The sequence below is a fragment of the Diabrotica virgifera genome, chromosome 8 (assembly GCF_917563875.1).
Source record: "Diabrotica virgifera virgifera chromosome 8, PGI_DIABVI_V3a".
Classification (NCBI taxonomy): Eukaryota; Metazoa; Arthropoda; class Insecta; order Coleoptera; family Chrysomelidae; genus Diabrotica; species Diabrotica virgifera.
The window spans coordinates 62,451,180-62,523,268 of record NC_065450.1 but is presented as its reverse complement, the minus strand read 5'-3'; positions in this window follow the sequence as shown (position 1 = coordinate 62,523,268).

The window sequence follows — 72,089 nt, the reverse complement described above, 5'->3', positions numbered from 1 at the left end:
TAGGTCATTAAATTTTTTGTTATGCGTGGGTTGGTCAGACATTGTTTTTTCTCACTTTGTCCCGCATGGTTGGGTAAAGTGAAATAGTCTAGAGTACGGTTTGAAATCGGCTTAGCTTCTTACTTGGCACTTCTTTCTTATTTTTTCCGGACGTAATCCTCCGATTTAACGTAGCAACAGAAAGAACTTCTAAAGCTATTAGATGGAGCACAAATAAAAATAATAACCGAAATATATAATGACATATACAAGGCTGGAAAAATACCAGCAGAGTGGCTCAAATCTGAGTTTGTACCGTTGCCCAAAAAAACCAGGAGCAAAAGTTTGTGAAGACTATAGGACCATAAGCCTAATGAGCCATCTTCTCAAGCTGTTTTTAAAAGTAATCCATAATAGCATTTACCGAAAATGCGAAGAACAAATTGCACCCAATCAGTTTGGATTTGTGAACGCCGTTGGTACGAGGGAGACTTTATTTGGTGTGCAGGTGTTATTTCAGAAATGTAGAGATGTCAGCTGTGATGTTTTTGCATGCCTGATTGACTACAAAAAGGCTTTAGATAGAGTCCAACATGAACAAATGATGGAAGTGCTGAAGAGGACAGGGATTGACGGAAGATACCTGAAAATAATAGCTAACCTGTATTGGAATCAATCAGCAGTGCTCCGAATAGATGGAGAATATACAGATCAGGTCAAAATCTTAAGGGGAGTGAGACAGGGATGCTTAATTTCACCGCTGATATTCAATCTGTACTCAGAGCACATTTTTGAAGAGGCTCTAAAAGATGTTGATGAAGGCATCTCAATAAATGGAGTCAAGCTCAGTAACCTGCGATATGCTGATGATACAATAGTGTTTTCCAATACCATAGAAGGGCTGCAAAACTTAATGAATAAAATAACTGAAACCAGTAGAATATATGGACTAGATATAAACACCAGCAAAACCGAGCTAATGATCATCAGCAAGCAAAACATAACTGGAGTAAATCTGTATGTGAACCAAATGAGAATTGAACGTGTCTCACAATACAACTATTTGGGCACCATAATCAATGAGTCGTGGGACAATACTCAAGAGATTAAATGTCGCATCGGAAAGGCAAAGAGGGCATTCTTGACTATGAGCTCTGTGTTCAAGAGTCATGACATCACTCTAAAAACAAAAATAAGGCTCCTTAAATGTTATGTGTACTCAGTGCTTTTATACGGAGTAGAAACGTGGACCTTGAAGGCGGAAACTTTATCGAAACTTCAAGCTTTTGAGCTATGGTTGTACAGAAGGATCCTGAAGATACCATGGACAGACAAAGTCACCAATGAAGAAGTACTACGGAGGATGAACACAACCGCAGATTTAGTCAACATCGTGAAGGGCCGTAAGCTGCAGTACTTAGGGCATATAATTAGAAATCAAGGCAGATACGAGCTACTCCAGTGCATTTTACAAGGTAAAATTGAAGGAAAAAGGGCCCCAGGACGAAGAAGAATATCCTGGCTTGCTAACCTGAGAACATGGTATAGAAATACCTCAACACAACTATTCCGTATAGCAACTAACAAAGTCATCATAGGCCAGAATGATCGCCAACGTTCGGAACGGACAGGCACCCTAAGAAGAAGAACAGAAATTCTGTGTTGTATAGTTGCATAGAAGCTTGATTTTGGCAAAGGATGACCGTTCGCAAATATCTGATTCCAAATGTCATTGACTCCACAGACTATTGTTGTTGGGTCGTTTTGCGTTTATAATTTTGAATTTTACGTCTCGAAATACATATATTTTTTTAATGGTAGAAATCAAGTATAATGACATGTGGGGCGAAGTCAAACGATATTTTACTTTGCCCCATCTATTAACATATCACATTGCCCCAAATGGATTTAAAAGCAAACTTTTTCAGTAAAAACTTTTAACCCTAATCTAACAATCCATATTTTAAAGTATAAAAGATAGTATGATTGCTTTTGTGTGTTGCTTTCAAAAATATGTAAAAAAATTGAATTGAAAATTTTTCGTTTCTTGAATTTGAAAAAAATTTGAAAAAAAAAAGAATGTGTGTGTACTTTGTACGCACATAAGAAGTTATACTTCTATTATATGATTTCTTAAAAATAAATATACTTTAAACAGTTTGTTTTAAATTTTTTGTGCACCAAACTAATTTTGTGCTTACCGCTTTCAAAAAAATAAAAAAAAAAGTATAGGATTGCACTGGATTCGAACTCAAGACCTCTCGATCTCTGGCCGAATTAGTCGAGGCATTGAAGCACAAAAAAAGGCCTTACTGTCGATTTTTGGCGCAGTAAGACGGATTTTAATGCAGTTTGGTGCGTTGGATTCGTGAGAATGTCAGGAAATTTTGTGAACTAATGTAATGAATAAGAAATCTGAAATTGCATTTGTGCATAAGAAAAATGTATTTCAAAAGTGCATTTTGAAATAGGCAATTATTATAAATTTGCAACTCGGTAAATAGTTGGGCAACATCCCGATTCATTATTTTAATTATTTTTAATCATTTTTAAGTGCATATAATAGTCTAAGATGTCAATAACCATTAATAATAAACAAAAAATTTTTCCTTATGGGGAATCGAACCAAGTACTAACATGTCCGTAACTAGATACACATACCGCTAGCCTACGCAGACACTTGCTAGACACGGGCGATATTATGTATAAACAACAACAAATAGGTAAGTAAAAATTGTAAAGAAAATTACTACACACTTAAATGTATTATAAAATTAATATATTCCTAAATTTTAGAAGAAACATTCGTAAATAGGTACATTCATACAAAACATTCGAAAAATCGACACTTCAATCCTTCAATGCCTCGACTAAATGCTATACCAAATACGCTACGAGGACTATGTCTCTATCGGTTCGGACGTACCTAATGACAATTCACGGTAACAAACAGACAAGGTGAATAAATATACAATAAAATGTTTTAATAATACTCATCTTACTCCTGAGGAAGACAAATCCAAAGACACAAAAATTATAATAAATATATTTATTAAAAACACTAATATATTCTTTTCACACCTTTTCTTGCACTGATATATTTATACATAACTAGAAAGATTTTAGCAACTAAACGCCATACTGTCTATGTGCGCATGCGCCCAGTATTATGAAATTTTACTCTCAATCGCGCCTAAAGAAGTATAACTTCAAAAATAATATAGAGGAATTAGCAATTACACTCACCTGCAGATTTTACAAATATTCGCCCAAAAATGTATAACCAGTGATATTTTCAATAACATTGACAGATGATAGTTACAAAATGATCGATAAGCACGTATACTACTTCTAAACATTGATTGGATTGTAAACAGTGATGGATCTGTCTACGAAAGAATTTCAAAATGAGCTATTTCGCTTTACCCCACTATTTCACTTTACCCTTCCCTCCCCTACATAGAGACATATGCCAATACGTTCCTTCTTGTCAAGGGAGACGGTTCTTTATAAGCAGGCGGCTTAAAAGAGAAATATTGGTTCATGTGGTTGTCTTTTTAAAGACAGATCACATGCTATGATTTTTTTGTGACGGATATTCTTGAGTTGGGGTTGATTTCAAGTAATCGAATGAACTATCTTTCAGTAAAGTCGTCCCAGGAACGCAACTCATAAATATTGGCAACATCATTTTAAAGTCTTCTACTTTAAAATGTATCATATGTATCTGAATTGCCGATATAAATGAGTCAAATTAAATAAATTATTAGAAGAATTTTTTTACTAAGCAACAACATTTTTGTTTATGTTAGTAGTATTTTGTATTTTGACAACGGCACCCGATTTGGGCGTCGAAACGTTAATAAAAATCATTTTTTCATAATATTGTGGCTTATTTCCCATTAAATAGTTAAAAAGAGAAATAGTCATAATGAGGTGACCATTTAGTACTTATGACCTTAGTGGAACCATTAACTAATTTAAGATTGACTTCTGACGTGGAGAGCATATTGTATTCCTTTGAAAGGTCACGAGCATGTGAATGTATAAGGTAAATGTAATTCACGTTGAGATCGGCATCGATACATATCGCAAGTATCAGTATCGCAATACAAAGCTCATAGTGTATTTGGCTGTCTCAGTATCGCTGTATCAGCAGCACGACTCTCTATCTTTGTCTACATCACTGGCGTGATACATATACAAATCTCATGATACAGGAATCGCAACTTGTCGCGATACAGGTATCATTAGCGATTTCAACGTGAATTGGGCCCTTTATGAAGTTGAAAACAATGAGTTTTCAGAAGCGAACAACATCGTTGAGAATAGGGTATGTGCAACCCTTGTAATTTATTGATGCCGGACAAAATAGCGTCACTATTAGTGGGTTTTTTTAGAATATGAGAGGCCAGTGTGGGTGTGGTTTCATTAGTAAAAGTTTGAACTTGAGGGACAGCAAACAACGGAGGAGCGCACGCTACATTGACGTTAACCATACTAGGAGGCGACAAGGTAGGCTGGGCTATCATGTCAGAAATATTGTTGGGTACTGCGAAGGCTGGTAAGACAACAGTAACATAAGATGTTGATATGTTGATATTAGCCACATCTCCGCTCTCTCGGGTGTTTATGTTTTTACAATTTCACTAATGGAGATATCTAAGATCAATTCGAGCGTAATAAGCGAAAACTTAGCGTAATCCATCATACAAACACAATAAATGTTGTCAAATATATGTGTTAAAGCAAAACTTACCAGCAATTACCTTTCAAAACTGTTTAAAAAATAACTGTGATTTAGAATTTTTAAAAATAAGGTACCTATTTAAAATTTTAAGAATATTAAATATCTACATGTATATGTATGTATTTTATTTCAATTTATGCATATAATATATCTAAAAGCACCCAAATTATTTAATTTTAAAGTTTGAACTCTTGACAAAACCGCGTCCATAGAAAAAGTACAGTGTACACATGAGAAAATGACATATATCTCACTTGCTATACAATATACTATTGTTTTACATCACGATCGAGCTGATGATCGCGTGGTAACTTAAAGTTTATTGGTGGTTTTTAAACCACGTGACATTCGCCGGAGATACGGTTGGTGCATTTATTCATTTCTTGTTGTAATCAGGTTGCGACAAGTTTTCCATATATGGAAACCGCAAAGAACGCTGAAAGAAAGGCATCTTCGGTATGTTATGCCTGTCATCGATGTAAACCTCGACCGCAATCGCGACCTACACTGAGCTCGTCCATGTATCTTCGGCATGTTCGTACCCTCTTACGTTCTCTTTATCTGGAAGACGATCGTTCCAGTCCAGCTAATTTATTTATTGGTCTGAAGTTTAATTAAAGTTTTTATTGTTTATTGCTACATGGCAAGGATCTAGTTGCAGCTGAAAAATCATTATCCACTGCCTGATCATTATGCTGTTGTGCTTCAATAACATCGCCTCTTCTTAAAAATCTGTGATCATTACTTTCTTTTTTAGATCTAGCCTTCAGATTTCTGAATTGTTTAATATATTCTTAAGCTTCTAAAGCAGAACACCAGATTCTAGAAATAAAATATTACTGGGTTAGTGGGTAAGCAGGTATGAACCTATAATCAAATCGTGATAAGTTGATAACAATGATTATTTCATTCATAGGAGATTCTGGCCAATAGAAAGCTATAGAAATAAAAATTAAAGTGATTATTTCATTCATAGGATATTCTGACCAATAGAAAGCTACAGAAATAAAAATTAAACTGATAATTTTTGATAATATCCCGTCGTCAAGTATATTACGCCAGATGCCCTTCGATGCTACGAAAAATTACATTAATGACAATTAATGTTTTAAAAGTTATAAAAGTGATGACTTCCAACTATCAAATATTTATAACAACTGTGTGTTTAACTGTAGTAATTTGTACTTATATAATTAAATTACAATAAAATTTTGGTTTTGAACAGTTGTATTCATGAAATAATCGCAGAAAATTGCACTCGATCTCTAAAATTATTATCGAATTGTTTCCATCGTGCCACTTGGACATAATTTGTCTCCACTTCGGGTCGTGAAATTAAAACTGTCAAAGTGTCACTCGGGAAATAATCGATAATTTTAGAGTTCTTGTGCAATTAAACTGAAAACAAAGAGTTGCGCGCTCATCAAAAAAGCACGTGCGTCTACATTTACCGAATAGATCCAGGAATAGTCAACTCAAACTAGTAAAAATTTATTTTCTTTTTTCTGGTATCGACTTTCACTAACAAGAGTTAGGAAGAGTCTACTTTAACCAGTAAAAGTTGAATTTAATTTCTCAAATCAACTCTTACTGCTCGTTTTAGTTTGAGTTGACTCGAACTAGGAATAGTCCTAGTAGGTATACTTGATTTTCCATGTATTTAAATTAAGAAACAATTTTAAATTTTCTGTACAATAAGTCCGTAATAACCTATCAAATTATGTACACGTATGTGATTTATTAATTTTCATAAATTTTATTCGGTCAATATTTTCACGCGAAATGTTTCTGACAGATTGACGTAAGTTGAATAGTCTATGATTTGTTGTTGTTTGGTAATTTGCTCCCTCCAAAACAATATTTGTACGTAACGATCAGCGAAGCTTATAAATAAAGGAGACCGAACAGAATAATAGACCTGGATCCCGCGTACCAAAAAAAGTTTATTAATAGCAAGCTGAAAATTTGTTAATAGCTTAGCGGTGTCTAGTAGGACAAACTGTGAAGTACGGGAACACTGGAACTGGGGAAGTTCTAATTTTGGATCAGGCTACAGGTTTAGAACGTCGGACTACGAAAACGTCCCATGTATTTTGTCGGACAGAACTTCCAATCGATTTGTTACCCTTTAATTAAACTCTCATGCAAAAATCAAACTGCCATTTACCACCAATATAATTCCTGTCATTTGACATGTTCTACGTGTCGGACTTATTAAAATGCCCAACATATTTGTCTGACAAACATTTTTTCATATATTATATAAAGTTTGCTATTAGTCTAGTAAAATAAGATTACAGGTTGGAACAAATTTTATATCAAAGTCTAGGTGAATACAAAAGATATTTTTAAAAAAGTATCCAAATCATATGAGGGGATCATTGTTTAAATAATTAAAAAGGGGTCATTTTTGCACACTATTTATTTTTTAATTGCTGAGGTAATTTACATTTTAATGACGGTCTTTAGGATTTTTTTTCTACAAAGCTGAAAGTTAAATAATTACCCTAAGACTTACTATTAATATTAAAAATTAAAAAGACTAAGTTTTCACTCTAATGGCATATAAAACAACATAATGCTATTCTACATCCCACCAGAATGAAAACAATGGGAACCTTCTCTGGTTACACCTCCGAGGCTTCTACAATTTGCAAGCCATACGGATGCTGAGACTAAGGAAGATGAGGGAATTCTACAATTTGCAATTCACGTCACATCTGCTCAGCGCGGTAAAGTTCCAACGAGAATGGTTCCCTTCATACTCCACACAGAGTAAATGTAAATGTAAAATTGAAAATGGTTATTCATTTTTCATTAAAAATTAAATTTGCAAAAAAATATTTTTTGCGTTTTAAGTAAGCAATATAAATTATTTTATTTAATAGGAGAAGTTGCGCTATGTTACCAGTATTAAGCAAAAAAAATTGGTTAAAAAATATTTAATAATTTATGAGGTATTTAATTTGTTTTTCAAGTGTTACTATATTTTCAATTGCAAAAATGCGGTTGTTACCAAAAAAATATAAACCTGTTTAAAATCTTATTACTTTTATTTTTATGTTTGTTTTCGATAAATGTATTGATAAATTCAAATTTCAGTTTAACTTCCCTCTAAAATGACATTTGAAAATGGTTCTAATTTGTTTATAAATTGTTTTTTTAATAACGTCGCGGGGAATAAACATTTTGAAATGCTGTTCCGATAATCGGGTTCCTGGGAATTTCCACTAATTAACAAATCTAATCTAATGACTTTATCGTTACGAGTAAAGAAGATGGTATTTACATAAAGAGTATTGGAGAATCTAAAAATTGTGCTAAAATGGCAATTTCACCAGTGATGAAGAATTTGAGAAGGGTCATCCATATACTGTCCCCTGTCGTACGCCTCTGGTAACGGCAGTAAACGTGTATTTAACATAGTTTCATAGGGTGTATTATAGTACTTACACTTTATACCAAGTATAAAAAGGATACGTCGAATATTTTTAAAATACTGAGCAAAAATATATTTTTTAAATTTTTAAATACAACTTAATAAGGAGCCATATTTTATTTAAGTGACTTTATTTAAATCTTAATATTTTAAGGTCTAGAATTGACAACTCAGAGATTGGACATTCCTAACGAATCCCCCTCTTTAAGCAAAACTATATATTTTAATATACGGAAAAAAAAGAAGAAGAAGAAACGACAAAAAAAATTTGTTAATTAGTGAAAAATTCATAGGAACCCGATTATCGGCACAACATTTTAAAATGTTTATTCCCCGCGACGTTATTAAAAAAACATATTATAAACAAATTAGAACAATTTTCAAATATCATTTTAGAGGGGAGTTAAATTGAAATTTGAATTTATCAATAGATTTATCGAAAACATACCTAAACTAAAAGTAATGAGATTTAAACAGGTTTGTATTCTTTTGGTAACAACCGCGTTTTTGCAATTGAAAATATAGTAACATTTGATAAACAAATTAAATGTCTCATAAATTATTAAATATTTTTTAACCAATTTTTTTTGCTTAATACTGGTAAAAAAGCGCAACTTCTATTAAATAAAATAATTTATAGTGCTTATTTAAAACGCAAAAAATATTTTTTTGCAAATTTGATTTTTAAATTTAATATAAAATTATTTAAATAAATAGGGGGTCAAATTTAATTTAGTAAGTCTTAGGCAAAATATTTATCCTTCAGCTGTGTAAAAAAAAATCCTAAAAACCTTCATTAAAATGTAAATTACCTCAGCAGATATAAAAGTAAATATTGTGCAAAAATGGCCCCTTTTTAAATATTTAAACAATGATCCCCTCATATGATTTGGATACTCTTTTGAAAATATCTTTTTTATTCACCTAAACTTTAATATAAAATATATTCCAACCTGTACGGAATTACATTTTGAGTTTTTTTATTTTATTAGGCTATATTGAATAAATTTAAAAACAACCTGCCAGTTTTCACAATCATAAACTTGTCAGCATAACAGATTCCACAATTAAAATAACGTTAAATAATTAAAACTTCCCCTGTTTCAGTGTTCCCATACATCAAAGTTTATCCGATTCGACGTCGTTAAGCTATGTACAAATTTTCAGCTTACTATTAATAATCATTTATTTCGTACGCGGGTTCCAGGACTACTAGGTCACTTCTAATCATAGATTAATCACTAAACGGGTAATGGGTAGGCCGCTATAGAAATTTTAAATGAGGCGTATTTTGTATTTTTTATCAAAGGAAAAATAAATATCATTAAGGAAATAATATGCAGGGATGTTATTAATCACATTCCTCATTAGGTAAAAAATATTCAATTATAAGAGAAAATGGCTGCAGCCATTCGTGCGAAGAATATTTTTTAATATACCATTTTGCCAAAAAAAAGTACAACTAATAAATAATATATATTTATAGAAGAAGACTATTCTGAAGTTAATCCTGAGGATATCAGGCGGATTAGTAAAAACTGGCAACAATTAGCACAAAACCGTGAATTAAGGAAACAATTGGGGGAGACCTATATCCAGGAGTGGACGTAAATTGCTTGGATGATGATGAATCCTGGGGAGTAAGACCATCGTGATCAGGAGATGCATGGGATATTTAACACGCCATACAAGATAGAAATCATTCAAATTTTGTAAGGCTTAGATAGAAATCATCCAAATTAAAATTGTAAGTAGCTCACTAAGAATTTTTGATAAAGTCTTCTACTCATATAATCGCTATTACTCAATTGAATCCTACTTACCACATAATAGTTTCCCGTCGGGATTGTATCAGGTAGCTTATTTTGAACTTGGACATAGAAGGCACCTGTAACAAAAATATTAATATTAAATATATAAAAACTATAAATATTACTCTCATTAAGATATTATGAATTTACTTTTTCAATTATATTCCATAATACCATATACCGAGTGGTGAATTGGAAAACGGGGCATAGGAAATTCAATGTAAAATTCTAAGCTGTTAAATTCCTGCTTCCCTAATTATTTTACATCAAAAGACATTAGAAACTATTTGTAGAGGATTGAAATCTGTATTGAAAACAACTATTAAAATTGTTCTACGAATTAAACATATTCAAAAATTTTGTAAAAACGTAATACATTTTTCAGTTTTTCAGCCCAAAATTAGGCCACACACAGTGCAATAATGTGTCACAATGAAATTATTTTCACATTTTTGAACTGTCAATATTTTTATTTTATCATTTATTGTTTAAAAATAATACAGTTGATAAGATACCCTCAGTTGCGGAGATAGTATTAATAATAAAGATTTTTTATTCAGTCAATGGTGTGAGCACTGTCAGTTGAATAGTAACGTGTGGCCTAACTTTTACACACATACCTACTGTGGCAAATGTATTATAATTTTCAAAATTTTGGAATGTTTTTAAATCGTAGAACAATTTTAACTTTTGATTTTAATAAAGATTTCAATTCTCTACAAATATTCTCTCATGAGTTTTGATGTAAAATAATTAGGGAAGCAGGAATTCAACAGTTTAGAATTTTACATTGAGTTTCCTATGGCCCGTTTTACGATTCACCACCCGGTATAATAATATACCGTGAAAACAAGTTCAAAAAGCAAATAGACTGACAGGGTCCGTAATAACCTATATTACGAAACCAACATATTAACACTGAGATGAAGTCAAGCAAATATAAAACCAGTATACGGCCAACAATGATACATGTATCAGAAACAAGACCCGATACAGCCACTACACAAAGACTATTAGAAACGGCACAACTGAGAGTACTGAGAAGAATTACAGAAAATACGCTGAGAGATCGAAAGGGGGGTGAAGATATTAGAAGAAAATGTAGCGTACAGTGTGTTTATGCCCTATTCTAGTTTATTTAATTTAACGCCTTTTTCTTATGACGTGGCAACGTGGTATTTTTATATCGATATATCCACATGTCATCATACGATAGAGGCAGTCGCCAAGCACATTCGCACAAGAAAAGGTTCGTAAAAGCGTTCGTCTTCAAACACCACGGCCGAGTCATATGGTGAAACAATTCCTCTTAGCGTGCATATCTCTTCAAAGTTGGTCGTGTCGTGTTTTATCAAAACTTTAGACAGTTCAAAGTGTAACCTACTTATCTTATATTTTACTGTTTAATTTAGTATTTTTAGAGCTAATAAAGTCAATATCTTTCACACGTTGTAATTACTTAACCAGCATCTTACCAAAGCTTTATCGCATCAAATTCAGTCAAATTCACAGTGTATAAACGAATGGACACTAAATAGAAAAAAGAATGACCCCTGTGGTCAAAATAGCAAGAGATGAATCACCAATCGGTAGAAGAGGTATCGGCCGACCGCCTAAAAGATGGAGTGACAACCTTCCATAGAGGTATCAATCCGACAACGAACAAGCAAAATAGCTTATCAAGAGGAAGAACAAGAATATCATACAGAAGAAAACAAAACACGGAGGTATTGCGAGAAATGGGCAAATAATACGAAATATTCAACACAATAAAAATAAGAAAGTGACAATATCTGGGGCACGAAATGAGGGAAATGTGTTGTAAAAGTTGGTCTGTTCCCATTGCACTGGCAAGTACCTAGTCTTTCGACCAGGGAAGCATGTTGCCCTTTAAGCATGTACTGAATTTAATCCTTTAACATCGACTGGTATTCACCATATTTTCTTTAAATCTATCATGTAAACCATATATTATGATGTTACCACTTTAATTAGTGTGCTAGTTTCAACTACTTAGCAGAAATCACTGAAGATGTTCTGAATTAGAACGAAAACGTTTTGCACGAATTTTTATGAAGTTTTTTAATAAACCATTTTATACCAGTATACAACTTGAAGTTTTTACTTCTGTATAAGTTTTTTTAAACTATGATATGCAGCCAACTATTGGAATTTTTCCATTGATTTTATATTAATAAAAAAAAATAAATATTTAAAAATTTCGAAAGACATCGATTTTTTTCTGCTTTCTTTGCTTATAACTTTAAAACGATTCGTTTTGGAACAAAGTCGTTGAAAAATAAAATAAAGATAAGATTGAATTTTTTATGATATACGACTGGTCCAAAATGTTTTAAGGTATTACCTTTACTGCAATATAGCAATAAATACAAAATAAGGAGGCAAAATACGCCTGTTGTTATTCAATGTTTCTTTGCCACTTTGGTGGCATTTAGAAGCTTAATAATGCGCTTAGAAAATTCTTATAACTTACTTAAATGGTCTACCAAATTTCATTAAAATCGACCTAATAGATTTTGCATAATAAATTTGCGATCTAAATGTTTTTAAAGAAGTTCAAATTTTTTAAAATCTTTCTGAACAAAAAGTAGACCATTTAGAAGTTGGCTAATTTTTTTACATATAAAGATTATTCTTATATATAAAAATATTTTTTTACATCTAATACACTTTACAGAATTAAAATCTGATTATTTAAGGGGCCTCAGCAATTATATATTAAAATTATATAAAATTATAACAGTTTTTTGGCTTATAAACATATAGCTTTATTTAATAATAAAAAAATTTATTTTTAGCAATGCAAATAATTAAAACCGGTATAATTTGACTTACACTTTCAAATGCTGTCAGCAGAATTGCTATTTTATTTTTTAATAAAAAGTTATTCGCGTTAATAGAGATAGTTCAAGAATTGCAATTTTTCGATTTTTTGAAAGTTCCATCGCGTTCGCGTTTTTCTCGAAAGCTATGCGTCCTACGAAAAAACTTGTAAGAACATCTTTTGCTTAGAATTACCCAAGAAATACAAAAAAAAATGTTTTCTTTTGCGAAAAATCGATGTTATGTAATTCCTTTGATTCTTTGTTTATAACAATCTTATCGACATCCGGATAAACTGTTACCCAAAACAATCGTGTTCTACCGGTCAAAATACATAAAAAAACTTGGGTAAGTCCATCTAAATAAAGGAGTCCGTAGCACCCCCTCCTGGCCACAGCACTAATTTGTTTACAAGCCAAAAAATTGTTTATAATTTTAAAGCATTGTTAAGGACAGACTTGTTTTGCCCCCTTATTTTATATTTATTGCTATTTTGCAGCAAGGGTGATAAATTAAGACATTTTTAACCAATCGCAGCTGATAGAAAATTTAATGATTTTTGTTTTATTCCTATACGACTTTGTTTCAAAACGAATCGTTTTAAAGTTATAAGCAAAAAAATAGAAAAAAACGAAATTTTTTGAAATTTTTAAATATCTTATTTTTTTTTATTAATGTTCGGGCATATTTGAGGAGGAGGATAAGTCAATTTAGAAATACGTAGAGGGGTACGACAGGGTTGTATATTGTCACCGCTCTTGTTTAATATCTACAGCGAACAAATATGCCAAGAAGCTCTCTTATATGCAAACGAAGGGATAATAGTCAATGGAGAAGTTATCAATAACATTCGATATGCTGACGATACTGTGATAATGGCAAGAACAGCGCAAGATCTACAACATCTAGTTGAAAGTATGAATGAGATATGTAATAACTACGGCATAAGGATGAACGTCAAAAAAACCAAATATATGACCTTCAGTAAGAATCCAATAAATGACACTAGTATCACAATAAACGGTACCCAACTTGAAAAAGTAAACGAATACAAATACTTGGGAACCCTTATCAATGAAACAGGTGACCAAAATCACGAGATAAAAAGACGTATTGAAATTGCCAGGTCTACTTTTATAAAAATGAAAAAATTATTTTGTAATCGTGATATTAGTATTCATCTACGAACTAGAATGTTAAAATGGTATGTATTCAGTACTTTGCTCTACGGTGTTGAGTCATGGATTCTTAAACAGAGGAATATTAAAAATCTTGAAAGCTTTGAGATGTGGTGCTACCGCCGTTACTAAAAATACGCAAGAATACGCCGTTACTAAGAATATACTAAGAATAAGTTGGGTGGATAAAATTACAAATGAAGAAGTAATACGCAGAATAAATAACGAGCCAGAAGTTCTACTGAATATAAAAAAGAGAAAACTTGAATACTTAGGCCACCTGATGAGGGGACAAAAGTACACATTCCTACAAAATATAATGCAAGGAAAAATCCAAGGACGAAGAAATCCAGGCCGTAGAAGAATGTCCTGGATGAGAAATTTGAGAGAGTGGTTTGGCTGTACCACTAACGAATTGTTCAAAGCAGCAGTAAATAAAATTAGAATCGCCCTAATGATATCCAATCTCCGATAGGAGAGGCACTCAAAGAAGAAGATAAGTCAATTATTATTAACGAAGTTATCACCTAACTATATCCGCAATAATCCGAATGCCACCTCTCACATCCACCTTAAAAGAGATCCTTCCTGGTCTACTATTAATATTAATGTTAATAAATAAAATATAAATATTTTGACGTTTCACAATTTGATAATTCACTTTTAACTGCAGTGCCTTAAAATTTTTAAAGCACTAGTGCTTTAAAGTAGCATTTTTACCGCTCTTATGGAGTGCTAAAAATTGCATTTTTAACACGGTTGTAGAAAAAAAATGGTTGCAATAAAAAATCAAACAAAATACTTATAGCACATATAATTATTAAAATATAAATAGTTAATACCTAAAACTAATATCTCAATAAAATTAATAAAAATGTAAATCCTCCTCTTGTTGTTGAACTAATTTCGTCATTACATCCGACAAATTGTTTCGTGCAGAGTTTTCCAGTAGAAATTTGTTTGAAAAATGGAGAAATATAAGTAGCACCACTTTTAACCAGAAAACGCAGGTGTTGATGAATTATATAAGGAAAATAGGATTTCTGCTTGTACATCTTTTAACAGCTTTAATAATTCTAAAAAATTAGATCCATCAATTTGCGTGCACCTTACGGTTGAAAAGAGTGGTAAAGGTGCTCGAGTTTACATTTTTCATCGCTCCTCTGTTTTGCATTTAATTGATGGTCTTTAGAACGCTGGGCGCTGGGTGCTAATTATTTTTGTTGGGAGTAAACCACAAATGGGACATAAACTAAAATTGTCTTTTGTCACGTTATGTTGCAATTTTAATGGCGATAATAAAGACTTCAATTACAAATTTACACTAGGAAAAATTGTGCTGGTCGTTTCTTGGTTTCAATATATTTGTTGATTAAGTAAATAATTGCACTTTTATAAAAAAAAACAACTATTTATAGGACACAATAGAAAAAAGTATTATAAAAACAATTATTTTTCAAATCAAAATGTCAATTTTACAAGCAAACCCGAACCCGAGCCTCCTGGGTGAAAGCCATGTATCATACCCAAGTAGCACCGAACGGGTTTATTAAGTCTTTTAAGGATGCTTTAAAACTGTAGAATAAAACTAAAATTAAAACCATTTGGTTTTTAAGCAAACCTTAAGGTTGCAATAAAACCGCTCTTAGCATAAAAGGGTCAACTCTAAAAGAGGTCAATAAAGCTAAAAATAAGAACCTTCTTAAAACTTTGTTTTCTTAAGCAACTGGTTTTAAAGCTGCTGTGAAGTTGCTTTTGAAACCATGTTAAAAGACACTTTAAGTGCAGGCAGTGTTATAGCAAACTTAAAAAGGTTTCTTAAATGGGGTATTTTAAAGACAATTTACCATATTAAATGATTCTTTTAACCCATATACTCCATATACGCCAACAAATTTTTACATGTGTTATGATAGGTAGATACGTATTTGTAACCATAAAATAATAAAAAGTACTTTGTTATTTCGGGCTGTCAGGGTAGAAAAACACTTGCGCACTCAACTTTATTGATAATGTTAACAAAAATAGGCCTAAATAACTCACGCGTCCTAAAATTTCTGACTTTTGGCGATTAAAAAATAAAAATAAAAAACTTACATCCAAAAAATATTAATTTGAAGGAAAAATAATTTTATCTACAATTTTAATATTTTAATGTTATAATAAATCGAATTTATGTCTTTAAGACGCTTATTTATAATTTTTATGTAAGCCATATATTATAATCTAGCATGGCTTTCAGCATCGACAGAAGGCAATATGGCCGAAATCCTAATAAAACTCTTTGGTCTATTGACAGATAATTGTTAAGATCAAATGGTTTTATTTTATACCTTTTCAAGAGCATATTATATCCTACATAAAAGGAAGGTTGCCTTGGAATTAAAACCGTTTAGATTTAATGCTGCTGTCAATAATGCCACTCAGTTTTAATGTGAATCTAACCTAAAATCGAGGCGTCGTAGTGCTGTATGTGTTGTATTTTTCTTTTAAAATGACCGTTTATATTTTAAGTACTTGCGACTTGTTTCTTCCATACGAACTGTACTTCCACTTTTTACAACACACTACAAAACTGTTTCGCTCGAAAACAAATGGCCGACCATTTTGGACATGAAAGAAAAGGGATGAGTGTTTAGTTTTATTGTTTCTAACAAGAAGCATAGTCTTTACGATAACCAAATTGATTCAGTTAAGAACCTTTGGTTTTAATATAGCCTACTAATTGCTTTTAAGAAAGCAACTTTAAAGAAAACTAAAAAAAAATAGTTTAAGGCATATATTTTACTGACATAATAGTCTTGAGATCAAGTAGTTCTAATAATAGGTTTTATTAGTCATATCAGGAGAATTTTTAAAATTACAATAAAAATAAAAGGTAACAAACTAGTATCTAATAAAACCAAACAGTCCGGAAGTTCTTCATAAAACTGATTAGTTTCAAAGTGAACTGAGAGTAAACCATTTTAAAACTACAATAAGACAAATAATTATCTATTAAGATTAATTAGTCTTATTTGCTACTCTTATTAGATACTTTAAAACTAGTGACAAATGATTAACAGTTTTAAAGTTCTGGCAGTATATCTACAAGGTAACTTTAAAACCAGTATCTTCTTATTTATCACAATAAAACCTTTATAAACCTTAAATAAAACTAAAATGAAAATGTTTTCAATATGCTACTTGGGTAGTCATTAGACCATATTGAATGTAAGGTATGGAGATACATACTTGGCACATAAGTTCTCGTGAAACAGTATTAAAATAATTTTGATTTTTTTGGAATGATAAAACTCATTGCATCCACGTTGACGATAATGAAATATTCTAGATTCTGAAAATTTCAGATCTTGAGCTTCTTCTTCTTCTTCTTCAGCCTTCAGTAATCCAACTTTAGACATAGGCCTCCCCCAATTCAATCCAGTGTTGTCTATTTTGCGCCACCTGTTTCCAGTTGTGTCCTCCAAACTTCTTTATGTCATTGGCCCATCTCATTTGTGGCCTTCCTCTACTTCTTCTTCCTAACCACGGTCTCCATTGTTGTATTTCGTGATTCCATCTTTTATCCTTCAGTCGGGCATTGTGTCCTTCGTTGCTCCATTTTAATTTGGCAGCATGTTCTCCTGCTTCTCTTACTTTGGTTTTGCTTCTAATCCATGTATTTATTTTTTTTGTCTATAAGCCTCACACCGAGCATTGATCTTTCCATCGCTCTCTGTCATCATCATTCTCTTTGCCTTATCCCTATGCGGGGTCGGCTTCCCTAATTGCATTTCTCCACACAATTCTGTCTTGGGTCATATCAATGTTAATCCCCTTTACCAACATGTCCTGCCTTATCGCCTCCCCCCAGGTCTTCTTTGGTCTTCCTCTCCTAGTCCTTCCAGGAATCTGCACTTCAGCTATTCTTCGTATTGGGTGATTAACGTCTCGACGTTGAACATGACCGAACCATCTTAACCTATACTCTCTCATTTTGGCATCAATTGGTGCCACACCTAGACTTCCCCTAATATACTCATTTCTAATTTTATCCTTCTTTGTCACTCCACTCATCCATCTAAGCATTCTCATTTCCGCCACATGCATTCGTTGTTCCTCTTTCTTTTTCACTGCCCAACATTCAGTTCCGTACATCATAGCCGGTCTTATGGCTGTTTTATAGAATTTTCCCTTCAGCTTCATTGGAATTTTTCTGTCACACAACACACCACTCGCTTCTTTCCACTTCATCCATCCAGCCCTAATTCTACTGCATGCATCTCCATCTATTTCTCCATTACTCTGTAATACCGATCCTAGGTACTTAAAACTATTGCTTTTCACAATCATTTCACCATCCAAAGATACCATTTTATTTGTAGTAGCTCCATCTTTAAATGAACATTCCAAATACTCTGTTTTTGTCCTACTAAGTTTTAAACCTTTTTCCTCCAGAGCTTGTCTCCACTGTTCCAGTTTTTGTTCTAAGTCTCTTTCACTATTTCCTACTAACACGACATCATCAGCATACATTAAGCACCATGGAATGTTACCCTGTAGTTTCGCTGTTATCTGGTCCAAAACTAATGAGAATAAATACGGACTAAGCACAGAGCCTTGGTGCAATCCTACTTTCACATGAAATTTATCAGTCTCTCCCACACCTGTCCTAACACTAGTCGTTACTCCCTCATACATATCCCTCACAATCTTTACATATTCACCAGGGACTCCTTTCTTATTGAGTGCCCACCACAGAATCTCTCGAGGAACTCTATCATATGCTTTCTCAAGATCAATGAATACCATATGAGCGTTTGTTTCTTTACTCCTGTATTTTTCCATCAACTGCCTTATAATGAAAATTGCATCTGTTGTTGATCTACCCTGCATAAAGCCAAATTGATTCTCGGATATTTCGGTCTCTTCACGTATCCGTCTGTCAATTACTCTTTCCCATATTTTCATGGTGTGGCTAAGCAGTTTTATATGGATCCATCGCTCTCTGTGCCTTTACTATTTTATCCATATTGGCCTTGGTGAGTGTCCACGTCTGTGAACCATACGTAAGTATAGGGAGGATACACTGATCGTAAACTCTGGTTCTCAAATATTGTTCTATTTTAGTGTTTTTCAAGATCCCACTCAGTTTTCCAAATCCTGCCCACGCTAACCTTAATCTTCTAGTAATTTCGGCAGTTTGATGTTCTTTGTTAACTTTCATTATCTGTCCCAGGTAGACGTATTCGCTTACTGTTTCTAAATATATGTCATTCAACGTTATTTTTGTAATGTTCGGTGTATTCGTCATTACTTTTGTTTTTTCCAAGTTAATCTTAAGACCTACTTTTTCCGAAGCTTGAAATAGTTGCGTCATCATGGTCTGTAATTCTCCGAAACTTGTAGCGAATATTACAATGTCGTCAGCATATCTCAAATGACTCAGTTTTCTTCCATTAACATTTATTTCTTTATCTACCCAGTTAATGTCTTTGAACACATCTTCAAGTCCCAGTTTGAACACCTTTGGTGAAATAACGTCCCTGGCGAACTCCTCTGTTGATTGGTATAGCTTTGGTTTTCTCATCTATTTGTATTTTCATTGTAGCTTTCTTATAAATATTATGTATGAGCATTTTGTATCTAGAATCTATCCTGCAGTTGTTCATAGCTCTCTCTATTGCCCAAAGTTCTATGGAGTAGAATGCCTTTTCGTAATCAACGAAGCCAATGTATAAGTTCAAGTGATATTCATTGGCTTTCTCTATTAGCGTTCTGACTGTAAAAAGATGATCCGCTGTACTGTAACCCTTTCGGAATCCTGCCTGCTCTACCGGTTGATAGCTATCAAGCTTCGACGATAACCTATTAGAATCAACGCTATTAGTTATTACTCTCACAAACAGTTTGTACATTTGGGACAACAGGAAAATTGGCCTACAATTCTTCAGATCTCCCTTGTCTCCTTTTTTGAAGAGAATTATTGTCAAACTTTCTTTCCAATCATCTGGGACTTCCCCTTTGTGAAGGCATTCGTTGAAAAGATTTTTCAATTCTTCGAGAATAATTTCACTCCCCTCCTTTAACATTTCGGCAAGTATTCCATCTGGGCCCGGAGCCTTATTTTTCTTTAGTTGTGCCATAGCTTGTTTTATTTCGAAGGATTCTATATTAGGAAGTACTTCTGAGTTGACATTTATTATCCTTGTCTTAAGATTTTCTTTGCAGTGTTATCTGGGTCTTTGTTTGAGGAATATAAATCACGGTAAAATGTTTGTGTAACTTTTAGGATTTTGTTCTTTTCTCTTGTTTCTTTTCCATCTTTATCTTTTAATGAGATTATTAGAGGCTTTCCTCTAGCTAGTATATTTAAAATCAATTACAAGATTTTTCCCGGAGAAAGAATAATAAGTAAAGTATATAAAACATTTTTAAAATGGCTTCCGAACTATAAAAACTAATAAGTCATTTTCCAAAAATTCGGTATATTTTCCTGGTCTCTATCCTGATGATAAGATTTTTATTTGAATAATAAATTGAGGTGTGCCATTTTATTTTTATACTTTCCCGTTACACAGCAAATACCATATCTGTGACAAAAAGTTTATCTAATGCCATCCCCTCTTTGTGAACACACACACACAGCAAATACCCGATAGCTTTTTTCAAAATATAAAGAGCGCCTCGACACATTTATTTTCTATTTAGTTTTTGCTCGGCTGAAATAGTATTCGAATAGATATTTCAGTGAAATCGATAGATACGGTGCCAACCGTCCAAGGAAACAAAAAGATATCCTCTACGACTCGAGCTATTTTTATGCGGCTGTATGTTCTAAAAAAAATGTTTCTTCTGAGATTGCGGAATACTTCTTATTGTACGTAGAGCGCGAGATGTGAATGTCCTAACTGAGGACGTGAGAGTGTCTTTTACGGGAAAGAGGCGCTTTACAGGAATCTTAAGCCAAGATAGAATTAACGATCTTTTTGTGACTTTCTAGTTTATAAGTTCAAAAGCAATAAAATGTTTATGACAGCTTATTAAAAACTTTTAGTAAAAATAGAATAACAAAAAATACAGGTGTGTGGTTTCAAATATATTTTATAACATAACTACAAAATAAAACTTAAAAATGCTACAAGAAAATATCTCTTGAACTATATAAACTAGTATATAAATTATTTTTCAAAAACTCGGTATATTTTCCTGCTTTATTTCTTGATGATAAGATTTTCATTTGAATAATAAACTGAGGTGTGCCATTTTTATTTTTATACTTTCCCGTTACACAGCAAATACCCGATAGCTTATTTCAAAATATAAAGAGCGCCTCGACACATTTATTTTCTATTTTTTGCTCGGCTGAAATAATATTCGAATAGATATCCCAGTAAACCCGATAGATACGGTGCAGCGATCTGCCAAACCGACCACGAAGACAAAAAGATATCCTCAACGACTAGAGCCATTTTTATGCGGCTGTATTTTCAATTTTATTAGAATTCCCTTTGTTCAGCCATTTTTATTTAGTCCATTTGTCTTGACCGCAAGAGCGGCAGATGTTTTTAATATTATGTTGTAAAGGAAGTACGATCCTGGAACAAAACATATGGTTATTTGAGTAAGGCTCAGGAAAAGAACCTATTAGAAAAATATTGCGGTATCCAATACAGCTTGAACTACATAAAAACGGTTTCGATGGGAAAACTATATGGACCACAATGTTTGTTTTTAAAATAAGTCACGTTCGAAATATCCGACCCAAAAATTCAACACATTTCGGTATTTTAGGACAAGGGTTTTAGTGTTTTTGATATAATGATACAGTGGTGTTTATGTTTTATTTTTTTTAAAATTTATTAAACACCAATAAGATGCTTAAGGATATTATAATCTGATCAAATAATGTGATCAATGAGCAACTTAGTTCTAACCTAAATTACTACTAGAAATTCAAGACTAAGGACAAACTCAATGGTACCCCTAAGGTTCTGTTAATACAGGGTGTCCCGAAAAGATTGGTCATAAATTATTCCACACGTTCTTGGGTCAAAAATAATTCGATTGAACCTAACTTACCCTAGTACAAATGTGCTTATAAAAAAAGTTACAGCCCTTTGAATTTACAAAATGAAAATCTATTTTTTTCAATATATCGAAAACTATTAGAGATTTTTTGCTGAAAATAGACATGTACCATTATTATGGCAGGAACATCTTAAAACAAAATTATAGTGAAATTTGTCTACCCCATAAAAATTTTATGGGGATTTTGTTCCCTTAAACCCCCCAAACTTTGGTGTACGTTCCAATTAATTCATTATGGTGGTACTATTAGTTAAACCCAATATTTTTAAAACTTTTTTGCCTCTTAGTATTTTGTCGATAAGCCAGTTTTTATCGAGATGCGGCTTCTTTTTTAATATGTTTACATAAAAATTTTAAGGGGGTTTTGCTCCTTTAAACCCCCCAAATGTTTGTGTACGTTCTAAATAGACTATTATTGTGGTACCATTAGTTAAATACAGTATTTTTAAAACTTTTTTGTCTCTTAGTCTTTTTTTGATAAGTCACCTTTTATCGAGATATGGCTTCTTTTTCAAAATATGCCTAAAAATGTAAATTATAAATAAATTTTCAGATTATTAACAGGTCGCTACAATCGTACTTAACCATATACAAATATGTGTTGGATTCGACAAATATTCAAAATATCTCGATAAACGCTGGCTTACCGAAAAACTACCAAGAGGCAAAAAAGTTTTAAAAATATTGTGTTTAACTAATGGTGCCACAATAATAATTTAATTGGACCGTACACAAAAGTTTGAGGGGGGGAGGGGGTTTAAGGGAACAAAACCCCCATAAAATTTTTATGCGGTGCACAAATTTCACTATAATTTTGTTTTAAGATGTTTCTGCCATAATAATGGTACATGTCCATTTTCAGCAAAAAATCTCTAATAGTTTTCGATATATTGAAAAAAATCGATTTTCATTTTGTAACTTCAAAGGGCTGTAACTTTTTTTGTGTGCACTATTGTATATAGGTAAGTGAGTTTCAATCAACCTATTTTTGACCCCAGAATCTGTGGTAGAATTTATGACCAATCTTTTCGGGACACCCTGTATATTGCACAAATGTTAACTTGTACCATCACTTGCACCGTGCACTATTTTTCACTTAACTAACTCGAAGGGTTTCTTCCCCTTGAGTCTTCTAGCTAGATGTGTGTTGTCGAGGAGCTGGATGGCCTCAACATTGACGTGTTGAAGAAGTCGTTGTTCGTGACTCTTGGCAAATTTTTCTATGGTCTTGTTAACAGTATCCATGTCTAGGTCCCTATGGAGGTCACTGTTCCTATAGTACCATGGGGCGTTGACAATGTTCCTTAGTACTTTGTTTTGGAATCGTTGAATGATGTTTAAATTAGTATTACTAGCGCAGCACCATAGCTAGATGCCATATGTCCATATAGGTTTTATAATCTGTTTATACAAAAGTATTTTATTTTAGATTGAGGGAGTGGATTGTCTTCTTAATAGCCAATACATTTTTTTATACTTCATGTAAAGCTGTTCCCGTTTCTTTTTAACATGGACCCTCCAGCGTAGCCTAGCGTCTAGTGTAATACACAAATATGTTGCGGTATCGGCGTATGGTATCTGAGTATTATTTACTTTAACAGGAATGTATTGTTTTTTCTTGTTTGTAAAGTTTATGCACTGATATCGAAGAGAAAAGACAACTCAGAAGGATCTGGCAATGCTCTAGAGCTCCATCTGATAAAACAAAACTAAATAATGGTACACAACAGCTTGAAAGAGAAATTAGAAAAAATAAAAACGAATCAATTAGTAACTATCTAAGAGAATTGACAAATGATAGCACAACTGATTTTCCCTCTGGAGAGCCACCAAGAAATTAAAACGATCGATAATGTAAAATCCTCTAATAAGAAATACAGAAGGAAGCTGGGCAAAAAGCAAATTAGAGAAGGCTAATAAATTTGCTGAATATCTCGAGGAAAACATTCCAGCCAAATGAAGGTGATAACACACTACAATGAGAAAATGTCACACAGGAAGAAGGTGAAATTAAACTAGTCACTCCAAAGGAAGTGGCCGACGAAATTAAATCAAACATCAATCCCAGGAAAGCACCTTGGTGTGACTTAATTACTGGGGAAATCTTAAAACAACTTCCGAGAAAAGCGATAGTAAAACTGACATATCTTATAAATGCCTCATTCAGATTAAGATATATTTCCAAGATATGGAAAGTGACTGAGGTCATAATGATCCTTAAACCTGGAAAACAGAAAAATACACTATCATCGTACAGGCTGATTTCATTACTACCCGTAATTTCAAAGCTGTACGAGAAGGTTTTGCTGAAAAGGTTGAAACCTCTTATAGATGCTAAGGCTCTAATTACATCACACCAGTTTGGGTTTCGACAAAGTCATTCAACTATCGACCAAGTCCATAGAATAATGGATATAATAGAAAGGTCGCTGGAAGGAAAGAAATTTTGCTCCGCTGTTTTCCTCGACGTGGCGCAAGCTTTTGATAAGGTATGGCACGAAGGACTTAAATACAAATTAAGCAGGATTTTGCCAAGATAATACACATAATTATTGGAATCTCATGTATCAGAGAGAGTTTTTAGGGTTAAGCGAGAATAAGCCTACTCGGAACTAAAGGAAATCAATGCAGGTGTACCACAAGGTAGTGTGATAGGACCGGTCCTAAACCTATTATACACTAGTGACATCCCTGAAGCAGATCATAACACAACAGCTACCTTTGCTGACGACACTGCCGTTTTAGCTGTAGGTGAAGACCATGAAGAAGCAGCAAGAAAACTACAAATCTCTGTTAACAGACTTAACAAGGGGACTAAACGCTGGCGAATTAAACTAAAAGAAATGAAGCCAGTACAGTGGTGTTTGTTGTACAGTATGCTGCAAAATAAACAGTACTGAAATGAATATTTAGTACACATGATATAGCCTTGCAAACATTATTCATGACGTTCCCGATAAAACAGATGTGAAAGATGTCCTCTGACACGAAGATATTTTTAATTCTAGTCCGAAATTTCGGAATGTCAGACGGTGGATCGGTCTGCCTCCTTCAGCATTTCCTATAAGTACGCATCAAGTCGCGTTAGGTCTGGTGAGTGGAGGCTCAGTGAATGTTGATGTATATAGATAAAATTTAATATTATTGACAGAAATATTAAAGTGTACAAGTTTGCAACAATTTATCTCTGACTTGCACTACATTAGACCTAGCACACTAAACCAATACTTTATCTTATTCTCATTTGTTACAATTCTTTTGTTTCCTGAAAAATAATTTTCTCGCAAATCACGATAAAATCCAGGAAATCTTGCCAACTAATATTTAATGTTTTTGGGGCAATTCTGCAATATTGAAATCCTAAGAATTTTCAATTTCTCATCCCAAAGTTTTATATAATAAAAGTAAAATCTAAAATATCAGACCTGATTTACCATATGACACCAGCACCGTTATCTTTATTTCAATAAATCTCTTTATTGAGTTGTCTTATTGACGGCCCATGAAAGTTTATTTAATAATATGTAGAAATACATCACTTTACAGTTACAGAATAGGTAAATTTCAAATAAAGTTCACATCCTCACAAAGTGTAGACTAATAGGATTAATCGTACACTCGTGTGTTATGTTTTTTTAGTATTAAACTAATGTAAACAATGTTAACAAGATACTTGTTAGCAAAGTACTAAACTCTAAGAAGGTACCACACACATTTTTTTATTAAAATGTTTAATCTTAAAAAAGGACGCGTTTCGGCCCAACATGAGCCATCATCAGCAAATACAGGAACACAGCAACAAAGTACTGACCCAACAGGAATAAGGAAGAATCGATTGGTTCAAAAACAAATTGTACTACACAAACATTCTTTAATTAAATTTCAAACGATTAACATCGTGTTCTATGTAAAATTATGAGTGTCGAAGAATATCCTCAGCTTGTTCATCTTCATGGTGAGAAACCATCATGGGGAGGAACAGATGGTTCCTCCCCATGAAGATAAACAAGCTGTTCTTGTAGCAATTCTTGATATATACCGTATTAACAATCTTTCTCTCAAAAATTTCATTACATAAATTAGTCAAGATTTAGGCGGTCTTTACGAACACTATTAGAACGACTATTAGACCAGGGCGCATCTGTAAAAATATTAGTACATTTGGATGTTGAGAGGTGACTCATATTTTTTTGCAGAAATTGCTTGAAAATAACTCATATAATAATATTTGAGTTATCCTCCCACTCAAAAAGGTCCGGAACATTGTTTAAATAATAAAATGTCAAAAAATGAAGGAAAAATTCGATGTTTTTCTTGGTTTTTTGATTATAACTTTAAATGTATTCATTTTCAAGAAAAGTTGCACGGACATAATAGTTGCGTAAATAAATTTTCTACAATATACATAGGATTAACTGAAAATTTTAAAAATTGTCACCCTTGTTGCAAAATAGCAACAATTTCGAAAAAACCATAAAAAAACAAGTATTCGCGTTTTACGTTTTTCAACCATTTATGCTGCACTTAGGACCTTCATATTTCACCCAGAAAACTGTATGATATGATAAAACAAAACTGTAAATTTCATTATGATCGGTTTAATAGATTTTGCAAAATAAATTTTGCAATCCAGCTTTCGCAAAAAAAAATCATTTTTTCAAAATGTTGCAGCACTGAAAATAATGTAGACAGCAAGTTAAATTTTTTTTACATATAAAAGAATACTGTACCTTTCATTTTCAAATAAAATTGGTTAACTACCACGGTTTGCAAAATTAAAATCGGTTAACTAATACGGCGTCAGGAATTTTTTTAAATGAACATTGATTTTTGGTGCTACGCGCAGGATAGCGGACAGGTTTGCTCTGATTGGCCATTCCAATGACCTTTGATAATAACTGATAAATTTTAATTTTTACTACATTTCGAAATAAATAAATAAATTTGTTTATTGCAAAATAGAAACATATACTCTGTCCTTTGAAATAACACTTTCTTCAGCAAAAACTTTCTTTGCTTTTATATTAAAACTTAGAGAATAAAAGTTATTTATTTTTAAAGATTGGAAGAAATTTTGGTGGAAATCAACTTGTGTGAATCGAACACCCCTGTCCTGCGCGTAGCACCAAAAATTAATGTTTATTTAAAAAAATTCCTGACGCCGTGTTGGTAAACCGATTTTAATTTTGCAAATTGCAGATGAAACGTACAGTATTCTTCTATTTGCAAAAAAAATTATCTTGCTTTCTGCTTTATTTTCAGTCCTGCAACATTTTGAAAAAATGATTTTTTTTGCGAAAGCTGGATTGCAAAATTTATTTTGCAAAATCTATTGAATTGATCTTAATTAAATTTACAGTATTAATTTATCATATCACAAAGTTTTTCTGGGTGAAATATGAAGGTCCTAAATTTAGCAAAAATGACTGAAAAACGTAAAATGCGAATACTTGTTTTTTTATGTTTTTTCGCAATTATTGTTATTTTGCAACAAGGGTAACAATTTTAATACTTTTTAACCAATCTTATATTGTAAGAAATTTAATTATGGAACTTTTATTTTAGTGCAACTTTTCTGGGAAGTGAATACTTTTAAAGTTATAATCAAAAAAACGAAGAAAAAAACCGAAATTTTCCTTCATTTTTTGACATTTTGCTTATTTAAACAATGTTCCCGACCTTTTTGAGTGGGAGGATAACTCAATTATTATTATATGGGTTAATTCCAAAATTAGAGTCACCTCTCAACGTCCATCTCAAAACAGATTTGCCCTGGACTATTATATAACACTCTTCACCCAAATTTTCAATAGACGTCCTAATTATACATATAGGGAAGTCAATATAGAATGAAAACATGCATTGTTTCGGAAAAATTCAAACAAGTTTATATATAATATGTTAAAGTAAAAAGTTCTACTCACAGATTTTGCTGCTAATTGTTTATTAATTGTTTAAACAATAACAATTGTTTTGTATAAATAATTTTGAAATATCGTTGAATTCATCATTTTACTTTGATCAAATATATTCTTATTTTGTTTTTGATTATGCTGAATCCGAATATGGCATTACAATTTGAAAATTCTTACTCTTCTCAAATTACGGATACCCATCATCATTTTATTAAACGCTTTTCTTTACTTCAATAGTTTGCATCAAATATTTAGACGTTTATTTGACTGACTTTTCTTCAATGCAAATGAATGAAAATTTGCAGACATATGGATTCGCGGGAACAATACACCAATAGTCAATAAAAAAAATTTATGTTTATTAATTGTTTAAATAAAAAAAAACGATTTTAATGGAAAATGCTTAAATTCTCTTGTCTTTTACAATGTAGAAACTTGTGCAGATTGTAGCTAATGATATGAACTATACATAATTTCACTTTTTACGTTAATTATTTACGTTATGCTTCATAAATAAACATTAAAGTTTCAAATTTTGAACGCTCATATATATTTGTTTATATATAAATCGGCGTTGATCCGTGTCAAATTTCAATACGATACGAAACAAAACTTCAACCAAAACTCGAATTCAAAAAATTCGTGTTTTTATCGTAGTCTTAGAAAAACCACCGGTAGAGACGTTTTGTGCTACAATTAACATTAGAATTCGTTTTGTCGTATTAATTAATTAAACGCTTTTCTTTAGTTCAATCGTTTGGGTCAAATTTTGGACGTTAATTTGACTGCCTTTTCTTCAATGCAAATGACTAAAAAATTGCAGACATATGCATTCGCGGGAACAGTACACGAATAGCCAATAAAAATTTTTTTGTTTATTAATTGTTTAAATAAAAAACGATTTTAACGGAAAATGCTTAAATTCTCTTGTTTTTTACAATGAAGAAACTTAAAACTTTTACAGATTGTAGCTAATTATATGAACTATACATAATTTCACTTTTTACCTTAATTGTTTACGTCATGCTTCATAAATAAACAATAAAGTTTCAAATTTTTTGCTGATTCCGACTACTTTTCATGTTTGTACATCATCTCTGTTTTATACATATTTTAATAAACATGACGATATATTTTAATGTTTGAAAAGTGTAAGACTAAAAAGTAAAAAATAAAAAAATATGAAAACAATATTTTTAAGAAACGCTTTTCTTTAGTTGCGAGTGACTAAAATTAAACATATAAAAAAATCAACTAAAAAGCAAAAAATAAAAAAAATTGAAAAAATCTAACACATTCGTTAAAGAAAAGCGTGGGGCGAAATCCGTTCATTCGATGAAGACGCTTTTCTTTGACGAATGTGTTAGATTTTTTCATTTTTTTTTAATTTTTTGCTTTTTAGTTGATTTTTTTATAATACCTTTAATATTAATCACTCTCAACTAAAGAAAAGCGTTTCTTAAAAATATTTTTTTCATATTTTTTTATTACAAAGATGATAACTATTTTAGTTCAATATTATAACTTTACATTGTAAATTATGATTCGGGAGTGCTCCTAGTAGAATTAAACGTGGCTTGGTTTGTTTATTTCTACTGCATCTTGAATGTAAATTTAGTATAGGTAAACTAGATGAAATAGTTACATGTGGAACCTCCGAAATATCTGCCGTTATTTAACTTTAGTTATTTGTTAATCAATTTGATAACATCTCAAAAGTTTTTATTGTTTTATTTGTAGCGGAAAATTTTTAATATAATTAAATTATATTAAAAATTATCTGCCAGATTTATGATATATAACGTATTTATCATTTTTATTTTTTGTCAAGCTACGTTTAACGAAAAACGTAAATTATACAAAAATATAACGTGTAACCCACTAGCAATAAATCTAAAAGTTAAAGGACTTTAGAAATGAAGTAGTACGAGCCAAAGTCAAGAGCACTTCCCGGAAGAGGAAACTGGGTGATTTCAGGACCAATTTCCATTTACTGTCACCGTATTATAAACGCAGGAAGGATATTGCACGTTGACTAAAAGCGTTGAATAATTTTCAGGTCAACTATTGCGGCATATGAATCAAGACTTTAGGCCGACTACCACGAAAGGGCTATTAAATTTTCTTTATATTATCTAAAAGTGACACTTATTAAAAATAGATTTGATTTTTATTAATACAAAATTTATATATCCTTTTAACACACAATAAAATACAGGAAGCATAGAGAACGAACTAATTCTACTATTCAAAAAATGAGATAAAAACATCCAGAAAACTATAGAGGTATCAACTTGTTAAATACTACCCTAAAACTTACAACTAAAATTTTACAAGAACTAATGAATTAGAGTCAGAATTCAAAAAATAAATCAAATTAATGAGGAACAACTAGAGTATAACAGACCAACATTTCTATGTCTCATTGACTTAAAAGCATTTGACAGGGTAAGACTCAAAGATGTAATCCATCTTCTGATAATAGAGTAGTACCCCTATTATATCAGAAAAATCATTGAAAACGCCTACCAAAAACAACAAATGAGTTATCAATCCGCCAATGAATAAGCAGCATTGCTTATAAAGAGGAGGAACAAGAACAAAAATTCTGTTTTTTTAGTCTTCGCAAGACTTATTCATTCGTGGATCAGTCTGTATAAGATATTACTACGTTTTTGTATACTGCCTTCCTCAAATAAAACGCGGTATGTGCAGCCCACTTAAAACCGAGAAATCGGCTCTCAAAGTTTTTTCTCAGGACTCTACCTATATGCACATACGGTATACTCCAATTTGTTTCTTTTGGTAGTAAATAAAATGCTACGGCCTTCAGACATTGCAGAAGCATAAATAAGGTGACAAGGAAACCACATAGTTCGCCTGTTATTTTTGTCTGCCTATTTGTCACTTTGTCCAGGAAAAATCTTGTAATCTATTTAAAACATACTTTCCGACTAGCTAGAGATCTGAAATTTTCAGAATAGCTCAGAACTCGATAGTAATACAACACTCAACAGCTTTTACATGGACACATTTAGTTTTAATCGATTTATTACCATTTGTTCTCTTCTTTTTCTGGGAGCTGGAGCTGGAAATTGATACAGGGTTTGACCTTTTTAAGCTTTGAGCTATTCAAATCCCAACGACGTTGTGAAAGTTGTATACAATATTTTTTGGTATTCAAATAAATATCTGCGACTGGAATCCTTTAGACAATATCAATGCTTTCATCAGTACCCAAAGGAAGCCAATGTTTATATTTCTGTTTTGCATACAATGTAGCATAAATTTTATTTTTTGGATAATAGTATGAGCTGGATGGACTTGTTTTATGCTATGGAGTACTGATAGTGAATCTGTGATTAATAGAAAATTAGAATATATATTGTTTTGGAAAAATTCGAGTACTTTTAAAATAGCAATGGTTTTTCCAGTAAACTCACTGCTACAACTAGGTATTTGTACAGCGTATTAAATATCTTCTGTTATAAATGCTGCGGCACATCCATTCTTGTTTCTTGAAGCGTCGAGTTGTGCGTCGCAGAGTGGTTCCAAATGCTGAAAACGTGGTCATGAGGTGCAAAAAAAATTGTACCTAGGGATTTTCATGTTTACAGTTGTTGTCTCTTACTATCGTAGAGTCGTAATACGTAGATATGGGCCATTACACGAACATACGCCTGTTTTGGATTACTTCGACAACGAATATTTTACTGTGCAATATAAGAAGTACGAAAGTAAATGGCGCTAATAATTATTCCAATAAACAACAATGTAATTTGCAATTTACTTTCGTTCTTCTTATTTTGCACAGCAAAATATTCGTTGTCGAAGTAATCCAAAACAGGCGTATGTTCGTGGAATACGGTATATAAGGATCAGACTAGATGTATTCTGGTTCATAGCTCAGGAATAAGTGAGCCATGTCCGAGGTTATTATGGCCGGCAGAGAAAATGAAAAAGAACGCGCATATTGAAAAAGCTGTAAAACGTTTTGTGGTTTATCAATTTTATCGCTGTAAAGCAGATTCTTTTTTTAAGTATGTAGTAACGCAAGATGTAAGTTAACTTAAGATTTAGTAACAATAAATGCCTTAAATTTGTTAATGCATAAATAGTGAAAATATACTTGAAATAATTAAAATGTTGTAAAGATACATTCAAAAAGTACAAAATTCTGCATAATTCTGCGACTAATGTTTATTAATCTTATAATATATAGTAATAAGATGCAGAATCCCTTTGGTTTAGCTGCCTATAACTGCCTATGCATTGCTGTCAGTTGTTTGAACACAAAAGGGGGAAATGACGCATATTACATGATTATGGCGATTGTTGACTATGTATGGGCGGTTGCATATTATAAGTACATAATAGATTCTGAATATTGCACTTCATAAAGAAAATGTATTGGTAATCAACAATTTCAAAAGTCCCTTATTATATAAAATTTTAAACAAATATGCGTTTAAAATAAAATTTTCGAATTTCTTTCGGCCATATTGGATCCGCCATTTCGTTAAAAAAAAGTAATGTTAAAGTAATCAGCGACCTTAAACTACCAAATTATACAAAAAAAATTAGGTTTTGATTGATATTTTCAATTTATTTCCGCCATGTTGGGTCCGCCATTTTGTTTTTCAGAAAAAATAATATCAGATTCGTCATCAACGATGCCAAAAACCCAAAAAAAAAGAAGAAAAGTAATTCCAAAGTGTATAAACAATATTCGCTTTTAAAAGTTCATGACCACGTTTTCATCATTTGGAACCATAGTGCGTTGGTGAAAATCCTAATATTATCAGTAGTAATTGCACAAGAGCTCTAAAATTCTATATTAATTTTAGAGATCGAGTGCAATTTGTTGCGATTATTTCATGAATAAAACTGTTCAAAACCAAAAGTTTATTGTCATTTATTTATGTAAGTACAAATTAGTACAATTAAACACACAGTTGTTATAAATATGTATTTGACGGTTGAAAGTCATCACTTTTATAATTTTTAAAACATTTGTCATTAATGTCACTGAATGTATTTTTTCGTAGCAACGAAGGGCATCTGACGTAATATGCTTGACGACGGACAATTATCAAAGAAGTTATCAGTTTAATTTAGATTTCTGTAGCTTTCTATTGGTCAGAATCTCCTATGAATGAAATAATCGTTATAATTTTGTTGGAATTTCTTGATAAAAGATTTAATGAGCATGGAATTTGTGTCATTTTTTGGGTAAGCTATTAAAGAAATATTACTACCTTCTTATTCTTCAGGTGCCGTGTTTGTATTCAGACGTTGTCCGTCATCGTGCTTACCAGTTCCTGAAACCTTTTTCTATTGGATGCTGCGCGAAATAGTTCTTCTACTGTGGGATCACATCATTGTCTCATTCTCATTATGCAACCATAAAAGCTTCTTTCGACCAATCCATCTATTTCCCACCTTCTTCTTAACCTGCCCTATCAAGTCTCCTTGACGTTGGCGATTAACATGGCGAAACTGTCTCTGCCTCGAGCTATTCTAAAAATAGATGTTCTGCTTTCTTTATTCCTGTCCACTCCCTGATATTCTTCAACCAAGAGGCCCGCTTTCTATCAATTCCTCTGCGTCCTTCAATTTTACCCATCATAATAAGTTGAAGAATATTATACCGGTCTCCCTTTACTACGTGTCCACAATAGGTCATCTTTCTATATTTGATGTTATCAAGCAGTTCGCGGGCAGCAGCTATTCCCCACCACCTTTCCTTTTATTATAAGCTGAAGTAGATGGTATTTAGGTCCTCTGATTATATGGCTAAAGTATTTTGTTTTTCCTCTTTATGAAGGTTATGAGCAGACGTTTTGAATTAATTATTTGGAGAACATCTTCATTGGAAGTGTGCGAACCCACGATATCTTAAGGATTCGTCGATAGCATAACAATTCGAATGCTTCTAATTTGTTTAGCATTATGGTTTTTAAGTCTGTGTCTCACAACCATACAATAAGATAGACCACACATAACATTTCAGGACCTCCTTGAGAATATTCATGGACAGGTTTTTCTCACATAAAACTGGTTTCCAGGTCATAAAAGCCTTACGTGATATTTCGATTCTGGATATTATTTCTTCATCAACGTAGCAATTTACATTTAAGGTCGAAGCGTATTACCATGCAGGTAGTAGTCCTGTCACCAGTGGGGGTACAACGGCCTCCTTAATTCAGATGGACTTACCCAAGTTTTTTTTATGTATTTTGGCCCGTAGAACACGAATTTTTTGGGTAACAGTCGATTCGGATGTCGATAAGATTGTTATAAACAAAGAACTTGAGGAATCACATAACAGCGATTTTTTGCAAAACCAAACATTTTTTTAAGAGCGATTTTTTGCAAAAAATGTTTTTACAAGTTTTTTCGTAGGATGCATAGTTTTCGACATAAACGCGGTTGAACTTTCAAAAAATCTAAAAATTGCAATTTTTGAAGCCGAATAACTTTTTATTGAAAAATAAATTAGCAATTCTGCTTACCGCATTTGAAAGCTCAAGTCAAATTCTATCGGTTTTGATTATTTTCATTGCTAAAAATTAATTAATTTTTTTTATTGTTAAACAAAGTTATAAACACATAGTGATTGAATGATATCTTCAATGAATTTCTCATTTGAAATCGAACGAGTAGGCACGCATACAGACAATTTCTACGTAGATTACGTACATTAAAACGCGTGCATTGGGCACGGGAAACACTATGTGTTTATGGTTCTGTTTAACAAATAAAAACTTAATTTTTGGCAATGCAAATAATCAAAACCGATAGAATTTGACTTGAACTTTCAAATGCAGTAAGCAGATTTGCGATTTTATTTTTTAATCAAAAGTTATTCGGGTTCAAAAATTGCACTTTTTCGAATTTTTGAAAGTTCAACCACGTTTATCTCGAAAACTATGCATCTTACGAAAAAACTTGTAAGACCATTTTTTGCTGAGAATCACCCAGAAAATACAAAAAAATGTTTTGTTTTTCGAAAAATCGCTGTTATGTAATTCCTCAAGTTCTTTGTTTATAACAATCTTATCGACATCCGGATCAACTGTTACCCAAAAAATTCGTGTTCTACGGGTCAAAATACATAAAAAAACTTGAGTAAGTCCATCTCTGAATTAAGGAGGCCGTTGTACCCCCTGGCGACAGGACTATAGCGTCCAGCACGTAGCGTTTAGTTAAAATATGATTAAACTGGTTTTAAATATGAACAACTATTCACACTCTCTGGATCGTATCGTATCAGACACCTTTTAGTAAAATTAGGTTTTTCGGAGACTACGCTACGTGCTGGAAACGCTACGTGAATGATAATATGCTGCGACCTTTAACCAACTGGCAAGGTATTTGTATGGTGTCTAAGCATGGACACTAAAAATATTTACCATTAATCGTTTGGAGGCCTTTGAAATGTGGCTGCACAGACGTACACTGAAAAGGCCATGGACGGCTATGCTGACAAATGTGGCAATACGTCCTTAAGAGAGCAAAAGCTGCCCGCGAGCTGCTTGATAACATCAAATATAGAAAGATGGCCTATTTTGGACACGTAGTAAGGGGAGACCGATATAATATTCTTCAACTTATTATGATAGGTAAAATCGAAGGACGCAGAGGAATTGGTAGAAAGCCGGCCTCTTGGTTGAAGAATATTAGGGAGTCCACAGGCATAAAGAAAGCAGAACAATTATTTAGAATAGCTCGAGACAGAGACAGTTTCGCCATGTTAATGGCCAACGTCAAAAGGACTTGATATCGCACGTTAAGAAGAAGAACAAGGTATTTAAAATGGTTTGTTTACCCGTTCTGTCTCCTCTCCATCCAGATAAAGCACACCTAGATCTACATCAATCGTTTGAAATGCCACCCACTTTGTCTTTGAAATATTGATTTTTAGCCCTCTCCGATAACTTGTTTCACTGAATAGATTTACTAATGTCTGGGGATCTAGTAAATTTTTTCCAAGACTGACTGTATCGTATCGGAAGAATTAATATTATGGAGTATAAATTATTATCCAGAGTGGTAGAGTTGGACGTTTCCATGACATCTCGTATCGCGACAGTTCGTAACCGGACAGATGGTAACGGGCAATTCGTAACAGCGACAGTTTGTACCGGCGATACTTCGTTACGGCGACAGTTCGTAACTATACAAATTCGTAACGGACAATTCGTAACGTCCAAATTGAATTATTCTGTTTATTTTTGTTAACGTGGAAACTAACTTTTTTTTTTTTTATTTTACAAAATAGTCGCATCAACCTCGGAGGTTATTAGCGACATATACATATACATAAGGTAATTTATTTACAGATGTTAGATTTTGTTAAATACATTGATATCTTTAAGGAATTTTACCAAGTGTTCAATTTTACAATTTTCTCCTAAGATTTCACTTGTTGATCCGATGATGTGGTTGTTCTGTCTCTGCAACTGGTATTTTGGACACTCTGCAAGTACATGCTTAACACTTAGTGGGATATTACAGTTTTCACATAAAGTGGGATTAGTGTGACCAATTATGTGTCCGTGGGTAAGTCGGGTATGTCCTAGACGAAGGCGAGTAACAATGTCATGGTGAGTTCTGTTGTGAATTTGAGATTTCCACGGTTTTACAAACGTTTTCACTTCGCGAAGTTTTGAAGTTGAACTGTCCCACTGGTTTTGCCACAGATTTTTGACTTTCACTTTAATAAATGATTTTAAATCATTAAGAACTACATCTCTCACTTCACTCGCGGTTTCACTGTCCCTGGCTTGTTGGGCTGTCCGATCCGCCGCTTCATTTCCTTGGAGGCCAATGTGTGAAGGAACCCATAGGAATTGTACAATATGGTTGTTGTTTTGAATGGTAGCTAGTTCTTTTTTAATTAGGAAAGCAATTTTATGCTTCGTGTACAGTTGGTTAATGGTATGGATGGAACTGAGGGAATCGGTAATTATAAGAGCATTGGATATATTACTGGAGTTAATATGAACGAGAGATTGATAGATGGCGTATAGCTCGCCAGTATGTATACAGCTTAAGGATGGTAGTTTATACTCAAGTGTACTATTTGGAGTAATGACAGCTGCCCCAACTCCAGTAGATGTTTTAGAAGCGTCTGTATATATATGATAGGATTTAGAAAATTTTGTTAGTTTGTTGAATGTTATAGTTATAATTATTGAATGTTCAGCTCCTGGGATAATTCAGTCGATGTATCCGTGTCAGGTTCTTCATCCTCGTAGTTGTCTTTTGTGAGCTGTCTCGTAATTTTTTTGTTAAGCTTTGTACATTTCAATTTTAATGAGCGTTCGGATGTATATGAATGAATTTTGGTTATGAGTTTTTTAAATCCTAGAATGTCTACTCTATATTTATTTACAACGCTGATAACATCTTTTGTTCCATGAGCGTTTTCAAATAAATCAACTGTTTCCTCAAAAGTTAATATTTGCTTTTCGGAATTGAATAATTCTTTAATTGGTTGCATTAGCGTTTCTAATGGTATTGTTGATATTTTTGTTTTTATTCTTTTTTGTTTCTGAGTTGGCTTTGAAAATACATCGTCACTAGCTGATGTCTCAATCGGGGGTGATATTGCTTCAGATACAGTTCGTTTGGAGGATGATTTAGATGTATTTTCTTCGTTGGATACGCTAAATTCTTTTGGTGCTGGATTTTCTTTATTTTCATTAACCGAGCAAGAATTATTGCTTAGACTGGAAGATGAAGGCTGGTTAGTTATGACTATGTGAGGTGAGGGGGCTGATGAGGTGGATATATTTGGTTTAGATATCACTGGCATTGTATTATCTGTAGTTGATGTATCAAGAGGTGTTAGGTTGGTTGTAGATAATATTTTTGTTAGTGGCGTTGAATTATTTGATATGTTTGTAGAAGTGCATGTTGTTGAAGGTGTAATAGCAGTCGTTTCTGTTGAAGTTACTGTACTAGGTTCGTTTCTGTTTGAAAGTGTAGCAGTTGGGACAGCTGTTTCTGAGTGATTTACATTTACTGAGCAACTACTGGAAATATGGCCATGTTGTTTGCAAATGAAACATAAGTTGTCTAATGTCAAAAAAATTCGATTTGTAGTATCTTCATGAGTTATTAAAATGGTATCGGGAATTGGACCTGTGGGTGGAGATACGTAAATATGTCGACGGAAACTGAGTACATGTTTGTATTCAGGATTGTTGGTTCCTATTCGCAAAAATGACATTGATGAAGTTGGTTTTAGCCCTAAGAGCAGTAGTTCGTTTTCTATTACCTTATGCGGGATAGTGGGAGAAACATTGGATATTAGGAGTCTTTCACTTGGAGTAATTAGTCTACGGACTTGAATTTGTGTATTGTTTACAGTGATGAAACCTCTACTGTTTGAAAAAAATTCATCTACGACTTGTTTGGTTGAGAAATAGATACAGATACGATTGTTGGTGATTCTTGATGAAAAAATAATGTGTTTTGGACTAACTAAAGCTCCTACCGCTAACAAGTATTCTTCTAATTTAACATCGTTGAGAGAATTAAAAACTACTGCTTGTAGCTTGGATGGATAGATTGTTTCTTTTTGTCTACTAGCTGCAGCAGAGTAAGATTATAACGTTTACGTTTTCCCAGTGTAGATTTTGGTCTAGTCCCTTTCATTTCACGCTTTTATCTTAACTGATTAGATCCTAGAGTCCCTATCGGCGTTGTTTTTCTTAGAAACACATATGTGCTATCGATAGAGTCGAACATTAGACTTTAATAGCTTTCTGGTGAATGATATGGGCCTTGCATCCCATAACTCGTCTTAAGTATTTATTAGGTTCGCTAAGCCCTTTTACGAGTGGTAAGGAAATCTGTTCTTGAATATCTTTCACAGTTTCCCATAATTTTGATTGGTTAAAACCCCACCACAAACAAAGGACGCCAAAGGTTCATAAAAACCACAAATTCTCAAAATTCTGCATCATTTGTGAGTTGAGTTAATATAGTCATTATGTGAGATCAAGTTTGTTCGTGTATTGTGGGCCCCGCCGATTAGGCAGGTAAGAGTATTAATGATTGTTTATTGGTATGTACAATAATTGTACAATTTCGTTTTCTATTTTTTTAAAGGGTCCACCTTTCACCTTCCACCTTCCACCTAAGCATTATGTTGTCCAGCTGCTATTTTATGAACACTGTTAAATACTATTATTCTTTCGACTGTGTCGTAAAGTTGAATTTCTTCATGACCATCTTCCACACCTTGAGAGCCTGCCGGCTTACAAAGGGCCATCCTACCCTCTAACAGATGTTTTAAGTAAGTCACTCATCTTTTACTTATTGAAGAAATTAGTAGAGACGCCTTTGTTATGTCCAGGGCAAGGACAATTTTGTGTGCTTTCGTGAAATAAGTTCAATAACCTAAAGTTTTCGCCCAGTTTGTGATAGTGACATTCTGAAAAGTAGGTCATACTTTTAGTATGAAGTTGATGATTATCTTTTTATTTTTAAATGGGTGATCATTTAAACTATAAACATTTACATTATGTAGATATTTTTCTGAGTATTATTAGAGTGTTATTAAGTATTGTTAGATAGGTATAAATATAAACAAAGAGCTCTTTCTTTTTTGTTGTAAGTGAACGGTAAGAATAAGTTTTATTTAGAGTATCGATTTTTTATTTTTTTGAGTAACTTCAGTTTATTTTTTTTGAGTTAATAAGAGTTATATTCGTTCACTTACATTATAGGTACATCTCGTATTTTGTTAGTTTTGCGGTGTTGGTGAATACACCAACGTATATGCAATTTGTTAACCATTTTTAAATAATTATTGAGTAATTTTTGTTTTTGTGGTTGACGTTTTTACGTTTTATTTGCATATATTATGTGAGCATTAAGAGATTTCATTGAGTATTTTAATAAATGTTTTGTTAAAGTGTACGATGTCGTTTTTTATTTATTATTTACAGCTCAAGACTAAGAACAATGTTGTTTTGTCGTAGCATTCTTGCTAATTTGTTATTGTTGAGTTATGTTTCGTTAATTATTGTTCCTTTGAGTATTTTTTGGTCAAAATACCTGGCGCCCTATATTTTCGTTTGAGTATTAAGTATTTCGTTTCCTTAGAGTCCATGAGTCAAACCATCAGTTAATGTTATCTATTTATCTTTTGTCTATCGTCGTTCCATTAGCCCTATTCGCATACCATTCTTTATTCATTTAACATCTTTCATTGTAACAGAAGCCCAACCCAAAGAACCATGCCCACATCTCTTCCGACTGAGCAACGTGGCCTTTGTTTCGTCAATGTAAACGATTGGACCTTTCCATCTTCGGTCATTCCTTATTCCATCCAAGGATAATATCGTCCTGATCCTTCTGGTTCAGCCTTCATGACCTCGTGTCCATCTGATCGTTATAAGATAAAGGTTTTTGTGATGTGGATTGCGATAATGATTCATCGCTATTATTAGTGACGTCGAATTCCATTTCTCAACACCATTTGATTTTCCTAAGTACGGACCTGTTCCGCTTCGGCTTTTGGTAATTGTCTTTAAAGACAAAAAATTGGTGTCGATTAATGACTGGTGTTGTTTATTGACGGTTTTATAAAATTCTTTGGTTATGAAATACTTATTAATAGAAAAATATGTAACAATAAAAAACTGAAAACGTTTGTTTTCTATACTTCCACAAAATTTATTATATCTAAGTGACTACAGCTGTTTCGGCGGAGTGCCTTTCTCAAGTAATATAGTTTACACTAACTAACTACATTGTTTTGATTTGCTTGTCTTGATAACAATGTGTTTGCCTTTTTAATCTTCAACTGAAGAGGTTGAGGAGTGGGGAGCTGTTTGTCTCGAGTTGGTCATTCAGAATTATATCTGTATTTTTCAGTTTATTAATTTCCATAGATTCTAAAAAAGATAGCTTAAGGCCTTTATTTTGAATATGTAGAATTTTAAACTCTTCATTGAAAGAATATAACTCTACATATTCAAAATAAAGGCCTTAAGCTATCTTTTTTAGAATCTATGGAAATTAATAAACTGAAAAATACAGATATAATTCTGAATGACCAACTCGAGACAAACAGCTCCCCACTCCTCAACCTCTTCAGTTGAAGATTAAAAAGGCAAACACATTGTAAACTATATTACTTGAGAAAGGCACTCCGCCGAAACAGCTGTAGTCACTTAGATATAATAAATTTTGTGGAAGTATAGAAAACAAACGTTTTCAGTTTTTTATTGTTAGATAAAATGAACTTCCATCAAGTAACGGTCGAATCCATCAATTATTTAGAAAAATATGTACTCACAGAAAATGTTCTTCTATACACACTTAACTAACACTATTATACTTGATGTTAACGTAGTGTAAGAATACTATGATTGGTTTTTGTAAGTTAAATTTACTATTTGTCAGGATCGATCAAAAAGCATGTGTGCTTATTCGATATCAGTGCCGGACCTCCGTGGAAACTAACTGTTATTAGACTTATAAATGAAATTATGTTTATCAATTTAACGACTCACTATCAGGATAAACATTTTTAAGGCATTTCATATTTTTAAGGCATTTAATAAGATAATTATAATCTTTGCTTTACAAAATGTTTACTTAGAAAGTTGAAAAGGTCTAAAGACGGTTGTCGGCTTAAAGATTTTATGACTTATTTCATTATTCCTTTGTCTATGTATATGCAAATAAGGAGCAATAAGAGGGATAAACTTTTAAAAATATTGTTAAAAATTTGTATGTATTTCAATATTTGTTTGTGTTTAAAGACTTTTAATATATTCTGAAACACGAAATATAAAATGGGTTAAACATATTTATCCCGGAACTGATTCGTTAAATTGATAAACATAATATCAATTATAATATCATATAATATATAACTGTAATAACAGTTATGTAGTTTCCTTGTAAACAAAAATATACAGAATAATTCAATTTTGAAGTTACGAATTGTCCGTTACGAATTTGTATAGTTACGAACTGTCGCCGTTACGCACTGTCGCTGTTACGAATATCTGAAAAAATTAGTGTTATATCCATAACTCGTTTTAATTTCCTAAATATCTCAATCACAGTCGTTGGAGATGTTATTTGTATGTATGAACAGGTATAGTTAGGATTGCAGATAATATTTTATAATTTAACAGCGTAGAAGAAAAAATGGTGGTTTCGTAAAATAAAAGTGGTTCGTTTGGTGTAGCTTGAAGTCTTGTTACTTGACTAGAACGAAAATAACCTAGTAAAAAAGAAAAGGTTTTTAGTTAAATTGTAGCTTATTTCCCAGAATAGTTGATTAAAAAAGAAAAGTCTTAGATATGTGCTTTGCATAACGTCCAAGATGAGAAATTGTTTTAATTATAAATACACTAAAACTATAATTTCACTAAAGCTAATAATATATTAAAAAAGATTAATCAGAATAATGGTTTATAAAAAGGTAAACATAAGTACGCACTCAAACGCAAAGGAAAACCGCACTCACTTATGATCCTAGTTCCTATTTACTCACGCACCTACGCTACGCCCCAAGCCCCATATTCGCACATTACCATGCTCCCCTTACACTTGATATAAATTAAAAGATAATGTGTTACGCTCACTAAAATGACCCATAAAGCAGATAGCTAATTGCCTTAAATTAAGTCATTAAAAAGTTTATTTTATTGCCTGAGGCACGTCGCTGTTTAAGTGGTTTATTACTGAAGGGTAATTTGGAGCTATAAAATATCGAATATTTTAGCACTTAGACCAGTTGTAGAACGTTTTGAGGGCAGAAATATTCCAAAGCTCCTGAAATATAAAGGAATTCACACTTTTACTTTGGCTTAACTAACAGGAAGACATACAACTCAGAAATATAATATATTCATTCACTAATTCCTCCAGCGGCCAGGTGAGGCCTGTCAGGCCGCTCCCATATGAAAGTACAACATAAACTATCTAACTTTTTATTGATAAAATTGAAACCCTATATACCTCTTCTACTAATAAAAATGTAATTTCTCTGCAAATTAAAAAAAAAAAAAGAATAGGGAGCATTAAAAATATTGCTAATGGTGCTCATAGACTTCACCCGACCTAACGTGTTTTTTTTTAGATACTTTTATGCTTTATCTGTATTAGGCTATTGATTATATTCAAAATAAGATAGCTAAAAGGAACTACAACGTTAACGGGGTTTTATTATTTGATAAGGTCAATGGACATCTATATATGAAAAAACCGCGGAGTGCTACCATTTAAAGGGGTGCGTTTTTGAGAAAAGGGTGAATTAGTTCCTGGGCACAGGTTACATTAGGGTGAGTTTTATGCACTTTTGGTACAAATACGTCTACATAAAAATTGTTTCTGGTTAAATTTCCTATCTAAATATAACTTTTTAAAGTCAAAGATACTTTTTTTTACAAAAATATATTCAAAAGAAAAAGCACAAAGAAACCCAAAAGAAAGAAATTTTGTTTTTTGTCCCATAACTTTTGTCCACGGGGATATAGGTATAGACATTGCTTTACAGAAAAAAAACTTACATATTTTCTCTTTAAAATGATGTTTGGTATAGGTCAGTAGGATTTACAGTTTTCGAAATATGATTTTTCAAAGTTCGCCACTCACAGCAATTTTGGGCAATTTTCCTTGTTATTTCGCAAATATTGTTCTGTAACTTTTTTCTACGTAAATTTAGGTATATGCAATGGTACACGCAGTAGGAATAGAAATCAATTACCTTTAAAATGGTCTACTGTATAACGTTGTACGACTTTTTTTAAAGAGATTGTGGTTTTTCAAGTTTTTATACTTTTAACGATTTTTTTATAATATAATATAAAAATACAACAAAATTATTATATAACACCTACTATAAAAAAAATATTATTTTTTACATTTTTTACGATTATTTTTTAAATTTCTCATTATAACTTTTTTTTCTTGTACATGAATATACTATCTATATATTGCGCAACAAAGAGGGCTTACTTTCTCTTCTTTAAAATGGTGTATCATCTATATTTAAATACATAATGGAAACCGAGTATTCTTTGATATTTTTTTTACCTGCATTATTTAAAATATTTCTTTTACAAAAATTACAAAAACATTAGTCTTAAAAAACATCACTTTAGTTAAAATTATTTAAACGTTGACATTTAAAAAATTTTCAGAATCAAAGTCCATCTCTTCGTTATCATTAGCTTCAATATCTTCCTATGACACCTCAGTTATCTTAGAGTTCCCACAATTAGTATCCATGCACATGCACCCTTTGCAGAATATTGAACAACTAATTCCTATCTTACTACAACCGCAGTTTTTTGTACATCCTTTGGTACATTTACATGCTATTTTTTCAAGCAAAGCTTGTGGTGCGGGAGCTTTGACAGTAAATATTGGAATTAATCCATATTTTCAAGTTTGCCCGGCCGAGTCAAGTGGATCAAAAGTATTGCTTATAAAAAATAAGATTCAATCATAACACACATTCACATAAAAAAGTAATAATGAGGAATTTAAAAAATAATCCTAAAATCAAAAATCGTTGCAAGTACTTATTACAATTTGAAAAAGCATATCTTATTCAAAAATAACCCTAGAATTTTTTATAATACACCATTTCATAGTAAACAGAATAAGCTTTCTTTTTATTATATAATATATACCATATAGAAAAAAAAAGTTGCAATGGGAAATTTAAAATAATCGTAAAAATATAAAAACTCGTTAAAAGTATTGAAAAAGATAACATCTTTAAAAGAAGTCGTACAACATTATACAGTAGACCATTTTAAAGGTAATTGATTTCTATTCCTCTTACATTTACCATTGCATATACCTAAAGTTACGTAGAAAAAAGTTACAGAACAATATTTGCGAAATAACAAGGAAAATTGCCCAAAATTGCTGTGAGTGGCGAAATTTGAAAAATCATATTTCGAAAACTGTAAATCCTAATGACCTCTACCAAACATCATTTTAAAGAGAAAATATGTAAGTTTTTTTTCTGTGAAGCAATATCTATACCTATATCCCCGTGGACAAAAGTTATGGGACAAAAAACAAAATTTATTTCTTTTGGGTTTCTTTGTACTTTTTCTTTTGAATATATTTTTGTAAAATTAAGTATCTTTGACTTTAAAAAGTTATGTTTAGATAGGAAATTTAACCAGGAATAATTTTTATGTAGACGTGTTTGTACCAGAAGTGCATAGAACTCTCCGTAATGTAACCTGTGCCCAGGGACTAATTCACCCATTTCTCAAAAACGCACCCCTTTAAATGGTAGCACTCCGCGGTTTTTTCATATAGAGAGATTCATTGACCATATGAAATAATAAAACCCCGTTAACGTTGTAGCTCCTTTCTATAGTACATAATCAATAACCTATATACGCTTTATAAAAAATTACGTCTGTCGTTTCCCTCCAATTAGTACAGTATATTTACATCGTACATTTAGCGTTTAAGGGCCGGTTGTTCGAACGCTAATCAACAATGATCATTATCAAATATTTAATTACTGTCACCAAAACTGTCAATGTCAACTTTGTTTGGGTTGCTGAAAACATAATTAATTACAATTATGAGATTTATTATTAATTATGTTAATACTTATTGTTATATTAATTGATTATAGACTCTACAGACTTTTTAATAACCCAAAAAAAGTTGACATTGACAGTAATTAATTATTTGATAATGATCATTGTTGATTAGCGTTCGAACAACCGGCCCTTAGTCTAAGATACGATATAAGGTCGATTTGCACCGATCTGTTTAACCCGGCATTGGTCGCTAGGCAGGTTGTTACGCGAGTGATCGCGCGTGAGATTTTCTCTCACATATCCAACTTTTGCCTTTCTTTACAAAATTTTACAAAAAAGATGAGGTTTCATCAACGATAAAGCCATTTGCTTTAAAAAGGCACAAAGTTTTTTTGTTTTATTATTATTATCTTTATATAAAATGTGACTATTGATGCCGCCAATACAGGGTGTCCCGGAAAATAGTGCGTTCCTTGAAGGTATAGGTAGAAGGCACCATGTAGAACAAAAAACTCTTATAACATTTTTTTCTAAATGCAACCGTTTGACCAAAAAATTAAAATGTATTTTGGTATGTAAATTTAAATCTGACAACTATGTGCGGTACGCAAATTTAAGCATAGACAGTCCCATGTAAATAGATAGAAGATACTAAGATACATAGTAAACAGGTAGTTTTAAAGAATCCTGTTTAGTGTTTAGTGTCAATGCGAAAATGTTTTCGAATAGTGAGTGTATTACCTATTATGTTATTACCTATGAATGGTGTTTGTGAAAGGTTACTTGAAACATCTATTCGGTATAATAATTATTTTCAAGTAAGTACAACTTAGTTATTTCAGTTCACAAGTAAACAAATTACTGAGACATTATCTGGTGTATTTAAGTTCCACTGTAAACTATTAAAACTATGTAATTCAGTTAAAGCCCTCAGGAGTACTCAGCATTCAACCCATTTAAAACTTACTAAATACATAATACTAGTTTAGTTAAAAGACGTGTTTTTATGTTAAAAGATGTGTAATTCGTTTAAAATTATGCAATAGGTATTTCAATACATTTCAAAAGAAAATAATTTTAGTAAACAAATCGTAAATACATAAGTATTACCTACTATTAGGTTGGATTATTTTAAATACTGTTAATCACAATCACAAACGAGTTTTTATTATGTTATTATTCCGTAGTGCGTTCGATGTTGCCAGTTTATTAAAATTTCCAAACATTAAAATACAGGTATATGGAAAACAATGTTAACTTTTTTTTGGAAACGGCTAACTTTAGAAAAAAATGGTATAGGACTTTTTTGTTCCAAATTGTGTATTCTCTCCATACCTTAAAGGAACGCACTATTTTCCGGGACACCCTGTATTTAACATTAAAAAATATATGGTATGTGACCATCTACAACTAACCCGTGAAACATAATATAGGATTTTCATATCATCGACCACATCCACGGCTCCTTTTATTACATCATAAAAGGATATTGTTTTAGGTTTTAATGGGAAAAATAAAATTAATTTTTGTACACAGTTAGTGACGCCGGTGGTCGCTTGATGAGAGAATCTCTCACATGAAGCCCACTGACTCAACAATATGGTGATACTAAGTCGACTGAGTCACTATATGAGCGGACGAGTCTATTAGATTGTCGAGGGAGGGTAGTTAGGAGACTAGAAGGAACTACAGCGCGTATAACTTCCCAGAAAAAAAGTTGTGAGCAATTTTCTGAAACCGTGAGAGAAAATCTCATATAGCGACCACTGGCGGGTTAATGGGTAAAAATAATTGGATATGCAATTTAGCATGTTAGCAATTACAAAAAGCAAGAGTTGCCCGATCTAATTTTGTTCTAACTATAATTATTTAATAATTAAAAAATTAAATTTTTTTATAAATTAAAAAAACATTTCGATCCTAGCAGATATTATTTCAAATTCTCTAGGTCATTCTAAACAAAACAGGTCTCTTGTAATTTTTCCCCGAAGTTGATCGTTTTCTAGTTATAAACAATTTAAAACTGAAAAAAAAAACGAAAGATGACGATTTTCAAGGCTCAAAAACATAAGTATAAAATATTATTTTTGAAAATACGAAGTACCTAAATTCAAGTTCAAACCTTATTCTATCAGTTCTTGATAAGTCTTTTGGACTTGTTTCATTCTGAAACATTTTTTTTTAGTTGTTAATGCCCGTCCCCCCATAAGAAACCTTCCTCATTAACAATTAAAAAAATATGTTTTAGAATAAAACATGGCTAAAACTCTGATACAGACCTGATAGAAAAAGGTTTGAACTTGAATTTATGTACTTAATGATATTTTTCACTTGTGTTTTTGAACTTTGAAAATTCTCATCTTTCGTTCTTTTTTCAATTTTAAATTGTTTATAACTCGAAATCGATCAACTTCAGAGAAAAATTTCAAAAAAAAATTTTTGCTTAGAATGATCCAAAAAATCTGATGTAATATCGGCCCCGGTCGAATTTTTTTAATTTATAGAAAAAATGTCATTTTTGATTATTAATTAATTATAGTTAGAACCAGTGGCGGATCCAGGGAGGGGCGATGGGGGAGATCGAGCCCTCCTCTCAAACCAAGTTATTTAATTTTTTTAAATTACATATAAAGATTATAAAAACATTTATTTATTTTTATATAAATTTAGCCAGTCGGCCCCTCCTCTTAACGAAGCTGAATCCGCCACTGGTTAGAACAAGATTAGATCGGGCAACTCCTGTTTTTTTAATTGTTAACATACTAAATTACATATCCAATAATTTTTATCCATTAAACAGATCGGTGCAAATCGACCTCATATCGGATCGTCTACTATTTCTGTGGCTTGGTTCTAAAAGGGCCAATGTCAAATTTTTGTTTTTTTTGTACAGCTTTCTTTTGAATTTAATATTGACCAAACAAAATGCAAAAAATTGACACTGGCTCTTTTAGCATTAAGCCACATTCTGTGACTTGGTGTTAAAATGGCAAATTTCAATTTTTTGCATTTTGTTTGGTCAATAAGAAATTCAAAAGAAAGCTGTACAAAAAAACAAAAATTTGACATTGGCCCTTTTAGAACCAAGCCATAGATTTAGTTGCACACACATACAACAAAGTACATCCTAGCTCTAGAAGACATAAGATTCACGGGACGAGTTAGGATACGAGCGCGTAAACAGCTACAAAACGCGCTGGAATTTTTTGGAAGAAGACCCAACATCTACTCCAAACAAAATAGGTTATTGCAAATATTGCAGATAAACCAGATATTTTTGTAAATTCTGTAAGTCCTGGCGGGGTATTTTACGTTTATAATACTACAGGGAATATGAAAACCAAATTTGATTACCAATATTTTCCATGGACTTCATTTTAGACATTTTTGTTTGTTAATTATTGTATTGATATATTTCCTTTAAAATGGAATATTTACTTTTTAGTTTGATTTGACGGTGGTCAGTTAGTACCTCTCGGTTCTTCTTCAGTCTCCCGAGAATCTCCTTATTGGGGACTCTGTCACCAATAGATTAAGAGATATACCGAGACACGAACTCCTTATAGTCATGGGAGATTTCAATGTGAAATAGGTAACGGAACAGAAGGGCAACATATTGGTCCACATGGATTAGGCGAAAGAAATCGAAGCGGAGAAACAATGAATATCTTTGCAGATGCGCATGACTTAATCGTGCTAAACACATTTTACAAACTACCACCTAGACGCCTGTATACGTGGAAATCACTTAGAGACAACGGAGAAGACGTTATTATCAGAAAACAAATAGACTGTATACTTGGAACAATAGATATCGAAATAGGTTCAACAGCGTTAAAACCTACCCAGGCACTGACATTCAATCTGACCACAATCCTTTAGTGGTCGTGTATAGAACCAGGTTAAAGAAAATACGCGGAAAACTGTAAAAAAAATATGAATGAGAAAACTGAAATGTAGCAAAGTAAAAGAAATAGTCAGCAAAACATTAAATAGAAAATTCAAAGAAATCGATAATCGATAACGGAAAGCACAGAAGAGAAGATAAAATCGCTTAATAAAACGATAGACGACATTAAAGACAATTTTATGAAGAACGAGAAAGGTAAGAATAAGACACGGATGACGACGGAGATTCTGCAACTAATGCAAAAAAGGAGGAAAAACAAGAACGATAGCTCCATGTATAAAACATTACAACGAGAGATACAGAGAAATATCAGAGAAACCAAACAGAAAGAACTGGAGAAAAAATGCCAAGAAATCGAAATTCTACAAAGTAAATACGACGACTTCAACATGCATAAGAAGGTAAGAGAAATTACAGGCAAATGTAAAAACAGAAGAATAAGTAACCTTCTTAATGACAATCGAGAGATAATCGTGGACAAAGAAAGTATCGATATTACCTTGAAAAATTACTCGTACATACGAAATTTATTTTTTGATGAGAGGGAGAACAAGTCCCCAATACCTACGGAAACAGGACCAACTATGACTAGTGGCAGAAATAAAAGCAGCCATAATATCACTAAAAGAAGGGAGGGCTCCAGCACCAGACGGAGTACGGTCTGAATTTCTTAAACTTCTTGATGATGAATCTTTAAGAATACTATGTATAATCTTCAATAATATCCACGAAACAGGCAATATCTCAAAAGATTGGCTAGTTTCAGAATTGATTACATTACCAAAGAAACAGGGTGCGAAAAAGTGCAGAGAATATAGGCTAATAAGTCTAATGAGCTATGCATTAAAATTTTTTCTTAAAATTATACATCTCAGAATATACAAGCTATGCGAAGAGAGAATACAAGACACACAGTTTGGAAATATGTAGTGCAGCCTTGGAAAATTGCGAACATGCAATTCTCCTAAATGGAGAACCTCTAAACAACATCCGCTATGTAGACGACACCGTTATTTTTGCAGACAGTTTGAATAGTTTCCAGCAACTAATAAACAAAGTAAAAAATGAAGTAAGTGAAAAATTTGGACTAGAAGTAAACATATCAAAAGCTAAATTTATGATCATCAGCAAAAATAAAATTAGAGACGCCCAACTGCTTATCAATAATACACCAGTTGACCGAGTAAAACAGTATACTTATCTTGGAACAATAGTAACCGAACAATGAGATCACTCACAAGAAGTAAAATGTAGAATAGAGAAGGCTAGGAGTGCATTCAATAACATGGCCAAACTCTTTAAAAGCCACAACCGGGTCTAGGACGTTTCATTGCCGCCGTTTCGATGCCGCCAGTTCGATGCCGATGCCGGCCGATTCATCGCCAGTCAATTAATCGCTATCTGATATATTTCCGAATTTTCGACAGTTACAATTATTATTTATTTTTAGTATTAATTAGGAATTCTAGGAAATGCGAGATATGACGGCGATGAAATGGACTGGCGATGAACCGGCGGCATCGAAACGGCGGCGATGAACCTGCGGCGATGAATCGTCCCATTCCGCCACAACCTTAATCTGGAGATAAAAGTAAGGCTCCTACGATGTTACATCTTCTCAATATTATACTACGGAGTTGAATTCTGGACACTCACTGAAGTGATGGAGAAAAAACTTGAAGCCTTCGAGATGTGGCTATTCAGGCGAATCCTAAGGATATCATGGACAGACAAGATAACCAACGAGACCGTATTACGAAGAATGGGGAAAGAAAGAGAGGTGATGTATATCATTAAAAGGAGAAAGTTAAAATATCTTGGACACATAATGAGAAACGGCACTAAATACAGATTATTGAAGGTAATCCTTCAAGGAAAAGTATTTGGAAAGCGAGGAATTAAGAGAAGAAAAATATCATGGTTAAAGAACTTGAGGAAGTGGTCCTCCACAACAACAACTAATCTATTTAAAGCATCAGTTAATAAAATAATGATAGCCAGAATAATCGTCAATATTCGAAACGAATAGGCACCAAAAGAAGAAGAAGGTGACTCGGTCAGTCCACGGGATTCTAAGTATTCTTCGATATAGGCACATCTCAAATGCTTCCAACTATGCTTCTAACTAGAGTTGTACAAGTTTGACTTGAATGTTTGAACTTGACTTGAGTTTGACTTAATTTCAAGTCAAACTCAAGTCAATCCTTCTGACAAATATTTCAAGTCAAGTCAAACTGGTCAATCGTACAGGTTTGAAAATTCAAACTGTTTGTCAAACTAATTTGAAAGAGTTTGAAAACTAATTTATTTAGTAGATATACTTTTTTGTCGAGATAGACATGTTAAAGTTGTCAATTAAGATAAGAAAATTAATAATGCAATGAGTGCCACATAAAATTCAAAATTTTCAATATGTTTTAATTTAAAATTTTTAAATGTAGATATTTATTTTTTTCGAATCCTGAGAAAACTAATAAGTATTTTTGAAAAATTTAAACGCAGAATGAAAGATTGTGTTATTACCGAGGTCCGAAAGTCTCTTAGAATAAATAAAAAGTTTCTTTTGAATGAAATATTTGCAACTAATAATAACACTAAATTTTCCTTTTTATGTTCACCCCCGTAACTTATTAAAATAAACATTATAGAAGTTTTCAGGGATGTTCGTTGTTCGTCCCTCAGAAATAATGCAATCTTTAATGCTGCGTTTAATTTTTTTTTTAATTCTTATTAGTTTTCTCAGGATTTGAAAAAAATTAATACATTTAAAACACATTGAACACTTTGATAAGTGACATGTTACGCCTATGCCCTTAAGGGTTACAATACAATAAGACTATTTGGTTTTTCAATGGACAGCTCAAAATAAAATGATTTGGAATTTTTATGACTTTCTTTTATTAAAAAAGGCATTTATTTATCTTAGGGCCAGTTCGAAAAAACATGTGGTACCAAGTTGCTAGTTCACTCGAAAATAACCACAATACAAAAGTTAGTATTGCTGTATATTCGTTGGTATTTCTTTAAAATTCAAAACTAACCATAGGGTTATTAGACCTAGATCCCGCGTCCCAAAAAAAGTTGATTAATAGCAAGCTTAAAATTTGTTAATAGCTTAACGGTGTCTAGTCGGACAAACTTTAATGTATGGGAACACTGAAACAGGGGAAGTTTTAATTGTGGAACAGTTTAAAAATTTGGAATGTCTGATTACGAAAACGTCCCATGTATTTTGTCGGTCAGAACATCCAATTGATTTGTTACCCTTTCATTAAACTCTCATGCAAAAATCGGACTGCTATTACTAACCAACATGATTCCTGTCATTTGACATGTTCTTCGTGTTCCACTCATTAAAATGCCCAGTTTGTGATAAACACCAGTCATCAAAGTTTGTTTGACTAGACACCGTTAAGCTATTAACAAATTTTCAGCTTGCTATTAATCAACTTTTTTTTGGTACGCGGGATCCAGGTCTATATGGTTTTATATCTACAATTTAAATTTTTTTCGGATACAGGCTACAAATGTTGGGTTTAAATAATTTTAAAAAAATTAATGTATAAATATGCATTATTAAGCTTTCCTAACTGGCGCGTTTCTTGGGTTTTATTTGTCTGTCTGCGGTTTAAATATCGTATCAGCCAATAGATTTCTATGTTTATTGAAATTTGTCAAAAAAATTTTTTTGACCTTGTTGGGAGAGGGGAAATTTCCCCTACCCCTCCCCCTCCCCCGTTGATCCACCACTGAACAAATAAAGGCGTAGGCGGTCTCATTTAAAATTGAAAATAAACACGTTGCGTAATATTCAAACTTTTCAAACTGTTTGAAGACGTTTGAATTCAAGTCAAACCTAAAGATATCGAAATCAAGTCAAGTCAAGTTTGTTGAGTAAAATCAAACTAGGTTGACTTGATGCATCTCTACTTCTAACTCTTGAGTTACCTCTTCTTATTTCGTTGAAAGCTACAAATAAAAGCAAAATGCGTATTATTACATTTTACATTTGTTTTGACGTTTCGAGTTTTAATGCGGAAACCGTTTTCAAAAAACGATTTTCAACGTCGAAAGAAATGTAAAATGTAATTATGATTATAATGTATTGTTTAATCCCATAAAATACAACGTCCACTTATAAATGTAAGAAATATATCGTTAGGAGTTACAACTTTCCTTGTTATTAGGTTTATGTATACTTTATACTAATAACATGTTTTTAATACTGGTTTCCTAGACATTTCCCATTCAACCCACGATTTTTCGTTTAAGAAAACAATAAGCTGCACCGAAAATACAATGATGTTTTTACCTAAAGTGAAAATTAGATCTTTGGTGGTTTTCTTTAATTTCGTTATACCACAATTCTGCAAACTTGGCTAATTTGAGCTCCTCCGATGGTGCAATCCTCGGTTTTCAACTGGACTATAAGTGTTTTGTCTTTACATAACTACCACTGTTCATTGTCAGAACGACAGAATGAAATCCAGAGCAAAACAATTATCTTTCGCAGACGACCAACTTTATTAGGCACATACTCCCAAGGTTTCTATCCCCAAGCGAATTTATCAAATGTTAAGTTCAATTCGGAGGCATGCTTGAAATGCACCAACTTTAATTTACACAGTGATGTGGAGTCTTCGCAAGTTCTCATTTAATATCTTAAATAAAGTTAGAACACTGCTTTTTCTTTTGGAAAAGTTAAATATTCGATGCTTGCGGATGTTTCGTCATTAAGTTGTAGTAATTTTATAATAATATAAAGTGTATTATGAAGTGTTTGAAAAATGTTATAATCATTTTGAAAAATAATAAAATTAATTAGAAATCAAAATGGCAAAATAAACTCTAATTCGAACTTTGTTGTCCTACTCTAAACTTCTATCATATGCTTATAATTTGAAGTTTAGTATGATATAATATTATTAGTCACGTAGAAGAATATCCTTGCTTACTGCCATAAATAAAAATTTCACGACTATCATACTGAAAAGAATAAGAAACGAAGTTAAATTTCAAGCGAGCCACGGAAAAATAAAACTCAGGTGACTTCATACAGATCAATAAGCCTGCTAGCTGTTCTACCAAAAATCTTGGATAAACTTCTCCGTCTAGAATCTAGATCTAGAAAATAAAAGGTATTGTTCTGCTGCATTCCTGGACATTAGTCAGGCCTCCGACAAGGTATGGCATGCTGGTATGCTCTTTAAACTAAAGAAAAACCTTCTCCATCCTTTTTGTCAAATGCTAAAAATCTATATTTCCAACCGACATTTCCTAGTCAAGCAGGATAATGAATACACAAGCCTAAGACCAACAAAAGCCAGTGTACCACAAGGAAGTGTCTTGGGACCAATATTGTACTTGCTCTACACTGCTGGCCTACCAAAAAGTAACAGAACAACGTGTGCAACTTTTGCTGATGACACTGCTGTACTAGCCTCTCATCATGATCCAATCACAGCATCCAGAACCCTTTAAAAAGGCCTTAATAACATCCATAGATGGCTTAAAAAATGGAAGATAAAGGGAAATGAGAGTAAATCCACTCATGTAACATTCACCATGAAAAATAAACATGTCCATCTGTAACTCTGAATGAAACACAACTCCCACAAACCGATACTGTCAAGTACCTTGATAGGAGATTAACTTGGCAGAAGCACATTTTCACAAAAACAAAACAACTAGGAATAAAATTCCAAGAAATGTACTTGATCATCGGTCGTAAATCTCAACTATCACTTGAAAACAAACTGCTGATATATAAATCCATACTAAAACCAGTGTGGACCTATGGTATCCAACTTTAGGGGACAGCCAGTCAAACAAACATAGAAGTACTGCAGAGATTCCAGAACAAAGTCCTTAGAACAATGCTGAATGTCCCTTGGTACGTGCAAACTATGTGATAGAGCAAGACCTCATTGTGCCATCTATAAAAACAGTAGTAACAGAATATTACAAAAAAATATACCAAGAGACTAGAATGTCATCCAAACAAGTTAGCCAGCAACCTCACTGATGACCATAATGACGTACGATGCCTGAAGAGATTCAAAGTAGTGGACCTAGCAAGAAGATTCAAATAATTAATCTGTGATAATTAAACTTATTTTAACTTGTTTTAATTTAATTTATGTATAGAGAGTAATCACTGGATCTCCCTCTACAGGTCAAATTTTTAGCTTTTGTTAAATAATTTACCTATTGTTCTCAGTTAATAGGTCTGGATCCCGCGTATGAAAAAAAAGTTGATTAATAGCAAGCTGAAAATTTGTTAATAGCTTAAGGGTGTCTAGTTGGATAAACTTTGATATATGAGAATACTGAAACAGGGGCAGTTTTAGTTGTGGAACAGGTTAAAAATTTGGAACGGTCACACCACGAAAACGGCACATTTATTTTGTCCGACAGAATAGACTTAAACTCTCCTAACAGAGATTAAACTCTCATGCAAAAATCAGACTGCTATTTATCACCTGTCATAATTCCTGTCATTTGATATATTCTACATGTTCCACTCATTAAAACGCCCATTTGGTGATAAATAGCAGTCTGATTTTTGCATGAGAGTTTAATCTCTGTTCGGAGAGTTTAAGTCTGTTCTGTCGGACAAAATAAATGTGCCGTTTTCGTGGTCTGACCGTTCCAAATTTTTAACCTGTTCCACAATTAAAACTGCCCCTGTTCCAGTGTTCCCATATATCAAAGTTTATCTTACTAGACACCCTTAAGCTATTAACAAATTTTCAGCTTGCTATTAATCAACTTTTTTTTCATACGCGGGATCCAGACCTATAAGGACAGATTGTAAATAAAAGGGTTTCAAAAAAAAATTCAAGCTAATCAAGCAGGTTTTAGACCAGAATTGTTATGCATGTACCACATGAATACAGTGAGGGTAATAATGGAAACATCGGTTGAAAGGAACACACCTTTATACCTTGTTTTTGTTGATGTCGATCATGCTTTTGACAACTTCACTCATCCTGCTATATCGAAAATTTTAGAGCTAAAAACATCCCGCAAAAAAAAACAATTAACATCCTAAACTCACTGTACACTGAATCAAAATGCAACATGACACACAATGAGATGAAAAGTGACTAATTTAATGTACTTACTGCATTCAGACAGGGATACGTGCTTTCTCCGTTTCTTTTAGACATAGGTGTAGGGTATGTTCTTTCCAAACTAGACTTCGACACAAGAGGTATACAATGAACTTTAAACACACGCCTAAGCGATCTAGAACACGCAGATTATATCTGCCTATTAGGACCAAGGTTCCACGATGTGACTGACTAACTGGAAACACTTTGCCAAAGATAGGTTTGGCAAAGAATGCCCTAGAGTGAAGTCGTCAAGGAAATTAAAAAGAGGTCGCCAAGCACAAACTTGGAGATGAATCATGGATGGGATAAAAGGTCAGCGAAATTCTTGGAATGAGGATCTTAGTGCAAAATAAAACTCGATGGCGCATTTTCACTGAAGCTCTTGGTTCCACTTAGGAGGCACATAATATTATTACCAACTTTATTAGGCACATATCCCAAGGTTTATATTCCTCGGCGAATTTATCAACATTACAAAATCAAATGGCAAAATTGCTTATCAAAACGCTAATTCTAACTTTGTTGTCGTATTTTAAACTTCTATCATATGCTTATAATTTCGAATATTAATAATACTAGTCTTCTTAAGTTAGATTAAATCTTCTTCTTCAAGTGCCATCCCCGCGACGGAGGTCGGCAATCATCATAGCTATTCGGACTTTAGAGACGGCTGTTCTGAAAAGTTCATTAATTTGATGTACGTCCGTACCATTCTCTCAGGTGGCACAGCCACGATATTGTGCGTCTGCCTATGCTTCTTTTTCCTTGAATATTTAACTGCATAATGAGTTGGAGCAAGTTGTAGGTATCTCTCTCCGCTTGTAATATGTCCGAGGTATTCCAATGTTTTGGTTTTTATTGTATTTAATACTTTTATTTCTTTATTCATCTTTCATAGAACCTCTTTGTTTGTGACGTGTTTGTGTTTCATAAAAATTTGATACTAGAGGTATAAAATGAATATTAATGTATTGTATTTACAATATAAAATACGAAAAAATATAGTAAATCTCTCTTTATCTCATCTCAGGGATTTATTAGTAAGTTCAGCAGAAGGTGATTCGGTTATTTCTGAGCATTAAAACAACCCATAAAAGAAAATAGGGGAATTGCAACAAAATATAAGAAAATGTATAATGCCTATTGAAACTATTAACTATAAAATAAATATAAAGTACTGTTAAGGATTAAAATTACATACAGTACACCATTGTTACCTTGCAGTATAGAAAATATAAATATACAGTACACCCTGATGAATCAAAAGTACCTACGTTTAGCAAGAATCAGATAATGTATTGTACCATACTATATTAATATTGTCAATTACCTACTTCTTGCAAGTCTACCCGTGGAATTAACTAAGTACAAATAATATATAATACCCTGTAATTACTCTGTTAAATTTAATACCCTCGTATAGCGATAAATTCAAGTGTACAATGAGGGTAACAGGAAGGACTTAGATCTGAACAAAGTGGTAGGTTTGGACACAGTATAGGATATAATATGGTATATAATATAAAATAGATATTACGTTGTTTTGGTACCGACTTATGGGTCTCTGTTCTTATTTATTGATCTAGTGTGTTGTGTTCCAATCGTGGTGTCTCTGGTTACACTAAAGGTGCTAGCTATTAGCTGGTTAGTAGCTCTAGATGGTGGTTGCTAGAGGGCCACTACCTATGTCCTCAAGAAGTTGGCCTACCAAGGATAGAAAACAAAACTGTCAGTAGGGACAATGTGAGATAGTAGAAATACGAGGGGCTATAAGCCTAATAATAGTTCTAAAGATATTTACCTATTAACACCAGTGAGGTGTTATGTGGCCACCAGGTAAGGGTTGTTGTCAGGACCATCCCTTAGCCTCGAGTGATGAAAAACAGCCTAGGAAAGACACAGGGAATTAGTCCAAGCGTACTACAACGACCAAAACTATTGATATATATATATATATATATATATATATATATATATATATATATATATATATATATATATAAACTTCTAAAATACTCACGTGTCCCAAGCTGAGGTTATCTCACAGTAACTAATTAAGACTTTTCATCAGCTTACAAAATATTACTAGCTTTAAATTCGTCACTGGCACAAGCCCTTCAAATAACGGTGAGTTTTTATAAACTCAGCTGAATTATCGCTGATGAATAGAATTTGCAAAGTTCTCCACTTTACAAAGGCCGATGTCGTCAAGCCACAATCAAAGAGACCGGATTACCGGATGTCAACCGCCTTTCCTTAATGTCATTCGAGTCCATGGCACAAAACGAACATTTGAGCATGGAACCACGGTTGATTTAGTTATGTGACAAGAACCTATACAAGGGCTGTGAGTCAGAAAAAGATAGCGGTACACACATTTCTACGTTCTCAGGCATTCCTAAAACAACTCAACAGACCCATTTTGCGAACGAACCAACTATTTTATAGGAACTACCATAGGCGTAACCAGGGGGTTTTAAAGTATTTAAATATCTTTCAGTTTAACGTATATAAATGAATTGTGAAGGTTAAAAAAAAACCATAACATCTGTTCATGATATTTTCAGAATTTTTCTATATGCCCACAACTCGAATGATTCCAGTTTTTCATTGATGCCGCATTCAAGGTCCAAGTTTCCATTTCGTAAAACAAAGTCGAGAAAACACAGTACCTAACCAACCTTATTCGTAGCTCTAATTTCAGATCTATTGTGCAGAGCACTTTTCTGATTTTGTTGAAATTTGCTGTAGCCTTTTCTATTTTAATTTTAATTTAATCATTAATTTGTGGAATTGATCATTGTTCCAGGATATGCAAATTGGTCTACTCGTTCAACATTGGTTATGTTTATGAAGAGATTCTCGTTATTTCTTTGCGTTTTAGATATTCTCATAAATTTTACCTTCTTGATGTTCATTGTTAGATGGATGAAGTAAATAAACATTGATAAATTATAAGAATAAATCTCCAGATGAATGGATGCATTCATAATGTTATCATTGTCACTTATTCTGTAAAAAGTTTAAAACGTACCTTGAGTTTACAAAAAAAAAACAGTCCTGCTCTTTGCTTAGAAGATAAGCTATTTCGATTTATGAATATTTAAATATAGTCCGTTCTTTAACGGTAAAATATTACAAAATCTCTAAATTTTAAAGAACCGCTTGGATTGACATGAAATTTGGCATACACATAGCTAACAAGTCAAAGAAAAAAAGTGATATAGTGCCGATATGTGCTTTTGCCCTGGGGGTGGTTTTCACCCCTCTTGGGGGTGAAAAAATATTCGTCCAAAGAAAGTCAGGAAATGGATAAACTGGCTAATTTTAAGTAACTTTTGTTCTATAGAGTTTTTTCACTAAGTCAGCGTTTCTCAACCTTTTACCCTTTGCGACCCAATCTTCCATAATTATTTTCACCGCGCCCACCCTCGTTCAATAATTTTGAGAAAAAACAGTAAAATCTTACTTTTTAGTATTGAGTGCTCTTTATGATTATAACTCCTATTCAGTGTTCATGTGTATTTTATTTTTTATTTTGTCAGAATTTTGTTTTGCTTTGATTTTAGTAAATTAGTTAATGATGTTGGTGTATTTTTTTATATGCTCACGCCCCCCCATTACTAAAAACGCGCCCCCCTAGGGGGGTGCGCCCCACAGGTTGAGAATCGCTGCACTAAGTCAATACTTTTCGAGTTATCTGGCAGTGAATATGTTCACTTTTTCAACAAAATAACCACGCTTTTAGACGATTTTTCGCAAATAACTCAAATAGTAAGTATTTTGTCGAAAAAACGTTCTTAGCAAAAATATAGCCTGTAAATTTTTTTAAAAAATGGTGTATATATCACGTCTCTATATCTAGCAGAAGCAGAGTTATAGCTAATAAAAATAGGTTCATATTCGTCAAATTCCAAATGGAATACTTTAACGTGAAATAACCAAAAATGAAGCACATTTCGGGGAAAACTCATTAAAACTTATTTAAAGTGTTTAAAAAAAGCTTTATTTTTGTTTTATAAAAAAAATTTCTAGCATCAAAATTAAACAAGTTACGCTCAAAATAAAGTTAGTCCCTTTTGGTTTTGGTAAAAAAATCGAGAAAATCACCCCCTAATTAATATCTTAAATGAACTTAATCGCTACGACTTCACAAGTTTCTTGACTCGTGTATATATTGTTTATATAATCTGTTAGTTTCATCGGCTCAAAGTCCTTATTATTGAAAGGGCTCTAGTTAAAAGGAGTTGAACGAGTCACTTATCACGAATGTATGCAAATTTAGAAACATCAAATCTTAATCAATTTTTGTCTAACAGAAAAACAAAAAATACACGATATTCAGAAAAGCAAATCTGACTTTTTTTTGTTTTTCGAAATTTTTGGTATCTCTAGCAATTTTTAAGTTATTTTGAAAAAAAGCATATTTTTCAAAATTTAAATTTTTAAAAATTTTAATTTGAAACCAAATTTTTTCAAAAATAAGCACTTTGAATCGATGAAACTGACAGATCATATAAACACAACATAAGTAAAATAATTTGTTGAGCGGTAACGATTAATTTCATTTAAGTTGCTAATTAGAGGGTGGTTTTCCCGATTTTTTTTTGAAAAAACACAAGGGACCAACTTTATTTTGAGCGTAACTTGCTTAACTTTAATGCTAGAAACTTTTTGTAAAAACAAAAATAAAGCTTTTTTAAACACTATAAAAAAGTAATAATGAGTTTTCCCCAAAAAGTGCTTAGTGTTTTGGATATTGCACGTCGAAATGTTCTATTAGAAATTTGGTGAATATGAATCTATTTTTCATTGGCTATAACTCCGGTTCTACGAGATCCAGAGACCTAACGCGTAAACCATTTTTTTAACTTTTTTATAAGCTATATTTTTGCTAAGAACGTTTTTTTCGACAAAATACTTACTTTTTGAGTTATTTGCGAAAAAGCGTCTAAAAATGTAGTTATTTTGTTGAAAAATGAACATATTCACTCGCAAATAACTCGAAAAGTGTTGACTTGGCGAAAAAGCTCTATAGAACAAAAGTTACTTAGAATTAGTCAGTTTACCCATTTCCGGACTTATTTTGGACATATATTTTTCACCCCCAACAGAGGGTGAAAGTCACCCCCCAGGGCAAAAGCACACATCGGCACAATATCACTTTTTTTCTTTGTCATGTAAGCTATACGTTTGCCAAATTTCATGTCAATCCAAGCGGTTCTTTAAAATATAGAGCAAAACCGTGAAAGAATGGACTAATACAAATAATACAAAATATTTATAATTTTATTAGTACTAGTTTCGACACAAGAAAACAAAATATCCCGTAGGACATTTTATCACTTCTCTTATTGGTTAAGGAAGAATTCGATTGCTCCAGAAAACAGGCATTCGTTGGAAATTTACAGATTAGATGGCATCGTTCTTTTCATCGGACTGCCGGGCTTTAACTGTAGACGCCTTTTGGCGAAATTGAGAAACATTTTATTTCCTGCATTTGAAACCTTCGGACTATTTTCCAATATTGGACAAACTTTGTTGTGTTTGTTTAGGTATTGGGCTATTTCGAAGTTTGGCCACAAAAGTCATACAAAAGGTGAATATGTCTGGATTCGTCTATCCGGAGTAAAGTTTTAGATGGCCAATTGCACTTTCTTTTACGGAGGAGAATAAAAGGAATCTGTTTGTGGTATAATTTGAGAGAATTAATAAAGAAACAACTTTGTTCTTTGTAACGTTATAACCGTCAGATGGTTATATTAATTTATATTTAAATTATTATTTTATTCCAATTTATATTGACTTTATTAATTGATTAAATTTCCGTTATGTTTTATGGTGAGGAGCCCAAGCGGGGTTTCTGCAGTTACTCGAGCGCGTCAGATTATTACATGGGGAGAAACCTTGTACCCTGTAAATGTAGGTCTTCCATATATTGGCTCTTAATATAGGGGAGTTCATTAAAGAGGGGTGCGAAAAAAAATCTATCCTTAGAAAAACTCGAAATCGTCAAATAAAGAAAAGTTAAGTTAAGTACATGCAAAAGAGTGTATATTTAAAAAATCTGACCATTTGAGAGGGGCGTAAGGAAATGGGTGAGTCACAAAGTTTCACAAAAAAAAGAGAATATTTCGCGAAATCAACGTCAGATCGAAAAACTAAAAAATGCGTGTTCAATATTTTTCAAAAATCTATCGAACAATACCAAACACGACCCCCACGGAGAGGGGTTGGAGGTAAATTTAAAATTTTAAATACGAATCGCGCGATATTTCCCGAAATGAACATCATCTCAAAAAACTGCAAAATACACGTAATCAATATTTTTGAAAAATCTATCGAATGACACCAAAGACGAACTCTACGGAGGTGGTGTGAGGGGTTCCTTTAGAATATTAAATAGGAGCCCTCAATTTTTATTGCAGATTTGGATTCTTTACGTAAAAATAAGCAAATTTTATTCGAGACATTTTTTCGAATTATGGATAGATAATATTATATAATAATTATAATCGGAAAAAACGATTCTTGAAAATGGAAAATTAAATTAAAAAATGGAAGGTCTCTCACTTTATGGAAAACTTAACTAAACTGTTTTAGGTTTTAGGACCTACTCTTCACAACCCAATAGGTATATTAACGCTCGAGTAACTGCAAATTTAGCATACTTTCCTCCCCTACTATTACTATTTTTTGCCAAAAGATCGTTGGCGTCCTCTTCTTTTGTCAGCTAAATCAACCACAACGACTAACTTAATCACAGTCATATTAATTTTGATGGTTATCTGCCACACTTTTGTCAGTTGACAAATCTTGACTTCTCTTCTGTCACCTCAGTCTCTCCTAAAATAAAAAAGTGGCAAATGTTTTTATAATTTCTACTTAAGACGATGTTTTTTCTACAAAATTAATTTTATTTGGTTCATACTTCTTAGGGTGGGTTGATAATTTCTTTATATTTAATATTTATCCAATGTTCATAAGTGTCCTTTTTGTGATTTTTAAAACCTTTTTATATACTTGGGTTGGTTGGTGTCACGGACTCCGCAAATTTTGTAATCCATTTTAAAAATAGTTCTAGGCTACCTAGACACCTGAAATTTTCAGGATAACTTAGAACTAGCTAACAATGTAATATTTTATTGCTATTATACAGGGTGATTAATAATTAGTGGGGTGAAGCTCCGTAGATCCGTTATATTAATGTGTAGCGATAAAACTTATTAACAAAAATTGTAGCGAACTTTAAGCGTCACATTACAAAATAAGTTAGAATGTTACAGGGTGTTCGATAACATAGTGGCAGACCAAACTTATGTTTTTTTTTAAATAGAACACCCTGTATTTTATTTTATATTCGAAATTTTCGTAACTTTTCGATTACAAAAATATAAAGGTTTGGTATGTTATACGGGGTATTTACAAAGTTATAACCAATTTTATATGAAAATCGTAACAAGTTTAACTACCTGTATAAATAAAAGCAAGCACAAGGTCAATGGTTTACTGACGTCATATTTTTTTATTTATTGTCAAAACTTTCGTAAGGCGTTCTTTTGCTAATTTTCTTTATATTGAATACAGGGTGAGTCAAAACGCAAGTACATTATTTTCTCAGTAATTTTAAATACAACACCCTGTATTTTATATCATTATCGAAAAGTACCATTACCATACTATAATTTTTGTATAACATTCCCCATGCGTAAATTTATTAGTTTTCGAGATATTTTCATTTTTTAGAGCAAAATTATTAATAATTAAGGGTCTAAATCTTTCCAAATTTTAAGTAAGCCAAACTTACAATTTACGATTACTGATTATCAATCTGTAATCAAAGTTGGCTACAATTTTTGTTATTAACTTTTATTACTATCTATTACTTATAACGGATCTACAAAACTTTACCCCACTGACCAATCACACTGTATGGATAAATCCACTTTTTTTTTTAATTTCAAACTATTTTAAAAATGTGACTAATGCAATGATATTTTAAAGTACGTTAATAAATCGATATCTACAAATTGATGGTGCCTCAGTGGCATTAGACTGCAGATCGAGAGGTCACCAGTTGGAAACCGGCTGTTGCGGATCTTTTTATAAATTGTTTTAATAATTAATTAAAAGTTTATATTTAAAATTATAATATACCATTTTAAACAACCGTGGTATTATAAAAAATACTATTTTATACTAGTGTAATTTTTGGAATCATAATTATAAATAACAGTTAATTATTCTTTCCAACTATGTTGTGTCCTATATGTACAATAACAAAATCGTGATATTATAAAAAGTACTTTTTTATTAGAGTGTAATTTTTGGAATTTTAAGCATGTTATCGTTAAATCGTTTATCGTTAAATTATTTTATATTCTTTCCTATAAATAATAAAAAGGTTTTATTATAAAAAAGTTCTTTTTATAAAAGTGTAATTATTACTTTTTGTACATAACCTTTCTAGCCCACGTATCTTTTTAACTTTGTTAAACGTTTATGCAGTTAGTATCTTTAAACGAATTATACTAATTTTTTTAATAATAATTATACACTAAGCAACAAAATTAACGCACCACCTTAAAAATGGGACATTTTTGATGTCTTGTGTTTCCTGAACCTGTTGTCCGATTTTAGTGATTTTTCTAACATGGCATAGCTTTATTCTTCAAGAATACCGATGTAATAATATTATTGCTAAACAGGTAAGTGTCATTGTATACCGGGTGTAACAATGATAGTATGTTTTTGCCTCAAACTTTGGAACAGCCTGTGGAATATTCTAGCGTATATAAAACAAGAATAAAAAACCGCTAAACGCCGTAAAAATGAGTGGCGCATAAAATATTCCAGCTACAAAAGATCTGATATGAATGTTACGTGGCGCGAAAATGGATTTTCATTTGATGCAAAACAAAATTTTAGTTTTATTTTAAAATATTTTTCCATAATATTTGCTAAATTTGAAGTAAACGCGCCACAAAAGAGTAACTTTGATACAGTTTGAATTTTGAAACTGTTTTGTGGCGCGTTTACTTCAAATTTAGCAAATATTGTGGAAAAAATATTTTAAAATAAAACTAAAATTTTGTTTTGCATCAAATGAAAATCCATTTTTGCGCCACGTAACATTCATATCAGATCTTTTGTAGCTGGAATATTTTATGCGCCACTCATTTTTACGGCGTTTAGCGGTTTTTTATTCTTGTATCAGGAGTTTTTCAAAGTTATTTATAAATTAAATGTATGAAGTTGAATGCAATGTTCCTCTATTACACGTCAAGCTTTATAAATTGTCACCTTTGTTGCATTATCTCCCAAATGATCTAGTGTCCATCGAATGTACACTAGATTTTTTTCTATTCGAAATATATTGAAAAAAAACTATATTGAGATGGCCGGTAAATGAAGTCGGATTGCCCGTTGCCAGATCAAATTTAGCGTCGTAACCACTACAACTACATAAACATAAACCATTTGGGGAATAATCGTTAATTGGATTATACTTTTGTATCTTAATAACTTCTAAACGGCTTAACCGATTTTGATCAGTAAACATGAGGTTGAAACGTATTGACCAGTAGTATCTGATGGATCTAAGGTCAAGTATGATAACTGAAGCTATTACAGGAATTATTAAGCTTTCGAAACCGTTTTTCCCAGAGGAAATAGATTTTATCATATTTATGAAGCCTATAACCTAAAAATTCGAATTTTCCCGGATATGAGGTATACATCGTTAGATTCGTCTTGAGTCCTTCTACAAATGCTAAGTTATTGGCGCAATTCGTACGTTGAAATGTTTAGTTTAGTTTAGTTTTTCAGTTTTTCGGCTATACTGAGCCGTATGTATGTCTAATCCTGACGGCTTAGACACCATTTGAAAGTCAAGACTATTGATTTGATGCATTTGCGGTTCTCCTGCCTCTTCTTGATCCGAATATATATACCCCCAAAAAATATGCTGTTTTGTACCTACCAAGTCCTATAGCTGGCTTATGGATGGTCAAAAGTCACAAACTACACCGGTTCTAAATCGGCCCTGACCCCATCTTTAAATACAGAGAAAAAATATCAAATCGGTTTAACTTTCAAACACATATACATACATATCCACAAACATTTTCCCTTTTTTAAATAAAAATTGAGTCACATTTCTAAGCTCTATAACTTGTGAATGGTATAACCGATTTTCAAAATTAGACATGCGTTGGAAAGGTAATGATCAGTTCTATTAGAAGCCGCAAAGGTTGAACAAATTTTTAAACTTTTTGAGAGTTTTGGTGACGAGAACGAAAAACAGATCCTAAATAGGAAGGGCCGTAAAATCTACACCCTTGGACCAAAATCGATGGTTGACATATAAATGGGTGAGTCTTTTCTGAACTTTAAGATGGGAGTTGGCCCAATTTTCAATTCAGTCAGATTTAGAAAATCGAAAATTTTGTGTATATATAGTGTCGCGTGTAGGGTGGTGTGGGTGTGCGCCACTGGCGAGAACTGCCGTTCTCTGGTAATGTTCAAAATTAGACATGCGTTGGAAAGGTAACGATCAGTACTGTTAGAAGCCGCAAAGGTTGGACTTAAATTTTCGAAGTTTTTGGGAGTTTTGGGGACCAGAACGAAAAACAGACCCTAAATAGGAGGGGCCTTAAAATCGACACCCAAAATGGACCAAAATGGATGGTTGACATATGAATGGGTGAATCTTTTTCTGAACTTGAAGATGAGAGTTGGCAAAATTTTCAATTCAGTCAGATTTAGAAAATTGAAAATTTCGTGTATATAATAGTGTCGCGTGTAGGGGGGTTTATTTCTGCGCCACTGGCGAGAACTGCCGTTATCTGGTAATCTTTCCGATATAAAACTAACAGCTTCGATAACTAATAAATCGAAAACTATTAATTTTATCAAAAAAATGTATAATGAACATTTTTTGCTTATAATTAATATTTTTTCCAGCATTTGCGGTCAAAATATAAAAAAAAAATTCCACCCTCGAGATGAGGTGGCAACCACCCCATGGTAAAAGCGTCGTTCGGCATCATATAGATTTTGATCCTTGGACTATCTACTACTTATTGTCAAATTTTTAAGCAAATCTATCCATTCTGTAAAAATTGCGAAGTGAAAAATTTCAGTTCCTGGACTAATTAAACTTTTGGAGCTCTATAACTTCTGAACGGCTTACCTGATGTTGATCACTAAACACGAATTTGAAACGTATGGACAAGTAGTATCTGATGCAACCAAGATCGAGTATGAGAACTGAACGTATTACAGGAATTATTGAGCTTGAAAAACCGTTTTTTCCCATAAGAAATAGATTTGATCATACTTATGAAGCCTAGAACTTAATAATTCGAATTTTCCCAGATATAAGGTATACACCGTTAGACGTGTCCTGAGTCCTTCTACAAACGCTCAATTATTGGCGCAATTCGTAGGTTGAAATTTGGAGTAATTGTCGAAAAACCAAAATTTTCAAAGTTTAATTTTTCAGTTTTTCGGCTATGGTGAGCAGTGTGTATGTCTCAGGTTGATCGCTTAAGCACCATTTGAAAGCTTAACTCAACCCTATTGATTTGGGATATTTGCAGTTTTCCTGTCTCTCCTTGAACCTAAGATATATACGCCCAAAAAATATGCTATTTTGTATTTACCTAGTCCTCTAGCTAACTTACGGGTAGTCAGAAGTCAAAAATTAGACCGGTTCTGAATCGGCCTTCACACCCTCTTGAAACACAGAAAAAAAAATTCAGATCGGTTTAACTTTTCCACACACATACATACATACATACATACATACATACATATCCACAAACATTTTCCATTTTTTAAATAAAAATTGAGTCATATTTCTGAGCTCGGTAACTTTTGAATGGTATAACCGATTTTCAAAATTAAACATGCGTTGGAAAGGTAATGATCTATTCTATCAGAAGCCGCAAAGGTCGGGCTTAAATTTTTGAAATTTTTGGGAGTTTTGGGGACGAGAACGAAAAACAGGCTTTAAATGGGAAGGGCCGTAAAATCCACACCCTTGGACCAAAATGGAGAAGTAACATATGGATGGACGAGTCTTTTCCTAAACTTTAAGATGGGATTTGGCCCAGTTTTCAATTCAGTCAGGTTTATAAAATCGAAAATTTCGTGTATATATAGTGTCGCATGTAGGGGTGTTGTGCGCCACTGGTGAGAACTGCCGTTCTCTGTGGATATTGAAATTAAAACTCAACTGTAGCCTTAGGCTTTCTTAACATTTTGCTTTTCGATTCATTTACTTATGTGGGATAATAAAAAAGTTAGGTACTTTAACAACTAGCGATGTTATTCATCAATACAGAGTGTTTCTAAATAAGTGCGACAAACTTTAAGGGTTAATTCTGCATGAAAAAAATAATGACCATTTGCTTTATAAACGTTTGTCCGCAACTGCTTCGTTTCCGAGATACGGGAGGTTAAATGTGTTCTTAAAAACTGACGATTTATTTATTGCTCAAAAACCGGTTGAGATATGCTATGCAAATAAACTTTAGTAGGTTTTAAGAGGTAGTTATTGCGCATTTTTTTTGACATACAATTAAGAATTTTATATTCACCATTGGCGTGCATACGGGTCAAATCACCTAGTCATATTACCCATAAGCACGCCAATGGTGAATATAAAATTCCTTATTTTATGCCAAAAAAAATGCGCGATAACTACCTCTTAAAACCTACCAAATTTCATTTGGATATCTCAACCGGTTTTAGAGCAATAAATAAATAGTCAGTTTGTAAGAAAAAAATTAACATCCCATATCTCGGAAACAAAGTATTTGCGGACATATGTTTATAAAGCAAATGGTCATTATTTTTTCATGCAGAATTACTCCACTCCTTAAAGTTTGTCGCACTTATTTAGAAACACCCTCTATTGATGAAGAACGTTGCTAGTTGTTAAAGTACCTAACTTTTTATTATCCAATATAAGCAAATGAATCAAAAAGCCAGAATATCCTACAGGGTGTCTCAAACTTTGAGGAAAAAACACACTATCATTTTTACACCCGGTATACAATGACACTTATCTGTTAAGCAAAAATATTATTACATCGATATTCCTGAAGAACAAGGCTATAACACATTAAAATAATCATTAAAATCGGACAACAGGTTTAGGAAATAAAAGACATCAAAAATGTCCCATTTTTAAGGTGGTGCGTTAATTTTGATGGTTAGTGTATTTACTAATCCGTGCCATTTTGCTATTTTTATTTAATATTTTACTTATAACTATAATTTAACTTTAACTTTAATATTAAATTTGTTGTTCTAGTTTTTGGTCTAAATAATTAATTGCTGTACACCTTTCTGGTAGGGATCTTTCGTCATCGTTGAGTTATTTGTCATCACCAACACGTGGAATAAACCAACTTAAGACTAAAGTTGTCTTAAAGACAACAACGGTTACTTGACGACATTCAAATGACGAACATCTACCCATATCATCTGGAGCAAATAACGTTCATTTTTATCCTCCAAAGGAAGTGAGTAATCCAACAATGCCGTAAATATAATTTTTTATTGTAAATATATAGAGTTGAGATAAAGTATGGAACCAAGCAAATATTTGAAACGAAAAGAACAATATTTATGAAACTTTGCATGCAAATGCAAGTACAATGACGCAAAAGGCATCTGATGCCATATTTTTTGTTACTACTCCACTTCCGGTTTCACCGGAAATACCCTTAAATTATTTACTTTAAATGGGACACCCTGTATATTTTTGCAGATTTTCAAAGAACTTGTTATTTTAAATTCATACATACCAAGTTTGGAAGAAAAAACTATTAAAACAAGAAATAAATCTCTTTAGAGTTAAAAAAAATAGGTTAATTTATTAAATAAATTAATAATTCATTTAAGTAAAAAAGACCGTATTGAAAAATTAATGATAATTAATCGTTTATGATGAATTTTCATTTTTTGGAGGTTTATTTTCCAAATCGATGGATTGGACGTAGAGGATTCATAGAGTAACCCGCTCGTTCTCAGGACCTCAACCCGTTAGATTTTTTCTTTGGGGTTATCTAAAATCACGTGTTTGCGATAGGCGACCAACATGCTTGCAGGATTTGAGACAAAGAATAATGGATGAATGTGAACTAATACGTGTAGAAATCTTGCAAAAAGTGACTCACGAATTTATTTATACGTAAAATTTACGTTTGACCCATGATATTAAGAATAAAAAAAATAATTTCAAATCTTGAAAATGTTTGCTGTTCACCTCCTGACAACGTGCAAGCCTATAAATAAATTCGTGAGTCACTTTTTGCAAGATTTCTACACGTATTAGTTCACATTCATCCATTATTCTTTGTCTCAAATCCTGCAAGCATGTTGGTCGCCTATCGCAAACACGTGATTTTAGATAACCCCAAAGAAAAAATCTAACGGGTTGAGGTCCTGAGAACGAGCGGGTTACTCTATGAATCCTCTACGTCCAATCCATCGATTTGGAAAATAAACCTCCAAAAAATGAAAATTCATCATAAACGATTAATTATCATTAATTTTTCAATACGATCTTTTTTTACTTAAATGAATCATTTTTAATACAACTTATTTTTGTCAATTACTTCAGTAAAAGTTTTACCTACTATACTAAATTCAAATAAGTCATACAGTGCATGTAAACAACAATTTTAGTCTACAGTATAGATGGTACTCGTTTATTTCCTACTACGTTGTATTAGTACAAAAAATTATCTGCAGAAGCTTTTTAACAAATTTTTTGTACCAAATTTGGTATGTATGAATTAAAAATAACAAGTTATTTTAAAATCCTCAAAAATATACAGGATATCCCATTTAAATTAAATAAGTTAGGGGCATTTCCGGTGAAACCGGATGTGGAGTAGTAACAAAAAATATGGCAGCAGATGCCTTTTGCATCACTGTACTTGGATGCAAAGTTTCATAAATATTGTTCTTTTAGTTTCAAAGATATTTACTTGGTTCCATACTTTATCCCAACGTACTAAATTTACAATCACGATGCAGTTGAAATAAACAAACCAAGACACGTTAAATGCTACTAGCAGCACTCCCGAATCATAATTTACAATGTATATACATTGTAAATCCCAAATCATGATTTCCAAAGTCTATACATTGTAAATAATGATTCGGGAGTGCTGTTAGTAGCATTTAACGTGTCTTGGTTTGTTTATTTCAACTGCATCTCAATTGTAAATTTAGTATGGGCCGGATTTGCTTGTTAATATTAAAATATCACTTTATGATGTTTCTTATGCTAAATAAGTATGCTTGGTTAATTTTATGTTTTATTTGTCCCTTATTGTTCACTTTTTCGGCTAAGATAAGAAAAACGTACCCCTGAGTGACTGAGCTAGGCGAAGCCTTAACAATCAGCTCCAATAGTTACTTGAATAATTATTATACATTAACTCCTGAACTTTTTGTGGTAGTTCGACTGTTACATCTTCTAATTTGT